General features: G+C 38.3%; 1 protein-coding gene across 1 annotated transcript; it reads right to left on the bottom strand.

The window, feature by feature from the left end:
* Positions 1–30,583: 30,583 nt before the first annotated feature.
* LOC127662820 (carbohydrate sulfotransferase 15-like) lies at positions 30,584–60,614 on the bottom strand. The gene is made up of 8 exons (XM_052154178.1): positions 60,488–60,614; positions 37,080–37,929; positions 36,269–36,608; positions 34,942–35,085; positions 34,414–34,570; positions 34,093–34,249; positions 31,805–31,952; positions 30,584–31,360 (listed from the first exon to the last, which is right to left on the bottom strand). The coding sequence occupies exons 2-8, from the start codon at positions 37,506–37,508 to the stop codon at positions 31,176–31,178; spliced, it is 1,560 nt and encodes a 519-aa protein (XP_052010138.1). The 5' UTR covers positions 37,509–37,929; positions 60,488–60,614; the 3' UTR covers positions 30,584–31,175.
* Positions 60,615–72,089: the final 11,475 nt, after the last annotated feature.

Genomic DNA, 72,089 nt, shown 5'->3' with positions numbered 1-72,089 from the left:
TGACTACATTAGGTTACATGATCAAAAGCACATTTATGGGTCATTTCAGGTCAAACAGCCCCTTAAGTTAACAACTGCACATTTTCACTTTTGACCTTGAACAGTGTAGGTTTACTCAGTGTGTAAACTACATTGTGTACATACATTACATTACATTAATGTGTACATTACTCATGGAAATGAACACTTGACTTGCTTTAAGGTCCTGTGTTAGGTGGCGCAGTTCTTTTGTCAGTTTATCTCAAGCATGTAGTTTGTAAGCTGTAATCAGATATGCTGCATAATTTAACCAAATTTACCTCCTTCCAGTATTACTTTCTGTGTTTTTGGTTAAAAATTTGCCTCAGTGAGTGGTGTCATATTGTCAGAAGTTTAGCGCAATTAATGCTCACTGTTTCCATAGCAACCCGAAAGGCCAGTTGGTAGGAGCCAAAACTTGGACCATAATTGTGCATTTCCCTTCCTCCACTGAACATTCCCTCACTATTATGCACTACAAACTCTGCTGATTGAATCCTGCACATTTGTACAAGGAATGATTAGAAAGCCACTTCTACCTTTCCGCAACCCTGTAGTAGCAAACCAGCAATTTTCTGGTGAACCCAAAGACCTTGATTAGCTGATTCAGTTTGGTTTGAGAAGGAACTAAGCTCTGTTAGAAGGGGTAGGATTGAACCTTACAGAAGTGGCTTGCTCATAAACATCTGAAAGATCTAATCCTCAGAGATTTTTAATGCATACTAGTGAGGGAATATTCAGAGTAGGAAGGGACTTCTTATTGTATAGTGACTGTGGTAACAGAGGGAATAAAGTGAACTTCCGTAACTTCTAGTAAAGACAGAGATCTGTAAAGACTACATTTCCACAAGGTCAGTAACATAATCTAGATTTAATGATTACTTGCACTGAATGACTCACAGTTAATTAACAATTACAGTTAATTAGCTGACAATAATGCAGTTAGTGTACTGTAAAATGTGTGTAATGCCTAAGACAAGATACACAAGGGGGAAGAAAAACTATGCAGCTTAAACAGAAATAACAGCTTCATGAATGAACAGTTTATACTCTGTTTGTTCATTGGATCAAATCTGAGTGAGTCAGACCACGTCAAAGAACACATCTGATGCATTTTTAATCATCCATTCAAATGAGTCGTTACAGAAACATCTGTTATTCTGTTCATCAGTTTGCATCAAATAAACACAGATACAGAAATAGAATAATAATTAACGCACCAAATGGCCATAGTCAGTCTAGTGAATAAAAGCTTAATCAGACCACATATAGAGGGAAGTAGTGAGTTTATCAACCTCATAATCACAACAGCTGGGAAAATTACATATTCATGCAGAGAGGTTCCAGTGGCAATGCTGTTTGCGTAATTGTATTTGATTTCCTGTTTGATAAGATTTAAGAAAAACGATCAAAACGTACATACTAATAGTGGTGAAGGATCCATCCAAGAGACTGAAAGGTAACTTGATGGAAGCATCAAAACACACAGACACAACCATCTATAAACATCCTGTTTTTTTTAAGCTTGTGGATTGGCACACACACTCACACAACACATTAAAAAAAGTTTATAAGTGTGGGTTGGAACCCTTACTGGCCTATTTATCTGGTCTAAAATCTAGGATATCTTTACATATCTTAAACCTGAATGAAACTAAGACTGAGATTATTGTGTTTGGACCTTCTGGAGGACTCTAGTATTCCTAAACTTCATTATTGCGAAATACCTCATTATGTTAAACCATTGGTGAAAAACATGGGTGTTTTATTTGATAGTGCCCTTAAGCTTGATAAACTAAAAATACTGTAGTCAAATCTAGCTTCTTCCATTTTCGAGTTTTGGCTAAAGTTGAGTCTTTTCTCTCCTTCAAGGACTTCATGCATTTATTTAATGTAGAATCGACTATTTGTAGTCTCTCTCTATATAAGAATAAACCAATCATCTCTTGCACAGTTGCAAATGGTTCAAAAGACTTTTGACAGGTGTACGCAAATGCAAACATATAACTCCTGTTCCCCTTCTGTACCTCACTCGACGTTGTGTTGATGTAGTGACACTTGGGAGCCCCAAACACATCTAATCTTTGAGAAAAGGCCAATGAGAATAGACGAGTGGAATTTGTATGCTACTCCCCCAGATATAGGGGTATAAAAAGAATCGGCTCGCAACCACTCATTCAGATTTTTTCTTTGGAGTGTGACAGCAAGCTGAATTCCACTACCGGTCCATTCACTTCTTAACATATTCCAGCGGCTTTCACTCCTTCTGCACGATCAGTGTAGAGTGTGTTTGCTGTCTATTAGAGAGGCTGCCAACTGGCTGCCAACTTCGGGTGTGAGCAGACACAGATCTGACCGACATGCTTGTCCCGGGCCGCAATGAATGTCGGACTATAGTGGATTCCTCCACCCTCCCCTGAGCCCTCGCGGCTATGTGTTGTTAGATGTCATATCCTTCATTTTTATTAAAATGAAGGATATGCAAAATGAGATAGCCCTTTGGCTTTGGATATAAGAACCCTACCACACAGGGAAAGGTCTATTTGGAGCCAAAGGTAAAAAATGCTTTGTTTTGTTTTTTTGACACTGACAGAAAAATTAAGCTGTTGTCTAGCTGCTAAATGTTTTGTTAAATAAATACCTTGATACTTTAAATTGTCTTTCACTGAAATACATCCAATCAAAGAATCATCGCTTTTATGCAGTGGCATTACCTCACACTTGGACATATTCAGTTTCAACACGAAGCACATAAAAACTGCTCAATTAAATTAATTGCTTTGGATAGCTGACTCTTATCCTTTAAGAAAAGTGTGGTGTCATCAGCTAACTGGGAGATTTTAATTTCGCTTTCAAATATAGAAATGCCTTCCAATTCATGTTCATGGATAATACTTAATGATAATAGCTCTGTAACTAAAATATAAAAAATTGTCAGATTGGTCAACACTGTCTGACACCTCGGTTATTAAAAAATCTCTGAGAATTATTAAAGCTAATTAAGAAAGAGCTGATAATTTCCCTATAAAACATTTCAATAATACTAACAAAAGTATAACCTAAACCGAAATCCATGCTCAAAGTTGTCAAAAGCTTTATAAAATCAAAGAAAATAATAATAGCTTTGGATTGCACATAATCTGCATAGTCTAAAAGTTCTAAAATAAGTCTTATGTTATTACTAATGTGCCTACCCTTTACAAAACCAGATTGTGTCTCAGCAATGAAATGACTAAGATTAACATTTAACCTGTTAACAAATACCAAGGCCAATATTTTATAATCAATGGTCAGGAGCGTAATTGGACACCAATTATTTATTAATAGAATATCTTTATCCGGTTTGGGAATAAGGGAAACAAATACCCTGCATTATTGATGTTGTCATTACCTTCAGATTAATACATTCATTATACATACAAAGTAAAGGATTTTTTATTAACTCACAAAAATAAAATAATCATAATCCATCGATGCCTGAAGGTTTCCCTCACTTCATAGAATGAAGAGCTATTCAAATTTCTTAGCAATACGAAATAAAACATATTTCGTAGCAATAAGGCATTTATTCTTTTTAATAGTGCAGTTAACTTTTTCCTTCAGTTTGGACATAATCTGAAAAAAAAAGTGCTTTGTTAGCAGAATGGGAATTACAGCCATACACATTAAAAATAATAAAAGTAGAATTATCTTGCATAAGCGACAAAATAATCCATCTATATCTTAATATGAAGTTATTACCTCCAGAATTTGCCCCTTAAATTTGTGTAAAAGTATTGAAACCCCAGCAGAGTGATTAGAACCATGGCTACAGTAAATCGGAATTCCCCCATTGACTTTTCCAGAATTTAACATCCAAATCACAAGAATGTGTTTTCCTGAAGAAAAATTGTAATCAGTTTCACAGCTCTTACAAAATTGAAAAATTGCTTTCCTCTTTACCATATCACACATACCCCTTACATTTAAATACATAACAGAACAAACTAAATCTAAATCCATACCTAAATCCATGAAAAGTTCATTTATTTCCAACAACTGATAAAACTAGGTAACCTCTACCTTAGAAAGAGGAGTGATATACAACCAAAAGAAATCATGGAATCAATGGTTCGCAATCCTGAACCTAAATAACCATCTTTAAAATATGACAAAATATTTGTCACTATAGAAACATTAATTATAAGAACTGACTAAATGTATTGGAAAGCCATCAAAAACAAACTAAAATTCAAAACATGAGTGTTAAATTCTGGGCCATGTTTGGTACTACACACTGTAGTTGGCCCATTTAAGAAGTTAGTCTATGGTCAAATATAAGGCAATTATTTACTGGTCTAATGAAGTATAAAGTAAAGTAGCTGAATACCGTTGTACATGGAGAGGAGAAGCGAAAGATGCAAGACAATCTAAGGGCCAAAGTTTTTCTCTTGCGGCCCTGTCCTCTGTGGTGCAACTTGTTGTCAAAAAGAAACCTACACCTTGCCAGTCAACATTGTGGAAATGAAGGAGAGCAATTATAAACAAATAAAAAATATATGTTTATAGCCCTGCATTCCTCTTATGTTGTACAGGAGATGGGACTGTGATGCGCGGCAGGCATCAGTTCCTTCGAAGTTGGTTCCCGGGATTGCTGTCAAGCGGTGGTGTACCATACTGGCTGTTGCATATGTAAGTGAATGTTGATTCTTTTATACAAAATTACTCAGATTGCCTAGCAGCATTTGTACATAGGCTGGCTGTTTGTACTCTTTCATTGTTAAACTGCCAAAAGTGATCACCTCATAGGTAAATTTGGTGTGCAAGCGATACATTTAATTTAGTTTGTAATGAGATATAAGGAGGAAATATATGGTTGTTCTGGGTCCTGACTTCCTGTCTAGTTCAGTTCCGGTCTTTGTCAGGACCCAGCCATTCATACTCCTTATCTGTCTGTTATTGATGTGGGTGTATCGCGCTTGTGTCATCTTGGCTGCATGCACTCACATCAATGATCTATGTCAGTCTTTGTGTCCGTCTCTCATGGACGCGTGTTGTGCTCGCTTTGCGCCATGTGCCTGGGTCACGAGCTGTCTTCATGTTGTGCTCAGATTCGGTCACCTCGGTAAGGTGTCGGGTGTGTGTGTCGCCGAACTCTCAAACAAGTGTCCTGTTTCGTTTTGTTTGTCGATTCACATGAGCATATATCACCTCACTGTCTTGGCGATGTGCGCTCATGCCATTCGGATGTTTTGCCTTCTTGTGAGAACATGCAGCTTTGTTATTGTTTCTGTATCGCTGTGTGCTTCTCTATCTTATGTCCCACACCGCCTCCTTGATTGCTCATTATAGTTTCATTAGTTACACCTGCCCTATGTTAACCCGCTTGATTTCTCTCCCTATTTTAGTCTCCTTGTGTGTGCTGTCCAGGGCTAGTTCATCTTGTTCTCTTGTAAGTTCTGTATGTATTTTCCTTGTTCCAATCGATCCTTTATCCCTGTACCTAGTCTCGGTCCGGTCGGTCCTGATTTCCTGTTCCCTTCTGCCCCAGCCTGGATAACCCTTTGTCACCTTCGGGGTTGTTTATTGTTTCGGGGTTGTTTGTTTTGTTAATAAAGACTTTTTGGTTTTGATCGCTGTGTTTGGATCCTCATCTCTGCAACAAACCGTGACAGGAAGTAGAACAAGGAGTCCTGTTACAGATGGTACGGCCCACACAGAGCCGGATCTCAACATCGAGTAAGTCTGGGATTAAATGAAGACACCGAAGTAATTGAGACAGCAAAATACTTAGAACTTTGGCAAGTACTCCAAAATGCTTGGAACAACCTATCTGCAAACAACCTTAAAAACTGAGCATAAGTGTACCTAAAATAATTGGTGTGGTTTAAAGACATGGTTTGGGCACACCAAATATTTATTATGTTTTAGTTATGTTCACTGCACTTTAAATGGCATTCATTAATAAATAAAAAATATTAATTTGACAAAGTACAGCTAAGGACTGAAAATTGCCTTTCACAAAGTGGAAATTAAAAAAATGCTGATTTACAAACAAGTAGTGTAATAAAGAATATGTAGTTTAAATATGTATTAGAGGATTAAAAGATGATGTTTTTTGGTTTACTCTGAGAACTGGTCTAAACAGCTAAGAAATCTGCACTGAAAGTCTCCTGTCAAAACGCTTGTGGCCAATCAATTCCAACAACAATCTGGCTGATTGTTCAAGTGTGAAACACCACTGACACAAAGTGTCCTAAAAATGTACTAAAAGACATTTCCACACCACAGTCTATACACGTACTGCTGCTGAATACATTTTCCCCTCTTTCTTTCAAATAAAAAAAGGCAACATAGCCTTTTAACAACTCAATATAGCCATCAAATTTTAGCTAGCCTCCTATACAACACCTTATTTTAAATTTGGTTTCTCATTCCATATTTATTTATGCAATACAAATGAAGTTAATGATTTATGTCAGTAACAAAACCCAATGTTTGCCTTTTTCTTGGTACACAACAGCAATTTTCCTATTAAAATCTAGGTTTAGGGTGTGGGAAAGGGGTTCAATTTTATGGTTAGGTTTAGGAACTTCTTTCTTTGTTTCTTTTATTTTTCTCTATGGGTGTAAAAGTCACTTTATTTAATTTCTTATGATTCTGCTGTCTCATACTTGTAAAAGTACCATACAAAACATGTTATGAGTTCCTAAACAATGTCTCAGATATATAGATTTCACCATGGTTCTATTCTATCACCCAGATCTATTGGCCTTTCTCTCCAACATCTTTTGATCGATGACCAAATGTTATTGGAAAAACCCCAAGAACACTTTGTCCTGACTTTACTGATGTTCTGAGACAGCAATGTAGAATTCGACAACAACCACAGCACTGAGACTAATGACAGCAGTCTTTATCACTGAGGAGCGATAAAGAGCCAAACTGAAACATATGCAATTAGTTCGAGTATAGAGGAAAGACAAAGAGAAGGATCAGAAGTGGAAAGGGGGAACGGAGGAGAAAAAGACAGACACAGAGAGAGAGAGAGAGATGCTGAGTTCAATGCTGTTAAAGTCAGTGGCCATTAAAGTGACTCCTGCAGGATTCATAATTACTAAAACCTCTGCGTGTATGTATTTGTGTGTGCATGCATGTGAAAGTGTAGCTGGATATGTGTGAGCGCCGATGTTAATTAACACTAACTTTAATAATTTAATCAAACAGGGAAATTAGAATCCCAATTTGCAAATAGACTTTGTACAAGACAATACCTCTGGGAAGGAGCAACAAGCTTTGAATTCTACACAGCATTGTATCCGGTTTGCATGATAAATATTATTGTAGACATACAGTAAATATTATATATGGGCAGTCGATGTGACAATATTCACTGCAAATTCCCTTTCAAGTGAGTCCACTCTGTAGCCTTCTTTGGAACGCTCCCGGGAAGCTATGGATAACAGTGTCAGCTTGTATGTACAAATACAGCTCCTACTTGAATAGGGAAAGACCAATATCTACAAAACACTTGTTCAAGATTACGATCAAATAACATTTGAAATCAGCAGTAAATTTGCCATCATAAATTGTACTTCTTTAGCTCAGATCATGCAATAAAAAAAACACTAATTGTCAAGCTGATCTAGCTACTGCGGATACACATTCTCGAGTTAACTGGCAGGCGATGTTTGTATCTCAAAGGTGATTGGCTCAGTTAATTGAGAGACTATATGTAATATCAATACTTTTAAAAAAAAATCAATTTGTCACATTGAAATATACTAGTAAAATTTAGAAAGCTGATAAAAAATGTTTTTAAAACTTAAACTTAAACTGTTTAATTGGTGTACCAATTCTAAAATGGTGTTTGCGCAGACCCAGTTTCCTGTCTGTAGCGTTGGCAAATGAAACCTTTTGGCATTGATCTTAGTCAAATCTATACAGTAGGTTTAAACGTAAGGTCTGAATCAGTCTTCTTCACTGCTAGATGAAATGTATGGCCCTTGAATGTCAGAGCCAATGTGAGTGAAAATCAATTAACCTAAGTCCCCTCATCCTACCCACATGCAGTTCTCATCATTATCAGATTAATGCATGACCATCAATTAAAAACACATCACTGTGGTTTCTCGTGGGCTGCAAAGTAATGAGAGACCATTTTACTTGTGCTCATTTTGCTGCCTGAATAACAGATAGATACTTATTCTTTAAAATGTCACCAGGCCTCCATGGTTTAACAGTTGTGTTGATGTGTTTGTTACCTCCACTATGAAAATGATCTAGACAGTTGTCCAGATAAGGCATGAATTCAGATCTAATGATCCAGTTCGTTATTCAAATAGTGAGCATTATGTTGTAGGTGCAGGTTGATCTTAAACTGATTCTTTTTTATTCTGCAATGTTTGTTTGCAGGCTAGAATGTTTTATTTGTGGAAATTAAGGAGCTCTAATATTTGGAGAATGCTAACTGTTAGCATTTCCATTCATCTCAATGGCAGTTGCTTGGCTGGCACAGGAATACAATTGTTGTCACAGTCTGTCTCCCTCATGTTTCCTAGGACTCTTTATTTTGAAGTGTTTCCCCCCGGACTACGTTACCCAGTATGCACTGCCCTCATCACTGCCATCTTTTCCTTATTGTTCTCACCTGTTTTCCATTCCCTCATTAGGCCTTGTATGTACAAATACCCTCTAGTTTAGTTAGTTCTTTGTCAGTTCTAGTTTGTTGTTGTTTAGAGTTCCCGTTTGTTTGTTTCACGGTCATAATGTTTATTAAAGCCTGTAAATAGATCCTACGTCTCATCTCAGCAGCTACTCATGACAATTGTAAGCAATTTGTTATTTGCCATCTGTGCTCATGTGTACTCACCTCCACATCCAGTTTATTTGTTTTGTTTAGCCAATTACTTCAGCCTTTAAATGCCATCTGACAAATCACTGGAGTCAAGGAGTCCCGAACCCTTCCCTTGTGACTATTTTGATGCTTTTAAAGACCTCATGAAATCAAAATGAAATGTTGTTATGTTTAGCCCATGTATATTAAATTTAAGGTCATCTATATATGCTAGTTTAGTCCTAAAAGTTGACAAAATTTGCTTTTAGCAGATATTTGCATTTTAAATTTGCAGGCTCTTTCTTAACCATAGTTCTGTGTTAACCCTATAATAGCTGTGTCCACTCCATCCCTCAGGTGCTTCTGCTAGTTAAGAGGTTAAGGCAAACAGAATTTAAAATAAGAATGACATAAAAAAGTGATTTCTGAATGACCATTATCACCTTTCAGCCCCGCTAAGCTCTCACAGTGGAGGGAATAGGGGAATGTGTGTATTCAAAAGGGAATAGGACATTTAATGATAACTTCTGAATGAAGCGCCGGAGTTGAATGCGAAGTGGCTGGAGTTTATTCATATTTACAATGCAGTATTTTTTTATTGGTTTCTTGGGATGTACAGCACAAATAAGCATGCTTATTCTCTTATGTTTAGTGTATTGTGATTCAAAGATATATTGCAGTCTTTAACTGGCTATGCCTCTCTCTGGCACAGGAAGCAGAATGGTGGAAACAGGGTATGTGTGTGGCTTTGCCAGGCTGCCATGTAAACTAAAGATCTATTGATTATTTAAAAAAAGACACAAGCCATTTGATTCTGCCCCAACTTCATGTTTCAGTATGAAATACTTCAACACACCAAAGAAAACTCATCAAGGCATTTCACATGGACTTTAAGTACCCTCCCTCTTATGCACTGATAAAACATTTATCAGAGAATGAAATATCTGTGATTTACTTGTTGCTGGTATAAAATGTATTTAATAAGAACATTTTGAACACCTGTCAATGGAGAAAGTGCTTTTTAGTTCCAGGTGGTCTAGTTATGACATCTACCAGCAGCTAACTCTAAAAAACATTTCAGTGGACAAAAACTCCAGAAAACACAAGCTGTAAAAAATTAGATGTGATCTAGCACCTTTACACAACTTTATATCAAGTATATGCAATCCCAGAAAAAAAGACCAACACTTTTGGATTGTGAGGTCACCAATGACAATTTTAGAATATTTAAGTAGGGCAAAACAAAATGTCCTTTTCCTTCATTTCCTGTGTCCAATGCTTCTTTGTATGCTACCACTTGGCCTTGGGAAGAATAACAGCCAACCTATGTACTGTATTATTTATAGTAGTTTTGTAGTATTTCTCAAAATTGAAAACTTGGCAGTAAATTGAATAATGATCAATTAGACAGGTGCTCCTAAACATCGACAACAGGGAAAAAACTGAGCGAATGAACAGTGAATAGACCATTTTGAGTTTCAAAAGCTCTTACTGTTGTTCATGTTGTTAAAAACAAAAAGGTCAGGTTGTGTGCTCTTAGTAAATATATGATTTCAGAGAATATAAAAGGTGAATCAGAGTTTACACACAATTTTGATACTCTGTTATGACTGAAGAACACGTCATCTAGTTCAGTCATTGGGTTATTTGGTGTTATAGAACATTTCAAGATTGTAAACAAAAATAAAGGAATTAGAATGCTCAAAACATATCCCGATACTTTCAACAAAGTCTCTTTTTCAAGTTAAGTCAGTCCGCTTGGCGGCCATATTTGAAATTCTCTTGGACAGTTTGGGCAGCTATTTTTCTATGTAAACAAGTGACATGAAAGTGCAGCTCCTATCTACTTGAATGGGAATAGACAGAAATCTCCAAAATGATTGGTCAAGATCAGTGGTGGACGAAGTACACATACCATGTACTTGAGTTAAAGTAAAGATACTCAAGGTAAAATATTACTCAAGTAAAAGTAGATGTGCTGCCTTTAAACATTCACTTGAGTAAAAGTACAAAAGTATTTGCCTTCAAATGTACTTAAGTATCCAAGTACTATGATTTTTTATGGCCATAATGTCCTATTATAATTTGTCACAAGACTGTTGCTTAACTCTACGTGAAGACTAATGTCACTCTTGGCACACCAATCTATTAATAAATTACATTAATTAGTCAGATGTACAGTATATATATATATATATATATATTTGAATTGAATACATTTTTTGTGTGTTTAATTTTGGAGGGAAGGGGACTGTTCCCATAAGGTATATACATTTACAGTATTTACTGTATATATTTTTCTCGAGTGTCTATGGTCATAATTATTAACATCCTAATGTTATGATACATTCACATAAACCTGCACAACGCCATTAATATATATATATATATATATATATATATATATATATATATATATATATACACATACACACACACACACACACACACATATATATATATATATACACACACTACACACACTACACACACACATACATAGAATATATATAAATATATATATATATTTCTATGTTATGGGAGCAGCCAATTTCCCTCCAAAATTAAACACAAAAAAGTATTAATGCAGTGTTTCTGCAACTCCCCAGAAAAAAAATGCTATTATATGCAAGTCATTTTAGTGTCAACATAATAAGCAATGTACATTATGCGTCAATATTTACCGATAATACCGCACCCCTGGTTCGCGCTTAGTAGATGCCGCCAAGGCAAGTTCAATACAAAGCGCGCGCTGTACTGTGATTGGTGGCTCGTTTGACCAGTTACGTTTTTATCCACTCATAAATAAAAAGGAACGACTGATTTTGAAAATGTAGTAGAGTAAAAAGTACGATATTTGACTTTGAAATGTAGTGGAGTTAAAGTAAAAGTCTCCCCAAATTTAAATACTTCAGTAAAGTACAGATACGCAAAAAAGCTACTTAAGTACAGTAACGAATTACATTTACTTCGTTACTGTCCACCACTGGTCAAGATTATAATAAAAGAACATATTTCAAATAAGCAGTCAAATCTGACAACACTGTTAGGCGGGTGAGCAAGAGACAGACACAGTGGGTGTGGCGTCTGGCCTCAGAGGCATTTATTTAAAATAAGCATTGGCACTTGCATCTAACACACAGGGAAACCGGGAAAAGTCACCACGGACGATGATGATCCACGGGAGGGGCGTGTCATTCCGTCACAACTGGTATAATAAATTGTGCATCTTTAATTCAGACTACTCTCAGATCTGTTAACTGTTGGCTGCCATTGGGCATTCCAATTTCTCCCATTCATTTTAATAAAAGTGGCCTGTCTGCTGAATAGTCTCTGTTTTAACAAGCAGGAAATGTTCATGGAACAATGACATCACCAAAAAACAGTCCTTGAAATGATCTGTAAGTTGACACTTAGAGAGAAATTATGAAGAGAGGTAGGGTTAGAGAAGGAGGGGGAACCTACAGACAGTTGCTATAGTATGCAACACAACTGACAAACGTTTCATACTCCTTTTGTTTGTTTTTCTTTTTTTTTTTTCCATCTTTGACATGAAGACACAGCTTTTTCTGCATGTACAACTTGCAACTTTTGGTAAACTTGTAATTGTTAAAGTTTTTGATACATCATTTATTTAACATTATTTTAATCACATAGGAATTCATGTACTGTGTGTGTATTATGTGTATATATATATATATATATATATATATATATATATATATATATATATATACAGTGAGGAAAATAAGTATTTGAACACCCTGCTATTTTGCAAGTTCTCCCACTTAGAAATCATGGAGGGATCTGAAATTGTCATCGTAGGTGCATGTCCACTGTGAGAGACATAATCTAAAAAAAAAAAATCCAGAAATCACAATGTATGATTTTTTAACTATTTATTTGTATGATACAGCTGCAAATAAGTATTTGAACACGTGAGAAAATCAAATGTTAATATTTGGTACAGTAGCCTTTGTTTGCAATTACAGAGGTCAAACGTTTCCTTGTAGTTTTTCACCAGGTTTGCACACACTGCAGGAGGGATTTTGGCCCACTCCTCCACACAGATCTTCTCTAGATCAGTCAGGTTTCTGGGCTGTCACTGAGAAACACGGAGTTTGAGCTCCCTCCAAAGATTCTCTATTGGGTTTAGGTCTGGAGGCTGGCTAGGCCACGCCAGAACCTTGATATGCTTCTTACAGAGCCACTCCTTGGTTATCCTGGCTGTGTGCTTCGGGTCATTGTCATGTTGGAAGACCCAGCCTCGACCCATCTTCAATGCTCTAACTGAGGGAAGGAGGTTGTTCCCCAAAATCTCGCAATACATGGCCCCGGTCATCCTCTCCTTAATACAGTGCAGTCGCCCTGTCCCATGTGCAGAAAAACACCCCCAAAGCATGACGCTACCACCCCCATGCTTCACAGTAGGAATGGTGTTCTTGGGATGGTACTCATCATTCTTCTACCTCCAAACACGGTTAGTGGAATTATGACCAAAAAGTTCTATTTTGGTCTCATCTGACCACATGACTTTCTCCCATGACTCCTCTGGATCATCCAAATGGTCATTGGCAAACTTAAGACGGGCCTTGACATGTGCTGGTTTAAGCAGGGAAACCTTCCGTGCCATGCATGATTTCAAACCATGACGTCTTAGTGTATTACCAACAGTAACCTTGGAAACGGTGGTCCCAGCTCTTTTCAGGTCATTGACCAGCTCCTCCCGTGTAGTTCTGGGCTGATTTCTCACCTTTCTTAGGATCATTGAGCCCCCACGAGGTGAGATCTTGCATGGAGCCCCAGTCCGAGGGAGATTGACAGTCATGTTTAGCTTCTTCCATTTTCTAATGATTGCTCCAACAGTGGACCTTTTTTTCACCAAGCTGCTTGGCAATTTCCCGTAGCCCTTTCCAGCCTTGTGGAGGTGTACAATTTTGTCTCTAGTGTCTTTGGACAGCTCTTTGGTCTTGGCCATGTTAGTAGTTGGATTCTTACTGATTGTATGGGGTGGACAGGTGTCTTTATGCAGCTAACAACCTCAAACAGGTGCATCTAATTTAGGATAATAAATGGAGTGGAGGTGGACATTTTAAAGGCAGACTAACAGGTTTTTGAGGGTCAGAATTCTAGCTGATAGACAGGTGTTCAAATACTTATTTGCAGCTGTATCATACAAATAAATAGTTAAAAAATCATACATTGTGATTTCTGGATTTTTTTTTTTAGATTATGTCTCTCACAGTGGACATGCACCTACGATGACAATTTCAGACCCCTCCATGATTTCCAAGTGGGAGAACTTGCAAAATAGCAGGGTGTTCAAATACTTATTTTCCTCACTGTATATATACACTCACCTAAAGGATTATTAGGAACACCATACTAATACTGTGTTTGACCCCCTTTCGCCTTCAGAACTGCCTTAATTCTACATGGCACTGATTCAACAAGGTGCTGAAAGCATTCTTTAGAAAGGTTGGCCCATATTGATAGGATAGCATCTTGCAGTTGATGGAGATTTGTGGGATGCACATCCAGGGCACGAAGCTCCCGTTCCACCACATCCCAAAGATGCTCTATTGGGTTGAGATCTGGTGACTGTGGTGGCCATTTTAGTACAGTGAACTCATTGTCATGTTCAAGAAACCAATTTGAAATGATTCGAGCTTTGTGACATGGTGCATTATCCTGCTGGAAGTAGCCATTAGAGGATGGTACATGGTGGCCATAAAGGGATGGACATGGTCAGAAACAATGCTCAGGTAGGCCGTGGCATTTAAAAGATGCCCAATTGGCACTAAGGGGCCTAAAGTGTGCCAAGAAAACATCCCCCACACCATTACACCACCACCACCAGCCTGCACAGTGGTAACAAGGCATGATGTATTCATGTTCTCATTCTGTTTACGCCAAATTCTGACTCTACCATCTGAATGTCTCAACAGAAATCGAGACTCATCAGACCAGGCAACATTTTTCCAGTCTTCAACTGTCCAATTTTGGTGAGCTCTTGCATATTGTAGCCTCTTTTTCCTATTTGTAGTGGAGATGAGTGGTACCCGGTGGGGTCTTCTGCTGTTGTAGCCCATCCGCCTCAAGGTTGTGCGTGTTGTGGCTTCACAAATGCTTTGCTGCATACCTCGGTTGTAACGAGTGGTTATTTCAGGCAAAGTTGCTCTTCTATCAGCTTGAATCAGTTGGCCCATTCTCCTCTGACCTCTAGCATCAACAAGGCATTTTTGCCCACAGGACTGCCACATACTGGATGTTTTTCCCTTTTCACACCATTCTCTGTAAACCCTAGAAATGGTTGTGCGTGAAAATCCCAGTAACTGAGCAGATTGTGAAATACTCAGACCGGTCCGTCTGGCACCAACAACCATGCCACGCTCAAAATTGCTTAAATCACCTTTCTTTCCCATTCTGACATTCAGTTTGGAGTTCAGGAGATTGTCTTGACCAGGACCACACCCCTAAATGCATTGAAGCAACTGCCATGTGATTGGTTGATTAGATAATTGCATTAATGAGAAATTGAACAGGTGTTCCTAATAATCCTTTAGGTGAGTGTATATATAAATAAAATATTTATAGAACATTTCACTTGCCTAGCACACGTTTTTCTTTATAACGGCAATAATTGATATAAATAAATCCTTTAGACCTAGGCTTACCAAGGACATGAAAGTGACCACTGGTTGGAAACAATGGCAATCTATAAATTAGTTATTACCCTGGTCTATTTGGCCAGAATATCCTGTGGTTATAAAAGCGTTACAACGTTTGAACATATCAGACTAGCAATTGTTATGTGTAATGTTAACAAACATTGCCTAAATTTTGTATTGTCATTTATTTTAAAACATCAATGTTTCCAATAAGTCAAAACAATAGCATAAGATATGGCACTTAACTGCTCAGTTTACACGTGTTCGGATATCCGTCTTTTCCTTTATTTCATGTCAATTTGCTCTGATAAGATGTCCTATAACCAGTGTACACTGGTGCCTTGAAGCAAATTCATCTGCGCAGAGCCGAAGCACAACTTACATCATTACCAAAACAATGTTCTTCTGCAAGACACATGTAGTTTTACTCTTTAACCGCTAGGGGCAAAAATGTACATAGTGTAGCATTAAAATCATGCTTCATTTTTTCATATGGATTAGTTAATTAATATGTGCACAGTCTGTTATTTCCATAGAGGTTCATTTCAATTCACAAAGCCTCTCAGAAAATGAGAATGAAACAGGTTAATTAAAGTGACGTTGTGGGATTGAACTCTGAAATGAAGTCGTACCTCAGTTCACCCACAACAGATTGCATTTGCTGTAACTCAGATGAAGATTAGTTATTGTATCCTCACTAGCGTCTCTATCTTTCTTGCTTTCCTTCCTCCAATTTCCTTTCATTTAGCCCATACCGGTCATATTTTTTCTCCATCATATCTGAAGTATTAAATAAATACTGCAGAGATACGAATTGGTAGATCATGTTCTTTCTGAGGTCTTGGCTGATTTCTATTGATTTTCTCATGATGTCAAGCAAATAGGCACTGAGTTTGAAGGTAGACCTTAAAATACATCCACAGGTACACCTCCAATTCAGTAAACCTCCAATCAGAAGCTGATTGGCTAATTGCTTGACATAATTTTCTTGAATTTTCCAAGCTGCTTAAAGGCACAGTTAACTTAAGTATGTCAGCTTTGATGCCTTGCTGTGTAATTTTCTAATACTGTCAGACACTTATGCAATGTTTAGTAATGACAAGTACAATCCACAAAGGTTTATGTGAAAATGTCCTTAGTTCAGCAATGGAGGAGTCAGGAGAGAATGAAGCAGGTTCAAGGTCAGCTCTTTAATTGACAGTTTCTCTCAACTCACACACACGACAGTAACTGTCGTTATAATCAAAGAAGTCAATAAATGTGGCACACTCCCAGACGCTCTGGTGTGGTGTTTTAGGATACTCTCTTCCCTCTCTGATGCTCTAGCATGCCTCTTAAGTCTCCCTCTGCCATCACTATAAGTGTTAGAGATAATTATGAACCAGGTGACGAGCAGAGCCTTGCCACCCACCCCCTCTCTCTGGCATATGACCACCTCCCCCCGCGCCGCCACCCCCATGCAAAGTTATACTAACATACTAAGAAGTTATGCCACACACTTAAAATATTCCACTGTTGTTATGCTTTCAGATTCTGTCAGCATGAGCAGGGAATACAGGGGTTATGACAGAAATGTAATTCCAAGCTGACAGTGATGAATGACTCATTTTATCACAAGCCACATGTGTAGGCAGACATGCTAACGCCAAAGCGCCATTAGTGTTTGCAAGCATCAGAAATAAATTGTAAATTAATCTCTCATCAAATAATCAAATCATAGATTGTGTTTGCAATTCATGATTAGAATTAATTTAACAAAATTAAACCAATTGTTGAAAAATACGTCAAATCACTGTAGCTATGTGATCGATTTTTGTATTGAATTCCAGTGTGGTCTGGTGAGTGTCCAAGCACTCACTCAGAGTTTTTTATTTTATAAATTTAGATGGTGAAAACAATCCTATTACGCCCAGGAGGTCAGTTTGACTCAGTTTTTTAGTTTGAGAAGGCTATTCTGTTACTCGCTTTTAAAAACCAATGTCAAAAAAAGGTCAGTGCAACTCTTACGTTTTGCTGACATCATATTGCATGTTTACTTTATTTTTCTATATTTCCATCTCTGATTACAGCGAACTACAGGCGTCAATATTGGAAGTTTCACAATGGCTAACACTGGCACCTTTAAAGAAATAAAAAGTTGCCTTAAAGGCCTGTCGCATTGATTTGAGACAACTGCTATTATTGGGCATTCAAATTCCAATCACATTTTAATGCCCAAATAAGGGAATTTTAAGCAAATATCAAGGGTGGGATCAGATGTGCTTGTAGGGAGCAAATGTATTATAACTAAATGTCCACTGTACACAAATATAACATAATTTGCTGTTTTAATATTTGATAATATAAAGATAAACAAAGATTCACCAAATTTGGTTAGAAATATGTAAATGTTAATTTTTAAATATATAAACAGGTTTATGACAAATGTTTCAAATAGTCAATACAGCCTAACATTCTGGTTTTACCCACAAACTTTAAGCCATGTTGCCCGTTTTTAGAATGACTAATGCAGTCAAATTCTTGGGTAAAATGAATGAAAGGCTACATTAAGGTTTTAGGTTAGAATTTAACCAGTAGGCTATAATCAGCATGTACAGGTCTTGTAAATGGTCACAATTTCTTTTAAGATTCTTTTAAGAATTTTTAAGCACATTTTTTAATTCATTAGTTCATTTTAAATGGTCCAGTGTAACAAGTGAATTTTTAAATGCATGTATCTATCTCAATTACTATGAGTTTAAGCGTTAAGTATTTGATTGATAAATGGTGTTCATAAAGCGGACATGTTTGTCATCTTACCTGTAAATGATTTAGTACTTCTCTTGAATTTTGTTTGTAAGAGAAGCAGCAGGATCAACTCTAAAGCTTTGGTCTCTCTCCCAGTTAGTTGCATGTTTGCTTATTATTCTTGCACCTGTACCCAACAGTACCGATATTAATCAGTATATATTATTAGGTTGAAGTGCATTGATGTGGTGAGCTTAGTGTATAAGAGCTTTTCTCACTGAAGGCAAGGCATTATTTGGGCTTTATTTTTTTTTGTGGGTCACTGGGGTGGTTTATAAGAGTTTAAATGTTATGTTTTTAAGTGTATTCATAATAAATTTGCCTTTGCAGTTGTGGTGTAATTTCACATTCATTTCAATGACATAGGCTCCCTCTTTTACTTTTTTATCCTCTCCATTTGCTTGGCTATCACAGTGTCTCTACTTTCTTCGAAGGCTGAGGAAAGCACATCTACCACCCCCATCCTCACTACATTCTATAGAGGGACTATTGAGAGCATCCTGAGCAGCTGCATCACTGCCTGGTTTGGGACTTGCACCGTTTCAGACCACAAAGCCTTTCAGAGGATAGTGAGGACAGCTGAGAAGTTCATCGGGGTCTCTCTTCCCTCCATCAAAGACATTTACAAAAAACACTGTATCCGCAAAGCAGCCAGCATTGTGGACGACCCCACACACCCCTCACACAAACTCTTCACCCTCCTGCCGTCTGGCAAGAGGTACCAAAGCATTCGGTCCCTCACGGCCAGACTGTGTAACAGCTTCTTCTCCCAAGCCATCAGACTCCTCAATACTCAGAGACTGGACTGACACACACACACACACGTGTCCTGAGTTGCATTATAATTACTGTCACTTTATAACTGTCTGCTACCTCAATAACTGCTATGTGCATAGAACACTATCTTATAGTATGTTATGTTTACATTTGGCATTTTTTAGAAACTGTCATCTTTTGCACTACTGTGTACTGGTCGGCGCTGCACTGTCTCTCACTGTGCCTATTGTCCTGTTCATTGTTAGTAATTTATTGTACAGTCCCGTACTTATAGTTATGTTATTTAGTCTGTCTAGTCTCATGTGGTTCTGGGTTTGTCCTATGTTGATTTATGTAGCACCATGGTCCTGGAGGAATGTTGTCTCGTTTAGCTGTGTATTGTACTAACTGTATTGGTTGAAATGACAATAAAAACCAGTTGACTTGTAATGAGCGTCTTTGAGCATCTTTTTACGTGGCACTTTTCGCACCAAACTATGTTTATCTTTTGGAGACAGAATGCGTATCTTTTCTGAGTGGTATGATGGCCGTGTGTTCCCATGGTGTTTATACTTACATACTATTGTTTGTACAGATGAACATGGTACCTTCAGGCATTCAGAAATTGCTCCCAAGGATGAACCTGACTTGTGGAGGTCCACAATTTTTTTTCTGAGGTCTTGGCTGATTTATTTTGATTTTCCCATAATGTCAAGGAAAGAGATACTGAGTTTGAAGGTAGGCCTTAAAATACATCCACAGGAACACCTCCAATTCAGTACACCTCCTATCAGAAGCTAATTGGCTATTTGCCTAAAGGCTTGACATCATTTTCTGGAATTTTCCAAGTTGCTTAAAGGCACAGTTAACTTAGTGTATGTAAACCTCTGACTCACTGGAAGTGTGATACAGTCAATTAAAGCTGAAACAATCTGTCTGTAAACAATTGTTAGAAAAATGACTCGTGTCATGCACAAAGTAGATGTCCTAAATGACTTGCCAAAACTATAGATTGCTCATTTTAAACCTGTGGAGTGGTTAAAGAAATTAGTTTTAATGACTTCAACCTAAGTGTATGTAAACTTCTGACTTCAACTGTGGATGCTCTAATTGCATTACATTGGAAACTTTAATTGAAAATAATTGGAACCATTTACGTAAATGTATTTTAGGCCAACACTTCATAATAGAAATTGTAAAGAGTGCTTAATTTCTACTTTCTTTTTTTATCCATTTTCTTTACCCACTGTACTAAAGTAAGCTGCAAGCCACAGATATATTTCATGTGAGCTAAGCTACATATGCATTGTCTAGTTTTTGTCCTCTTAGGCTACACAACAGCATGAATAATAAATGGTATGCCTGTGCAATTTCTAAACAGAATCTTTTCACTATTTATGCAGAGAGATTTCAATCACCAACTTTAACTTCTCCAGCGTCTTGGAGTACATTTGAATAATTCATCATAAGAATATTTATCTCCGCAAGGAGCTTCAGATGTAAATAAAAGTTTTGATTACATTGTCGCCAGGGCTGCTCTTAAAGAAACAAATGCTAATCTACACTGTCAGAGATTCAGTCTCATGATACTGTCAACACGGGTAATCAAATAAAAAGCAATTCAAGCTGCTATGTATGTCACAGACCAAATCCAGTAGTCAGAGACATAATTATGTCATATCACATCTGAAATTTAGAGAGCTTAATCTGGACTGTTTGAATGAAATCTGCTGAATTAAAGCTGATGCATTTTTTTTACATTTACATTTATGCATTTGGTAGACGCTTTTATCCAAAGCGACTTACAGTGTACTTATTACAGGGACAATCCCCCCGGAGCAACCTGGAGTTAAGTGCCTTGCTCAAGGACACAATGGTGGTGGCTGTGGGGATTGAACCAGCAACCTTCTGATTACAAGTTTAGCGCTTTAGCCCACTACACCACCACCACTCCTTTTACATTTCTTTTTTGTCTGCATCCCAGCTTGTTGTGCAGAGTCTAAGTAATTTGTATGTTGACTTCCCTAGTGTAACAATGAGGTGGTGCTATCAAAACATTGTTCTGCTTGTCTGAGCGACCTCTTCCAACTTGATGCAGCAACACTGGCTCAGCCAATGGTGTGATTTTACAAAAGTATGTTTAAAAGAATTTAACATTTCACATTCATTTCAATTACTTTTTTATCCTCTCCATTTGCTTGGCTATACAATATGTGCCACCACACGTTCACCATACAGAGCTTCAGGCAGGCCTTAAAGTGTAAAAAATAAAAAATAAAATAAAAAGGGTAATAACCTGATAAAGAGGCCTGTTTTAGCATTACCCCTTGCTCCACACCTCAAGAGGTTAAGAATTATTATTTTTTTTATCAAATGGTGTATTCTTTTATTATGAATTGTACATTTTCAGTTCCCTTTACAAAAGGCTTCACTACGATGTTGCGCTGCTAAGCGCTACGGGGGGAACAGCTTTCGCTGTGAGCCGAGCTGAATAATGTGTGGAACACGTCAATGGACATTGACCGGAATTTATAGCCTCGGCTGATGTAATCATTAGAGGCACCTGAGGCCAGGCTATAAATGGATACGTCACCAGGTGTCGTCAGAAACTCTTTTTTCAGAGCGATTCTGTTTCTGTGTGTTTCACACACCCTGTCAAAACTTTCTTTCCTCTGTTAGGAGTTAGAATCAGTTAAACAGTGTGCAGTGAACTTTGTTCTTTGTTTTCCACTTGGAACAAGTTTGGGTGAGATCTTAGGGCAGAAGAGGACCTCTTCGCCTCTATGAATAGCGCAATGTCTCCTCTACTTCTCCCTGAAATCACCCAGCCCCCTTGGGTCTGGACGTTAAGCCACATACATGACCCAGAATGCGTCTGTATGCGTTTCTTTCCCCGGTTTCTCTGCTCCCGGGAGTCTTGGCAATGTTCACCAGCAAGGGTCTTGCCTCCTATTAATGGCGCTGCGCTGGCTGAACAGGATATGGTTCTTGGAGTTAATATCTCTCCTCGACGGCTCGCCTTGGACGATTCCGAACAGGTAGGACCTTCTTTCTCAGGCTCGGAGGACATATTCATCCCCGGCCCGAATTGTGAAACCTTTCATGCTTGGCCCCTGTAGGGTACCAACTGAGGTTCACAGGGCTTTCTCCTGAAGTTATCGAGACCATTTCAAGTGCTAGGGCTCCCTCCCTTGGAACTGATCTGGGTAGATTTTACAGGGCAGAAGAGGACCTCTTCGCCTCTGTTGATAGCGCAATGTCTCCTCTACTTCTCCCCGAGTCACCCAGTCCCCCCCCTCGGGGGTGCTGATCGTGGTGGCGCATACATGGGCATGCGTTTCCTTCTAATAAGTTCAAATTACAGAACCAGCTAACTGCCAGTTTGCTTCAGTTCTGGATTTTCTGTGGAAAGAACTGTCAGCGGGCAATTGCCTCGCCACTGCCAGGTTCTATGTGGCTCCCACTTCGGCTTGCCACGCCTTGGTGGGCGGGGTGCCCTCTAAGAGGCATCCTTGCTAGGACCTCTTCATAGGGTAAGACCCCCCTTTTTAAAACCTCTAGAGTCAGCGTTTGGTAGACTTCTGACTCTCAAGATGGTTTTTCATATGGCAATTACGTCTCTAAGGAGACTTGGGTACCTACAGGCTCTGTCTCTTTTGCCGGCCTGTTTTGAGTTGCCCCAGGTAGGACCAAGAGCATTCTTTGCACCCTCACCCTGACTACCTGCCCAAGGTGCCTTTCTCGACCCTTGGCCAGTCATTCTCTAAGCCTTCTGCTCCCTGCCGTTTGTAATGCCGGAGCAGCTAAAGACTACTCAGACTTTGTCCAGTCTGTGCCCTTCAGAATTATGTCCACCGCATTTGCTAGTGGCGTAAAGTCAGGGCAGCAGTTCTTCACTTTGAAGCCGTGACCGGGTTGTCACTTTGGGTGAGGGACCTTACTGCCCGGGCCTCACGAGGCACGCGTTCAAGCTTCGCCAGTAGGTTTTAGGGCGCACTCTTCCAGAGGGCTCTCCTCCTCTAAAGCCTTGGCTAGAGGTCTCCCTCTGCAGCAAGTTTGTGGTGCGGCAGGTTGGTCCTCTCCACGCACATTCATTAAACTTTTATAGTTTGGATGTTCTTGCCACTCTTGGCTCTTACGCCCTTGAGTTGACACCAAACAAGTTTGTGGTGCGGCAGGTTGGCACTCTCCGCACACACTAATCACATTTTATGGTTTAGATGCTTTGCTACTCCGGACTCTTATGTCCTTGAGTCGACATCTCAGCCCATGCCTAAACAAGTTTGTGATGCGGCAGGCTGGTCCTCTCCGCTCACATTCATCAGTTTTTATGACAAGTTTGTGTTGTGATAGGGTTCTCTTCGCACACATTCATCGAACTTTATGGGTTAGATGCTTTGCTACTCTGGGCTCTTATGCCCTTGAGTCGACATCTCAGCTCATGCCTGAACAAGTTTGTGATGCGGCAGGCTGGTCCTCTCCGCTCACATTCATCAGTTTTTATGACAAGTTTGTGTTGCGATAGGGTTCTCTTCGCACACATTCATCGAACTTTGTGGGTTAGATTCTTTGCTACTCTGGGCTCTTATGCCCTTGAGTCGACATCTCAGCTCATGCCTGAACAAGTTTGTGATGCGGCAGGCTGGTCCTCTCCGCTCACATTCATCAGTTTTTATGACAAGTTTGTGTTGCGATAGGGTTCTTTTCGCACACATTCATCGAACTTTGTGGGTTAGATGCTTTGCTACTCTGGGCTCTTATGCCCTTGAGTCGACATCTCAGCTCATGCCTGAACAGGTTTGTGATGTGGCAGATTGGTCCTCTCCGCACACATTCATCAAAAAATTAATTGTTTAGATGTTTATGCTACTCCGGGCTCTTATGCCCTTGAGTCAACATCTCAAGCTCATGTCTGAGACCTCTCGCGTTTTTGTGAGTACACTGCACAACCGTAGGGGTCCGGACAGCCCCAAGTGCGGCGGCGTGGGTATTGCGTTCCCCGTAGCGCTTAGCAGCGCAACATCGTAGTGAAGCCTTTTGTAAAGGGAACGTCTCGGGTTACATGTGTAACCCTTGTTCCCTGAAAAAGGCGAACGAGATGTTGCGCTGCTTTGCCGCACTGGGACGTCCCAGGACTGCTCTTCAAAAAGAAGTATCTGACGACACCTGGTGACGTATCCATTTATAGCCTGGCCTCAGGTGCATCTAATGATTACATCAGCCGAGGCTATAAATTCCGGTCAATGTTCATTGACGTGTTCCACACATTATTCAGCTCGGCTCACAGCGAAAGCTGTTCCCCCCGTAGCGCTTAGCAGCGCAACATCTCGTTCCGCCTTTTTCAGGGAACAAGGGTTACACATGTAACCCGAGACGTTTTACACTATAATTTTTTTCTTCTTTTTTTTTTTTGGTATAATACTCATTATTTTAGAGTAAAAAGCCAGCCCTTTAGTCGGCAGCAGATGAGGCTTGAAAATAGGTGTCATTTAGTAAATTGAACAGAATTAAGGAGCATTGTAGAGTCTCATGAACTCAAAGACAGTCTTTGAACCAATCAGACTCCACTCATTTGCAACTGCCTTCTATTCCCCACAGCAGTCAATACAGCAAATTCATACTCATCATCGTCTGAATGGATCACACAATCATCCATCTGAGGATACCCCGCAGACTAAATCTCTCTATCAAGCCTAAATTTCCACTCTGGTCTGGGTGAAATTAGTATTTATGTGTGTGCATTCATGTGTATGTTTTCACTGCATATTAGAACATGGAAATCAGGCAAGAGGTGCAAACAACTTCAGAACTCTCTTCAGTCCTGTTTAACTCTAAACATAAGGACCATCATCTTTATTCTGTTAAGATGTGTATGAAATGAAAGTCATAAACATAAAGGTGTGTCAACAGAAATATTTAGCTGAGATAAATATCCATAGACAGATGGAAATAAATACACACACTGATATACATATACAAAACCACTTCCTCTGCTGACATTTTTACATTTACTAATATTTTTTCTGAAGAAAGATAAACATAAATGATGATGACAGTCAAAATACTAAATGCAATGGATCAATATTTACTGAATAATCAATTATAGAGGGCCTTTTAGATTCTAGTTAAGAAATAATTTTACATTTGGTATTTTAACTTTTAAGGCCTTATGTGGTGAAATCCCAGAGATATGGATCTCTCAATATGGCTCTGTGCATAAATTGTTTAAAGTTATATATTTTTAATGGACAATTTTGAGCCGGGGCCCTCTAGTTGAGTTGACATGGAATGACCCTATACATGATTAACATGACCATGCGGGATGTCGGTATATTATTGGTCGGTCATTTTATGCTGACTCGCTTACAAGTATCATCTCCTTTCAGATATGTTTGCATTGGCTCCAGCGTGTTTACCTTCCCCTGTGGCACGAATAGAAGCATGTTTTAGCAGCAGTGTGGGAGACCTGGCTTTGGATACCACATTGAAACCAGGAAGTAATCACGTTCACGTAATCAGTGGCGAGTGGGATTCAGAGGTTACATTTTTCTTCACTAATGGTCAGGTTTCAGGTTTGGGGTTTGGGTTGGGGGACACAGTTTAAAAAACATACAATCCTCTTCACTGTAATAATGTACAGTTAAAAACAACTCTGTCTACAACTTGCTTTTGGCGCCCCTACATGGACATTACAACCAGAAAATGGAGCTCACACATGTCCATACGCCTAACAACACTTACCACTTTACCCATTGGAGGCACTGTTTTGAATTTCTGTAAGCACAGACCGATTTTATCTAAAGAAATTTCAATCTACTGTTTCCGATTTCACTGTGAGATCTGTCTAAGGAGATACCGCTATCCAAACGCATAAATAGACAATCAAAATTGTACTGTTATCTACATTTCTTTGGTCAACCATGTATAAGCCCAGGCCTGAATCCCATCTACCTGAAACAGTATGTTTTTCCCTCTGAGAGATTCAAGAGAAAGACAAACAACGTATGAGTCATACGCATGTTTGTTGCTCTATCCACCGACGGCAGAGAAATATGTCACTTTTGTATTTCTCTGATGATTCAACGAGGAGCAGTTGAACAGGAAGCAAGCAGACATAGTGAGAAATGTGTTAGAGGAAATGGAGCAGAGAGCCATGAATAATGTGTGTGGAGGGGTGTGTGTCTGCCGTGTCATACTCCATCAGAGTGTAACCAGCTCACTGTGAGTCAAATCTTAGAGGCTGTGAGTATACTGATGTTATGCCATTTAAGAAAGGTTTAATATTATGCTTCACTGATTTAGTCTTGTGTTCTAGTCCAGATTTGTTTTAGTTTTTTTATTAAAAGTTGAAAAGGCCTTTTGCTCTGAATTAGAAAATCTTTCCTACACCTACAATAGCAAATTACATTTTGAGGCAGATTTAAATAATGTTATAGCAGTTTAGAGAGGAGGTTTAGAAATGATGGGTATCTTTTTAAACCTTAATATCCACAGCATAGAAACACCAAAAGTAGTAAGGGGCTAAAAGTAAGAATTGGCTGACATATTTAGGTCAACTGACTAAACAATGGTTCTGCATACCAATGGTGGATTTTATATGGCAGCATAAATGGTTAGATTTTTTTAAAGCAACATAAAAATAATCCATCCGACTCCAGTGGTTTAATCCAAGTCTTCTGAATCAATCCAATCAGTTTTGGGTGACTTTTTGGTTTAAAATGGGTTTGAAATCATGATTGCCTTAGAAACTGCTGATGTGATGATTTAAGGTGAAATTATTATTATTATTATTATTATTATTATTATTATTATTATTATTATTATTGTCTATTCTCATCCAATTTTGAAGACATGGATTAAACCACTAGAGTCTTAAGGATTAATTTTACGATGCCTCTGTGTGCTTTATTCACTTGAATTCTTTGGACAAACAGAGCTGAGATATTCTTCTAAAAATCTTAATTTATGTTCTGCAGAAGAAAGTAAGTCATGGTACAAAAATAGTCATGTCTAAAAATAATTCTAAAATTGTGGTCCTTTTTTTGGTACTTTTAGTGTTTTCATCAGCATGTGCTGGTTTTCATGTAGGCCTACTTCTAAAAAATACAAATAAATAAATAAAAATAAAATTCAGTCAGTGTTAGCAACAACCATTTAATTTAATTGTTAACCATTTAATTTTTGTTATCTTTTGTGCAAATTTGGTTGGCCTATCAATAATCAATCAATACTGGTCAGGCTCGAGAGAAAATTGCAGCTAAAAACAATTAAACCACTTTAAAAAAAAAAAAAAAAGTTGGAAAGGGGAAAAGGTAATTTAAGAGCAAAAGGTAAAGAGAGAAAAAGGAGGAAACCACTGCTATAAAGCATGACCCTATTGGTCTGTCTTCCTTAACATATCTTATTAATACACACAACAAACTCACAACAGTGAATCTTATTAAAACTTATCCCATGCAGTGATCAAAGTCTGGCTCCTTTTCAGCTTTTTAATCAATATACGTTTACCTACAGTAAAGGAACACAATTTGCAGGTCAGAATAAAATATCTTAGTTAATTCATAATTGCCAAATATTTTGACATGTATAAATTATATGGAGAATGTAAATATGGCGACAGTTTTGTCATCCCAGTCACTTGATTCATGAATGTTTTTTTTTTTCTAATCTGGAATTATCAAAAGCACCGAATACATAGGCCTGCCTTGTATGTGCCAGTTGGATTGTAAGTGTGTGACCTCTTGTGTTTCTTGGAGTTGGTAGCTGGTTTGATTTTAGTTTCTTGATGCCGCATGGTTTAGTGGTTAATTTAATATTTGTCTTTGCTGCCCTCTAGTGATGATAATGTATCATGAACATTAAAGGGATAGTTTCCCAAAAATGAAAATTGTCACGCCCTGACTTTCTTTCTTCTGCTGAACACAAATATTTTTAGAAGACAATCTCACCTCTGTTGGTCCTCACAATGTAAGTGAATGGTGACCAGAATTCAGAAGGTCCATCAATATTTTAGTAATTTTTTACACTGTAAAAATGGTAAAAGACTGTAAAAATAATACAGGAAAAAAGTTAACGAGAATTAACTGTAAAATATACAGTAAATTATTATTATTACTTTTTAAAGACAATACATACAAATATAAAAAAAAATAAAACATTGTAGATGTAAAAATTTTGATTTTCCTGTATAATTAATGGTAAAAATTGACATTATGTTTAACAAGAGAGTACATGTACTTTTTACAGTAAATTATTGTTGAAATTACAGTACAAAACAATAATTGGGCATTCCCACAATTCCCTGCCATGACCCATCATATTTAATTTTAATTTATTGAAGTAGTTATGTTTCTTCTTATTTTTATTATCAGTTACATATATTGGGGTGTTCTGTTTTAAATTTAATGTAGTTTACTTAATGTTTACCGCATTATTTAAATTTCACGTGTTACCCTAACGGTAAGTGTTTGTCACTTGACACTCTCTACATGCTTATTAGTCATTGCTCCTTGAAGAGCCACTATTGGTGAACTTCATGCCATCATGTGTTCTTCTGTCATTTTTACAGTGATTAACAATTCCTTATAAAGCAAAAGGCAGATTTTTACAGTTTCAGAAGGTTAATATTAAGTTCCCCTTCTGTCACTCACTCAACGTTGTGTCGATGTAGTGACACTAGTGTCACCCTTGAGAGCCCTGAAACACCTCAATCTTTGAGTCAATGGGAATTGGCAAGTGGAATTTGTATGCCACTCCCCCGGACATACAGATATAAAAGGAGAAGGAATGCCCACTCTCATTCAGATTTTTTCTTAGGAGACAAGCAGTTGTGTATCAGCGAGCTGAATTCTACTGCTGTTTCATTCACCTCGAAGAAGAGTATACTGTTGGATATACGGCGCATTCCAGCGGCTTTCTCTCCTTCTGCACGCCTAGTGCAGATTGCACCCCTGAATGCTTTGAGAGCACTACTAAGAGAGTATATTTCAGCTAAAAGACTATATTTCTTCTTTAAGAGCAAGCACATTGACGTGAACATCTTTTTAAAGACACGTATTTATAAAGATGCCTTTCCGTCTTTGTGTTATTCCTGGATGCTGATGTTATCTCTCCACCTCCGATGGCCACGGGCGCTGCCTCAAGTGTCTGAGCAGCGATCACACTGAGACAGCGTTTGAGGATGGTTCATGTTCTCATTGCGAGAATATGACCATGGTAACGTTGCGGTTGCGGTTTTCCTTCCAGGGTAAAGCCACTCCAGCCGCCCCCACCCCAGCACTGCGCCTTCTACCTATGGGTACGAAGCCAGCCTGGCTGGCTCTGGAGTTGATTTGGGAAGTTCAATGGGTGCAGCCTCGCAGGGTAAATCTCTGCGGAACTCCCATTCCCCAGAATGCTCGTTTGCCCCTGTTGAGTTCTGAGATGAGAACAACTCACCTCGTGGCCAGCTTAACATCTCTTACAGGGTTCGAGAACAGAATGAGTTCTCGATCGCTGCATCGGAGAGCGCACTGGCGATGTAAGATGCCGAGGACTCAACTGGGCTGCCACCTTCATGTCTGCCGACCCATTCTGAGGCCGATGCAGAGCTGACCGCTATGCTTGCCCAGGCCACTGCGAGAATCGGGTTGGACTGTAACCCCCCGTCCTCCCCTGTAGATCTCGTACCCCGTCTGCTCGCCAAGGGCGTCCCCCTGCAGCAGCGAAAGCCCAGGTGGCTCCACCACAGCCGAAGCCCAGTTCTCGTCCCCAGCGTAGAGCCCCCCGCAGGAAGCGGACGCCCCCCGCCTCACGGCCTGGCACGAGGACCCAGAAGGCTCCTAAGCACCCCTAAGATGGATGACCCAGGGAGAGAGAACAGTGCCAGCATGGTCATATAAATTACAACAGTTTTAAACAGTATAATTTACAGGTTGTTCTGTAAAGTTGTTTACATTTTTACTGTATTTTATACATAATTATTCTGGCAAACACAGCTGCCTGTTTTGTTTTGTTTTTGTAAAAACAGCAGGATTTCCACTTCTCCACCATTGACCAGCCCCAACCAGTAGGTGGCTGAATGAGAAATTGAAAGTCACTTCCACACCAGAATGTAGAAGTGAAAGTGTAATGAAAAAATATTTATGTTTCTCACCCAGACCTATGACATTGCTTCTGAAGACATTAATTTAACCACTGGATTTGTATGGATTACTTTTATGTTGCCTTTATGTGCTCTGTGGACCTTCTGAGTTCTGGTCAACATTCACTTAAATTGTGAGGATAGACAGAGCTGAGATATTCTTCTAAAAATTGTATTTTGTGTTCTGCAAAATAAAGAAGGTCATATTCATCTGGGATGGCATGAGGGTGAGTAAATTATGAGAGATTTGTATTGATTTATTTATATTTTTTGTGGTGAACTAATCCTTTATTTTGTGGAACACAAAAGGAGATTTTAGGCAGATTTTAGTTGGAATATATCAAAGTTATACTGATCTCGATACAGTCACAACAGCATAAGATCATCAAGTTACATCACAGTGGCATCAGGCTTCATTTTCCCAGAATGTTAATTATGAATTTTGTTCTCTGGTTATTTTTGTTTTTTTATTAAAAATGGATCTTAAACATCTAATGTACATGTTTTTAGTTGTTTTACATATTATTATATTTTAACCTGGATTTTGCCATGAAAAAGGCATAGACGTTGGCAAACAAAGAGCAATATTTAAATTGTCATATTAGAACAGTAGCCCATGTCACACTTTCAGACAGCAATGGGTCATATCACATTCTTCTGAGCTAAACTCTGAGGGATTAGCGCTGCAACAGCACAAGCATTGACAATACTGTCTTTTATTTCTTGTTTCATGAGTGTATTTACATTTTTGTCCTGCTAATGCCACTTTCTCAGTGGTCATAGTGACAAAAAATACATTCACAGAATCAAAGTGCATTGATTACAGTGTCCAGCACCAGATAACCAAAAAAACAAACTTATTTTTCGTTATATAATTGACAAAAAAATACAAATGTCCAAAGGTGATAACAGCCACACAGCTCAGGCCTAAAATGTCTAAGAACAAGTCTAAATTTGAGCCTCTTCACAATGTACATTATGTCTGTTTAATCCTTGTTCGTCAGGGCTACGTCCACAGAAATGCATGGTCCCTGACCACCTGAGCAAGACGCTGGTTAAATGGCCTGTAGAAGCTTTGCAGGATCTCCTTGGTTATAGGCAACATTGGGCCGAGGTTACGATTGGCTGGTCTTCTGGTGTTGGAGGCGGGGCTCTTAGTGATGTCTGCTTCCTTCTGCAGAGTAAGAGGTCCTGTACAGTCAATGAAGCACAAACACACATAAATACATGTAAGTGCAGGTACACTAGGGTTGCCATCTATCTACCACCTGTGGGACAGGAGGTGGAATAATGTGGCAGTATTGGTATGATCTGCTCGAAATCACACACATGGACACAAACATAAGCAAATTAGATGCACACTTGAGACTAGGCAGATCTATATTACCTTGAAATATACATTTATTTACATTTACATTTATTCATTTATTCATTTAACAGACAATTTTACCCAAAGTGACTTGAAAGAGTAAGTAAAAAAATAACATCCTATCTAATACAGGATGGTTGGCAACACTAATGTGCACATGGGGAGATTTGCATGGTAAACTTACATACTTATGAAGACTTCAGAGGTTAAGCAAACAGATACACATTAGCATGCACATTTAATGGAAAACATGAAAAGTGACTCACCCAACTGTAGAAAGTCAAAGACTCTCCGCATGGTGTTTTTCCGGTTGGCAGCATGATCCTCCAATCGTAGGATGAGAATTTGCTCCCTATTGAAAACACTCAGCCAGTCCAGCAGGTACATGACATACAGTCCAACCTGAAGCCTCACCTACAGAAAACAGGTGTGAAACACAGTTAAACCCCACAGTCATTGGTGCCCTCCCCAGAGAACTCCCCAGAGAACTAATCTAGGACTTTCGTCATTAATTTGTCAATTTACAAAAAGGGTTTAACAAATATGTTATGCTGGCTTTATACATTCTGGTCAATTTCTTATACAATCCTAGGACTTCATAAGACTTGGAATATAGTCATATGGACCACTTTTATAATATATATTTTATAGAGCTTATTTGGCCTTTTTTATTGTTTGACAGCCCAAGAACTCGTTCACTTTCATTCTGAACATTGTGTTTAACATTTTCTTTTGTGTTCCACAGAAGAAGAAAAAAACAACATATGGATTTCTATCAATAGAGGGAATATAGATGACAGAATTCTCACTATTGGTTAAACTATTCATTTTAAAGATATTGTGAATTTAATTTCATGTTTTCACCAACAGATGGACCCAAAGTTTCAACAGAAAATTCAGCAGTTAGAGTAAACAGAGGCAATCTGTCAATTATTTTCTGTTTTACAGTATATCATATTTTACTATTGTTTACAAAATCATTTTAAAACGTAGCTTTTTCTAATATTTTCTGGTCTATATACCTGGTCTATATTACTATTTGATACAGTATATTATAAAACAAGTCAATACAATTTGGTTTTGTATCACAGGTACATAAGATTTACCAGAGTAAGCAGCCTTTATTCAGCAATAGACAGGGTTTTGCTGATGCATCAGCCAGCTTTTGTCCAGGCCATAATCAAACATACATGATACAAGAAAATACAGTTTAAAGAATAGTTCACCCAAATATACAAATTATCTCATAATTTACTCACTCTCCTGCCATCCCAGATGTGTATGACTTTCTTTCTTCTGCAGAACACAAATTAAGATTTTTAGAAGAATATTTCAGCTCTGTAGGTCTATAAAATGCAAGTGAATGTCATACAAAATCTACATAAAGGCAGCATAAAAGTAATTCATATGACTCTAGGGGTTAAATCCATGTGTTCATACACAATATTATAGGTGTGTGTGAGAAACACTTAAAAAATTATTTAAGTAATTTTTTTTATAATACATTCTCCTCTCTACTCAGTAGGGGGCGATATGCATGAATAATGTGAAACACCAAAAACAGAAGGAACAAGTGAAATAAAAGGACTTAAATATTGATCTGTTTCTCACTCACACCTATCATATCAATTCAGAAGATATGGATTTAACCACAAGAGTCATCTGGAGTATTGTTATGTTGTCCTTATGTTGATTTTGGAGCTTTGACATTTTGGCAGCCATTCACTTGCATTATATAGACTGAACAAAAAATATTTGTTTGTGTTCAGCAAATGAAAGAAATTCATACACATCTGGAATGGCAAAAGGGTGAGTAAATGATGAGATGAGAATTTTCATTATGTGGTGAACAAACCCAAGCAGACAATTTATTTTACATTTTTTGGCAATACCATTTTTTTAAACTGTTTTAATTTCAGTTTCCAACATACTTCTCCAGATCTGAATCATCCCCTGACCACACAGCTTTGGGGAACAGCCAGAACAGCTCAACTCCTGGTAGGTCTATACTATCTATACAGATGGACCTGGAGGCTGAACCAATTTTATCATATCAGACTGAATGAGATCTGGCTCATGACATGACAGATGCCCTCGGTTCTCTGACAAAATTAGATTTACAGACTGTGATGCTTTGGTGAAACATATCCATCTCTATTTGAAAGGATCGGATAACATTTTTGTAAAATAAAGGGGACATATCACGAGGAATCAAATATTCCTTAATCTTTTAATATAAAAGACATTGATGTCCTATGGAAAATGTAAAACTATCTAGTCCAAAAAGAGCATTTATTGAAACTAAGCTGCAAAAAAAATCTTGTTTGGGACTTCTGCAACTTTGTGACATTGTACAAATGAATACATTAGAAGTGGCTGGCTGAAGTTTATGTTTAAGTATGACTTTGACATAAAAACTTTATAATTGGAGAAAAAAAAATCATACTGTATAAATTATATGACCCTAATGATACAGTCAAGCCTGTATTACTTACATCGAATTTGAGTGAATGCAAATTCAGATGTTCAGATTTCATATTGCAGTGACACTCACTGGCATCAAGTTGTTGAGAGTGGTGTTGTAAATGCAGGAACGGATGGAACTCTCGGCCAAGCAAGCCTCAAACAGCTGCAGCGACTCTGATACTCGATCATGAAAATCCTCCACAGATTTATTGGTCATGCCAAAGTATAAATAGTCTGAGTAAAGTCTGCTCTCTCACACACAAATACACACACATACAACCATAATGCACAGATTTATGATTAGAGATAAAAGTAGTCTAAAGTTAATTTCTCACATACAGGGTAATATAACACTGTAAATCTGATTTGAAGTTGGAGTTGTTAATAGGACATGAAATTGGATTAGTACCTCTCTACTGGGTCTCTGAGCATCACAATGAATCTGGCATCTGGTTGGACAGCATGAATGAAGTCTTGCACCAAAAAAGGAGGCTCCACCCCTGTGCCATTGTCATAAAAATGAACCCAAGCATTGTTGTCCCACATAGTGGATGCACTTGCTTCACCTGCCAATCAATAAAGGTAAATAAGACACTACACACACAACGTTCATTTAAGTGTCTGATTATTAGCAAAAGTTGAGAATCCTGCTTCATTCCAACCAACTACATATTTCATTTTAAGATGTGCATTAGTAAGCCATAAGTAGATAAATTATATCAGTGATTAGATTTAAATGGGTTGTTTGATGCTGCTTTAATTTCTCAGGCCTCAGTATACAAAAAAATAAATACAAATACAGAGGGCAAAACTTCACCATAGCATCTCTAATGGAAAATAAATCTTGTTTTGCTAGTCAGCATGACTCTAATAGGAGCTGTCTCATAATAATAATAAAATTAAAACAGTAAAGCATTAGGAAAGGCAAAAACTTTACCAATTATGATGTCAACTTCTGTGGGGCTTTTCGAGGAGTTGCTAATCAAGAGATCCTGAATCTGATTGGCTGCTTGGTCAAAGAGATCTAGGTAATCTTTCAGTGGGTACGGGTTATGAAAACCATTACTCAACCTGATGATACCTAAAACCAAGGGAAACAAAGTATGATTAAAATCAGATGTAAATGAGCTTGAAACTGAATTAGAGGGCTGCAGTAACTGTGAAATGTAATTGTGTAATCAATTAAATGAGATAAAACCCAATGATTTGTGTAAATTAAGCAGATGCTCTGCAAAAGAAGAAAATGGAATCTACCCCACCCCTGGTGTACAAAGCTGTAAGTGCTGTTGAACATATAGACACCATTTACACCTGGTATAAAGATGCATCTTGGGTAATCCGATCACATGTGGTCAGGTGAGACACATTGCTGTTTACACCTGGTTGCTTAAATGCATTTCCTGTGACCACTTGTAATCGGATTTGGAGGGGAAGGACTCAATCAATCACTAGGTCAGTGTGTTACTGCATGACATGAAAGCACAACAAAGTCAGAATAGACAAAGAAAGTGAAAAAACTGTGTGCTATTGCTCCCAAATGCAGCTGAAATTTAATTTAAGCACAAAAGCAACATTTCGAGCAGAAATGTCAGTATTAACCTGAGCTGCTGATGTTCGTGCTTCTCATAAGTGTCCCTGCATGTTGATTTCAGCCACAATGAAGAAGTTCTCATGCTTGTGTATACAGGTATATCTGCTTTTTAAAATTTTTCCTTTACAGCCACTCAAAACCAGCAAAATGTAAACTCGTTTTAGCGGTTGATTGACAACTGAGGGGTGGCGCTTAGCTGGTCATAGGCACATTTAAGCTTCAGTTTCTGAGGAAAATTTCCACATTGAGGCGCAAAAAGTGAGTTGCATTTTTAGTTTTCAATTGTGTAATACATTCAACAAGAAATTCATATTTTATTAACTCAATTTCCCAAACCCAACCCTAAACCTAACTTTTTGTACAGTTAAACTTTCATTTTAGAGTGAAAATGCAACCTTCGAAGCAGTTTATGTGTACATCATTACTTCCTGGTTCAATGAGCTCACACAATGTGCTATAAGTAGCTCTAAAGGGAAATGTTATCACATAGAATTGATGCAAAATGTCTAATGGGGGATGGCACTTGTCAATAACTGGACTGAATATGGCTGATTTCAGAGAGCATGAACTTTCGGAAGCAATATGTTGATTTCTGTCTCATGTTGCATAAAATGTACATCTTAAACTCTTAGATTTCTTAATCACAGTGGAATCTGAAATCCATTGAACTCACCAAACCTCTTTCTCGTCCACCAGTGTGGTTCTTTCATAGTGGTGAAATGGACCTCAGGATGTAGCCGTAACCGGTCGTAGAGATCCGTGGTCCCACACTTGGGCTGGCCGATAATGTAAAAAAAGGGTAGGCAACGCAGGCGGTAATGTCTCCCGGCATGCTGGTGAAGGTGAACCGGAAAAGCTCTGCGCAGGTGGTCATAAATAGCTTGGAAGCGCTTTGAATATAGAGCATACATGTTTTTCCCATAGGGATCTGCTGTAATATTCCCAAAAAATTCTTCGTACCAGCAAGGATTCTTGAGATAGGGAAGAAATTTGTGAGGAATTGCAGAAAATATCTGGGGAGGAGAAAGAGAAGGAAAGAAGTTTTTTCCTAGCAAATTGATATTTATAAGACCGTAGAACAATTATTTATGAGGGCATGTACATTTGATACATTATATATACTGTATAAATTATATGTATATGTATATATACAGTATATATATATATATATATATATATATATATATATATATATATATATATATAAAGAATGTGTAATAATTTAAATCGAATTTGAATATAGGTTAATTTTCCAACTGTAAGTGTAAAATTACTTGCAAATCTTCCATCCTTCAAAACTTATTGAATCTCTATACAAATTCTACACTACCAGAACTTTCTCTTAATTTGGCATTATCATAATGTATGAACACACAGTATGTGGTTTCACATTTGAGTCCCAAACTCAGCCGATGAGAATAAAAATGTTTGCTTTAAATTTGTTATTATTTAAATATTAAACAATATAATTCAATTGCACACACCTGTGGCTCTTTCTCTCTAAGTTCTCCAAGGTCAGGCACTCTTTTACGGCTAAAATCCACTTTGGCCACAATGCTTCGCACAACCTCTCTCACAACAGTGTAGTCTGTAACTGTGGACATATCAAGGGCCATATGTGTTGGTTGAGACAATACTGTGATTTGAAATGGTGATGGAGTAAGAAAGAGCCCCTTTTGGTCTCTCGTCAAGATGTAGGAAGCCATGATGAAAACGGTGACAATAAGCCCAAAAAGGAAAGTTACAATTTTGACTTTCCGTACAGACCCAAGCATCGAGGGTCCCCATGCTTGGTGCTGCACTCTGTTGTTGTCTATGATAGTCAACACCTTTGTCCACCTGTTGTCCAGATTGAGAAATGCAGGTTCCAGTTTTTCACAAGGAGCACTGAGAAGCCCATAATTCTGGTTCATTTTTCTTTTAATTGTATCTGCTTCACGTATAAAGTGAGTCCCATTGATGTGAGTTATTGTAGGGAGAAGTTTGCCCCATCACATCTACATCGCTTGCTTGAAGTACTGAATAACCCACAAGAGCCCTGTTTTGCCAATGAAATCACAACATTTCATACAGCAGATGTTGTATGGCTTCAGGCCATTGTTTTTAATAGGATGCTTGTGGGAGGAGAGACAAACAGTGGAATGAGCAAGCTGACTGCTTGGGTTTCCAGCACACGTGGCAAGGGGCAAGACGTGTGGGAGACGATCGGAGTACTCCTTTAATTTAGCTGCCACAGATTACACAGAGGCAGCAGGGTTAACATAGAAACAAAACACAGATGTTGTCAAGGTACAAACGCCCATTCAACAGCTCAGATCTCAGAATGGAATATTCCTGTAAGAAAGGAAAAGAGTGTTACAGCAAACAAAGCCATTATACCAAAGAGATTTTATTGATTTGAGTCTCATCAAGGTCTCCTGTGTTGAAAAGACCAGCACTGCTGGTCACCAGCATGTGTTGTGTTTGGATGCTGGTCCAGCACTTAGCAGCCTGAACCAGTATGTAAAGTATGTAACATATTTTGCGTAACATAAAAAGCCAATTATAGGGATAGTTTAATAGTAAATATAAAAATTCTGTCATTGTTTACTCACCATGATGTTGTGCCAAAAGACTTCTCTGGAACACAAAACATCTAGGTTATGTATGTAATCTCCGTTCCCTGATGGAGGGAACGAGACATTGTGTCGAAGAAGTGATACTAGAGGTCTGTCTTGAGTGCCGAATATGCCTCTGATCTATGAAAAATGGCCAATGAGAAGTTGGCAGACAGTATTTGCATACCCCGCCCCCGGACATACGGGTATAAAGGCGGGAAAATACGTCTAGTTCATTCAGGATTTTTCCGGCCACAGCAGTGGCTCGGCTCAGCGACGTGGCCTGGAGGACACAACATCTCGTTCCCTCCATCAGGGAATGGAGGTTACATACATAACCTAGACGTTTCCCGTCTGTCGCTCGCTTCGACGTTGTGTCAAAGAAGCGACACTAGGGGTCCAATTTAAATCATGCCATGCGCTGAGGGGGGCACAGCCTGGGTGTGATAGGCTAATGAAATGGCATCCACCACCCAGTAGGAAAGCCTCTGTTTGGAGACAGCGTTCCCTTTCCGCTGCCCACCAAAGTAGACAAAGAACTGCTCAGACAGTCTAAAGCTCTGTGTGCGGTCCAAGTAGGTATGCAAAGCAAGTACCGGACACAGCAACAAAGGGGCTGGGTCTGCCTCCTCCCGGGCAGCACTTGCAGGTTCACTACTTGGTCTCTGAAGGGAGTCGTAGGAACCTTAGGCACGTATCCCGGCCGTGGTCTTAGGATCACATGAGTGTTTGCCGGACCGAACTCCAGGCAAGTGTCGCTAACAGAGAACGCTTGCAGGTCCCTGACCCTCTTAATGGAGGCGAGCGCAATCAGCAGGGCCGTCTTCAGGGAGAGGACCCTGAGTCCAACTGATTCTAACGGCTCAAAGGGAGGTCTCTGAAGGCCCAAGAGGACCACTGAGAGATCCCAGGAGGTGAACAGGCTTGGCCGGGAGGGATTTAACCTCCGGGCGCCTCTTAGGAACCTGATAAATAAGTCGTGCTTATACAAAGACTTGCCGTCTACTGCGTTGTGGTGGGCCGCGATAGCAGCTACGTACACCTTCAAGGTGGAAGAGGACAGCCTCCCCTCCAACCTAACTGCGCACCTATGTGGGTCTTCAGCCCAGAAAGAACACCAATTTGCAAAAAAGCGCCACTTCAGGGCGTAAAGTTGCCTGGTAGAGGGAGCTCTGGCTTGGTTCATCGTGTCTACGACAGCAGATGGTAGATCAGCTAGATCAGATCAGGCAGAATTGAGACGTGGAAATACGCGTCCTTCAGGTCTACCGCTGCGAACCAATCTAGATGCCGATAGTCCAAGATTGGTCGTAAGCCGCCACCTTTCTTGGGTACGATAAAGTAAGGGCTGTAGAAAACATTCTTCATCTCGGTTGGAGGGACAGGCTCTATCGTGTCTTTGAGTAAGAGGGTCGTGATTTCCGCACGCAGGGATTTGGCATGTTCGCCATGTACTTCGCCGCGGACATCCCCGAAGAAGGGGGGGGGGGGCCTGTCAAACTGAATTGCGTAACCAAGTCGAATGGTCCTGGCCAGCCTGCGTGACGGGTTGGGAAGTGAAAGCCACGCGTCCAAACTCCGCGCTAGGTGCACTAAGCTAGGAAAAAAATAGTTAAGAAATAGCTCTTTTACTGATAATGTGAGCAAATGAAATGAATTCAACAAAAGATTCTCCTCCCGGCCCTCCACCGGGGGACGGAGTGGTCTGCTTACCAGCTCCGGAGCTAACGTCTTGGTCTCCGGGTCGATTGTCTCAGGAGCACCTGGGAGCCTTCCGGGTCCTTAAGGGGGTCTGTGAGACGGGGGGCGTGTGCTTCCTGCAGGGTGCTAGGCCTGGGTTGAGGCGGAGCAGGGTGGCGGCGTCCACCTGGGGAAAAGGCGTGTACCCGTGGGCCGCTCCGCCTTCGAGGGTAGTGAGAACGGATGAGCAGGTGGCTTTGTGACGAGTGGAGAGGGGTGCCCTCCATGAAGTCGTCAGCTCATAATGCACCTCCGGGAAAAACGGGACCTGGGGGGGGCGTGGATAGGCAGACCGGCCGTGAGGCGAGCTGCTGTTGCCTCAAGCACGGACGGGAGTCAACGAGCGTGCCGGGGGGCGGGTGGTCCAAGGGGACGTACCCGGTGGAACCACACATGCTGCCGTCCCCAGATCGCCTCCATCACCAGCCGCATCGTCCTCAATCCCGTGGGAAGAAGGAGCGACGCATGGGGCGGCTGGAGTGGCGTTCCTTCGGTTGAAGGAAAGCCACGACCACAACGTTGCCATGGTCATGTTCTCGCAGTGAGAACATGAACCATCCACAAACGCTGCCTCGGTGTGATCGCACCCCAGACACACGAGACAACGCCTGTTGTCACTCTTTTAACGATAAACTCTTTTAAGTTTTGTGCTGTCGAAGTGCCCAGGGGCAAACTGCACTGCCTTGCAGAGAAGGAGAAAGCCGCTGAAGTGAGCAGAATCATCTCAGAGGAAGAGGAACAGGTGTGTGACTCACAGCTCACTGCATACACGACCATAGGCTCCGAAGAACATTTGTGAATGAACTAGACGTATTTCCCCGCCTTTATACCTGTATGACCGGGGGCGGGGTATGCAAATACTGTCTGCCAACTTCTCATTGGCCTTTTTTCATAGATCAGAGTCATATTCGGTGCTCAAGAGAGACCCCTAGTGTCGCTTCTTCGACACAATGTCGAAGTGAGAGACAGACGGGGAATGAGGTGTTTGGCAGAATGACAGCCTCAGTCACCATACTGCCTAACATCTCCTTTATGTGTTCCAGTGAGGAAAGGATAACAAATGGGTTTAGAACAACATAAGGGCGATTCAGTTATAACAGAATTTCCATTTTCTGGTGAACTATCTTTAATTCAGCATTTTTATGGCAAAACAAGCTGGCATTGATATAACTTTCAAAAGTTATACAAATATATAATTAATACAATTTCTAGAAATCAATTCACACATATAATATTTATGGAATTCATTTTATTTTAGACAGATGGGGAAAATAAAAAGGCTAAAGAAGCAGTGCAATCCAACAAAAACAGGAACATTTGTCCCAAGGACTACTTTTTCTTTACTGAAAATTAGCAGAATTATTCCGCATTGGGTACTCGCCCTGAAACGGACACCCTGACGATATAAAAGGGGTTTGAGGCAGTGGGGTGTCAGAAATATTTAAGAATCAGTTTCTGTCTCACACACTTGCCAATACCATTACGATGGGGTTTGGATCAGCACCAGAGAAAGGATGGCAGAAAGATCACACAGGCCACAGAGTGTATGTGGCATATGGTGTAAGTGTGGGAAAGTGTCCACTGTGTTTTTACATAATGTGTGTTTTGAAGAGTTTAGTGTGTAATCCGTTCAGACATGATAGCTTCAGGACATGCTAAATTAAGATCAGAGCAGACCAGATGCTGGCTAATAGATTAATTTTTTTATTTGACATCCCCCCACTCCCTTTCTTCTTTCACTCTCTTACCTTGTCTCTAATCTTTCTTTATGAATTTATTTTTCTTTCATTCTTGGCAACAATACAAACACACAATAAAGACACAACACAATACCCTGACATCTGTTGGACCATTCAGAGGCACTTTATTATTTCAACTACATTATGGAGACATTTACTGTTTCAAAAACTGTGATAAAAAATTGTTGCTCAACTGTTAAAACATAACACTAGCAACAACATATTCACAACATTTTGCTATCAAATGTTCCCGTACTCTGACATCGGCAAAGTGGCATATATCATCACAATTCTTTTCATCTATTAAATGCCTGTGACATAACTGATAGCATGTTAAGACACTGGTTCTTGTCCCTTAGAAACCAGGATGAAATTGTGTTTATATAATCATGATGGGTGCCATTCAGGGATTGCATTTTAAGATTAAATGTTTGCTCCACTGATGGTTAAGTTTAGGGTTGAGGTTTGGTTTCATTGTATGGTTATTATAATATGCATAATATGAATTCCAATTGACTTTATAACATAATTTACAACTAAAAACAATGCGCTTTACAACTCGCTTTTGGTGCCACTCTCTGGACATTTTACCCAAAAACTGGAGCTCACACGTGTCCATACTTTCAACATAATTTCTAGCTTTGACCACTGAGTACAGTTGTTTAAAGTTTGATAAGCTCAGACTGATTTCAACTGAAGAACTTTCGACCAAATGTCACTGAATTCACATTGAGAACACTCTTCTAGCAATGGTAAGACTGTAAATTTGATTCCCAGGGATTACATATACCAATAAACTGTGCTTGCACAGTAAATTGCTTTAGATCAAAACATCTGCAAACATAAAGACACTTTAGGTCTTTTTTTTCATTTTGGTTTGTTCCAGTTGCCCTTGTTACATATAATTATGCAAATGATTGCACTTGATAAGACAAGAAAATAAAGCTTTTATTTTGGTGTTCTGATTTTGAAGCAGAATTCAGAGTTAAGGTCAGATTAAAGAAAACATCAAATTACAAGATTACTAATAAATGAAAGACGAAAAACAAAAGGCATGCCTCGATTTAGGCATTTATTAAGAACAAATAGATGCATTAAAGTTATTTTAGGTGAATGTCTCATGACTATGATTAAAGCAATGTTATACTGCTGGAACTGGAGTTCGAATATCCTTTTAAGATGGATGTTTGTAAAATCCAGTGGATTTAAAAATGTGTCTTTTAGTTGTCTTTGGTAAAACAGATGGTTTCATTCTTGATAAATATATGTCAATTAATATTTAGAACTCTTAGCATAAGTTATTTAAGCCTTTCACTATTTCAACATATGTATTTAAGTCAAGGACTCTTCCTCCAATATCTCTGTCAGGTCAGGCGGCACAAAAATTAACTACAACTAAAGCATTTTTTCCTCAAGGTAAAACTAACATTACTGCTGAATATGCAGAGTTGGGGAAATTCTAGGCCAGGGATTTTTAAACCCTAAAGATCTATTTGCTCATCATTGGTTTCATCCTTTTACTTTGGAAGATTAAATGGTCTTAAATGGCTTGGGAGCTTCATCATTTCATCAGAGAGTTCAGGGCTGTTATTTAGTGCCTAATTGTGGTTTCATTTACCTTGGGGAGATCATTAACAGAAATGTTACTCTAGCAAAGCCCACACAGACTGCTTAAATCCATGCTGAACTATTATATAGATATGAGGCTTGTAAATTATAGATAATTTCCTATTTGTACATGAAAATTGTGGTTTGAATAAATCAGAGAGACAGAAAGACAAAGACAGAGAAATGAAGAAAGATTAATGAAAAAGCAAGAAAAAAGAGGGAAGGTAGTCAACGGAGGACATGTGCGTTCCCATGGAGATGTAGGTGTCATTGATCTGTGTTGCCATGGAAAATTGACTGCTTGTATGTGTATGCCAACCTTAAATTACATGATAATCACAGATAGTCACTTTGATTTGCAATAATTCTGGTCTCATTATTTGTATTGAACAAAAAATGTTTTAGGTAAACCGTAGCAAAGTTGTCAGTGTTGATATCTATTTTAAGAACAAGCGTTACATTTCTGAAGATTTTAGCATGGAGTTTGGCTGACGTGTGCTGTCATTTTAAATACATTTCAAAATAACAAACCCTACTCTATGTATGGGGAAGTGAGCTATCCGTGAGCTTGTCTTCATTATTAATTTTACTGAAGTAGAGATAGAGACCGGGACATCGTGAGAATGCATTAGCGATGAAATGAGCACTCACTGCAGGAATGCCACAGCAGTTCACAGCTCATGAATCATTACTGAGAAGCCCCTTCATTACACCTGCCAATCAAAACAACAGGTGACGAGCTCTTCAAAGTGCATTCCTATTGGTACATTTGATCATGTTTATGCAACGCTGACGTACTTAAATGCCCAACCACATAATACAAATCTCCTTAAATGTGAATTGTGCAATTTCTCCAGCACTAGCCTCAACATATGTGTGTTTAGTGCATTGATAAGCAGCTGCAGTGTGTTCGGGATTTTGCTAGAGTGTTCTGTATGGTTGTTAGGGATTGAACAGTACCAATTCAAAAGAGCCCATCACCAACTCTCTATGATTTCTCTTCCTTTACAAATCATTCAGAAGGTATAGGTTTATCCCTGAATTGGCCACAACCATAAAATTCATTGGCTTATTTCTTTTGATAGGTTTTTGGCATGAAGGTCTCTAGATTTTACATGTAAAATTTGTGTAAATCAGACCAATTGTCTTGGAAGATTTTTAAAAAGTAGATTTTTCAAAAATCTCAATAGTGGTCAGAATCCCTAAAAAATCTCCCCTGACAGATATTTTCTTTCCAATTTGGCAGTAATTTTTCCACTTTTTCAAACTGCTTGGACCCTGATCATTTCTGTTAGCATCTATATTTAACCCATTTTATAGTGCAACACTTGAAAATTAAACATGGGATCACAGGATGTGTCACATGAAAAATTATTTTAGAGCGAAAAATGGTAAACAAATGTGGCGTGCTGTCCGTGTTTGAGTTGAATCTCGAATCAAATCAGAGCTCTTAGATTCCCCCTGTGTACGTGGAGCTATGGACTGGCTAAAGGTGGAGATGGGGAGGAGGAGGGATGCTCAAAAGGCATCATAGGAGAGGTAGGAGAACTACAGTTTAGATAACACTTGAAAGTGATTGATTAATGGGATTATATGAACAAACACCTCCCGATCTTGCGTTAGGAACTTCAATTCACTACTTCACTTGATCATATAATCTTAGAGTGAAAAATGGTAAACTAATTTGCCGTGCTGTCCATGTTTGAGTTGAATCTCGAATCAAAACAGAGCTCTTAGATTCCCCCCAAAATAATTAGAGAGCCTTGAATGGACTTCGAAGGGTAAGACATAAATAGGAGCTTGGGAATATTATATCCTCCCAAGAACGAGCTGGGCGACCATGGATGCGGAGGAGGATCGATAATAGCAAAAACTATGGCATCCTCCTGCAGGCAAATTATATATTAAACATTTCTAGTTGCAGATGCAAAAAATTAAGCATTTCTGTATGTGGACTCATCCTCGTGCATTGATCTGAAAAATAAACATGTCCTATTGCGGAGGCATCCTCGTGCGATTATTATTGGTTTTGGAGGCAACCTCGTGCGATAGTCTGAATAGGTTAAGTATTTTTAGTTGCAGAGGCATCCACGTGCAATTATTTGAATAGGTAAAATATTTTTATTGTTGAGGCATCCTCACACAGTGGTCTGAAAGGATAAACTATTTCTAATCGCAGAGGCATCCTCATGCAGTGCAGGGTTTCCCGCAGCACTTTGAAACTAAGGCGGCCACCTAAGCAACACACGCCTGCCGCCTTAACTACGTCGTCAAAAAAATATATATGAGCGATATTCGCCGTGTTACTCTGTCCTGTTTTCTCCCTTTCCATCTTTAAATATGTGATAAGCCTTCGTGTTCGCTTCAGTCTTGTTATCAGCGCGTTCTTCCTAGTGGCGCCGGCGTGTGTGTGTGTGTGTGTGTGTGTGTGTGTGTGTGTGTGTGTTCATCTGAGCCTCATTGGTCTGTCACTGCTCGTCAATGTCAGAATATCTGAGATGACCAATCAAATCAAAGTAGGCGGGCTTTATGTTCACAGCGCAAATTTTAGCAGAGCGACTCGGCCGCTTCAGTTTACTGGTCGGTCAAGTGCTAGATAAGATGTAAGTTGCTAAACTAAACATTTGCTATTTGACTGTTTTTAGGTCATAAATGTTATTTATGAAAATATGCATAAATGGTCCACTCGTAAAAGAGTGCAATTACCGAAGGGCCCTTGAAATGTTTTTTTCTAAACCAAGGAGGATAGCCTGTAGCGATGCTAGGTGTCAGCTCTGCCATAAGCAGTGATTGTAATAAGATTTGCACATTTTGACGGACTATTAGATGTAATGTTATTACCTTGACAAACTAATACATCATTAAAAAGATATGACTCAAGCTTCAGTATTTGTCTTAATTTGTGTCAGGAGTTATGCAATCCCCCCACCACCTTAACTAACAAATTTTCTGCGGGAAACCCTGCAGTGGATTGAAAAAATATATTATTTCTAATTGTGGAGGCATCCTCACTCAATGATCTGAAAAGATAAAATATTTCTAATTGCGGAGGCATCCTCACGCAGTGGTCTAAAAAGAAGTGTTGCTTCTCCCGACTGTCACGACCATAGGACTGACAGATGGGCATTCTTAATGGTTGGATGGTTGGCTGGAAGTTCTTACATTGCTTAGAGATTGTAATGATTGTAACTGGGCTGAGAAAGAGATAAGATTTCAATCCGGCCATACAACGGCTTGGTTATAGTCATCAATAAAGAGAGGATCCAGGGGGACCTTGGCTCTGTTTCTTCTGTATGAAGAATAGAAGAAGAGAGATTGAAACAGATGGATGGGTGTGGGTATGTTGAAAATATAGATGAAGTGTCCGTGTCTTGACTGGTCTGTTTTACTTTGTTTGAGGGCTGAGCTTTTTGAATGCCTTTGATCTGAAGGGAGATTTGAGGGTTAATTATTTCTGAGCATGGGTGACCATAAATTAATTTATGGAAAAAATGAGTACCGCAGAGGTACGTTTATACCGACCCGGGCACGATATGTTTGAAATGAGACAGAAATGAAATGAAAGTTGTGTTGAATGTGAAACTGCTTTTCCAGAAAGTCCAGTAGGTCTGGAGAGAATTGAGGGAGACAGCATTAAATATTGATTTGGTTGAAATATGATGCAAGTAGTTGAGGGAATGATTTACTGGATGATCAAATCTGAAAATGGAAGCAAAGGCGTTGGGAAGGGGTCTGTCTATGGAGACAATGTTCTGAATTTCTGCTAGAATTTGGATACGGATACTTGCTCCTAAGCAAGAAGGAAGAAGAGAGGAATTTGGATGAGAAAAATATTGGTGAGGCACTGCCGTGGAAGGCAGCATTTGGTTAGCCCAAGGGAAAAATAGGAAAGAGGGCTTGAAAGAGCCATTTGAGGAGGTATGTGGGGATTTGAGATGGCAATTCTTTGGTAGAATACTGTGGAAGGAGTGTCAACAGGAAAGGTTGGAGGTGGGTAGAGAAAAGGGGAAACTGAGAGATTAAGGCAACCTGTGGGGGAGGAGCGCTACGATGCTACAGCGGGGCATTAGCTGATTGGAGCAGAGCTTGAGCGTGCGCTGGTGCTGTTTGTTGAGAGGAAGTAGTGACCATTTTGATGGCTGTGGAGGCCTGAGCTGAATGGCGAATGGACGTATTAGCTGGTATTTGAAGTGATTCTGGAGTAACGTCAGGTGGTTAGATATCTGAGGCTGCTAAAACATGACACAGACCATTTACTGTCCATTTGACTATGGGAGCGATGTAATTAGTTGTTCAGTTTAGAGGTATTGTAAACTGGGGAGTAGAGCTAGATTGCCGTGTCAGTTGAGGTTGTAGCCTCTCGGGTTGAGGAGAATACATGGCTTCCTGTACATGTGTAACAAGATGCTCGAAAAAAATCATAGGAGAGGTAGGCAAGCTACAGTTTATATAGCACTTGTACATGATTGATTAATATGCTCCTCCCGAACTTGCGTTATGAACTTCAAACAATAAATGTCCATAGCTCAAACAGTGTGGGATGAGTTACGTACCAAAGTTCAATACTTCAGTTGAAGGGTTTGTTTGAGCAATAGTGGTGTTTGGGTTAGCAAGCACACTAATAATTAATGTTTTTGAACAAGATTTCTGAACACTTCCCCCATCTGCCATTGGTCAGATAAACCGATTGTGCCACCCCAAACTTATGCCATTGGTCAAGCCAATGTTTCTTTGTCGGATTGGTCAGAATGCTCAAACATGTTTTGAAAGCACAGAGCCACAGAATTTACACTATGAGGTGTAATCAACCAACAAATGGCTTACTTGTATTTGTCAATCCACATAAAGAAAATGAAATAAACCACATCACCGTCACAGTGCCCTGAAAAGTAAAAAGCTTAAATTTTTTGACTATTTTGTACTATAGCACTATTCTTTGCAAACTATTGGATAATGCAATGGCCTACATATTACTGCAAGGTACTATCACAGTAACACTTGAACTACTTTTTCGTGTCAGGTAGCGTACTGTAATGGTCCTCTCTGTTTTCTTTATGAGAGTGCTGCAGGACAGTTTTATAGCACAGTGACCGATCCACTACCACAAATCATTGACCCTGACTCTGTCATCTCTCATTCAACACTAATGATTCTCATAGTCTGTGGAGTTTCCAGTGTATGAGCAGTCTGTTTCACAAATTCATTAAAAGCTCATGCAGCTCATACAGACTAAGATTGCAGCATTTCTCAGTTTAATAATCACACTAAGCCATATCATGATTTTAATTTGATTAGTTGTGCATTTCAGCGTAAAAAGAGTAACAGAGCACAAGCTCAAATATGTGTGTAAGCATTTGAAAGCAGTCATGTGTCAGTCATAATGTACGCTGGTACCTGATAGAGTCAGTTCTCTGTACTATCGGTATTTTAGAATCAATGGTATCGTTATGTCTTTATTATTTCAGTACCGACTTGGTACAAAAGTACTGGTACTTGTGCATAAATACAGGCCGTTGATATTAGTGACATAAAGTGGGATCCATCTGGCAGACAGATGCACTTTTGGGTGATGTTATGTGAACTCCTGCTGAAGTAGGTCTTTCTCAATGCATTTTTTTATTCTTCTGATATTCCAGCATGCATAAATATGATGACAGGCTTGTGTTGTATTTGGCAGATTTGTTTTGCAGCTTGAGGAAGGTGTTTGTGTCTCAGCGCTTGGTATGAGGTTGAAACATTATGTATGTGGCATGCTGTTGATTTCGGGCTGTGATTACATTGATGGAATGCTTTATTTTGCTGTGCACCATGTGTGGCAACAGAGCAAAGAGGCAGCGGTGATGTTTTTGTGTGATCCGTGCTGAAATGAGCGATAACACAAAAGAAAAGAAGTGTAATTAAACAACTGAGATGAGAGAAGGGAGGTTCTCTCAGGTGCTTTACTCCAAGAAAGAAAGAAAGAAAGAAAGAAAGAAAGAAGTGTGTCAGTTTCAGTTTTCAGCCCAGTGTGTACAGAATATATATTTATATATATAGTCGTTTAGGACATCTACTTTGTGCATGTCGCGAGTAATTTTTCCAACAATTGCTTACAGATTGTTTCACTTTTAATTGACTGTATCACAATTCCAGTGGGTCAGAGGTTTACATGCAGTAAGTTAACTGTGCCTTTACGCAGCTTGGCAATTAGCTTCTGATAGGCTAATTGGAGTTAATTGGGGTGTACCTGTGGATGTATTTTAAGGCCTACCTTCAAACTCAGTGCCTCTTTGATGACATCATAGGAAAATCAAAATAAATCAGCCAAGACCTCAGAAAAAAAAAAGTCCTCCACAAGCAATTTGGGAGCAATTTCCAAATGTCTGAAGGTACCACATTAATCTGTACAAACAATAGTACTTAATAGTTTATAATAGTATAAACACCATGGGACCATGCAGCATCATACCACTCAGGAAGGAGACACATTCGGTCTCCTAGAGATTAACAGTTTGGTGCGAAATGTGCAAATCAATCCTAGAACAACAGCAAAGGTCCTTGTGAAGATGCTGAAGGAAACAGGAAGACAAGTACCTATATCCACAATAAAACAATTCCTATATTGACATAACCTGAGAGGCTGCTCAGCAAGGAAGAAGTCATAAATCCGCCATAAAAAATCCAGAATACAGTTTGCAAGTACACATGGGAACAAAGATCTTCAAAGATCATCTCAAGATATCAGCCAGGAAGTCGGGTCTTCCAAATGGACAGTGACCACAAGCATACCTCAAAGTTGTGGCAAAATAGCTCAAGGACAACAAAGTCAATGTTCTGGAGTGACCATCACAAAGCTCTGACCTCAATCCATTTGTTGGCAGAACTGAAAAAGCATCTGCGAGCAAGGTGGCCTAAAATCCTGACTCCGTTACACCAGTTCTTTCTGGAGGAATGAGCCAAAATTCCACCAACTTATTGTGAGAACCTTGTGGAAGGCTACCCAAGATGTTTGAACCAAGTTAAACAATTTAAGGGCAGTGATACCAAATACTGTATGTAAACTTCTGACCCACTTGGAATGTGATGAAAGAAATATAAGCTAAAATAAATAATTCTCTCAACTATTATTCTGACATTTCACATTCTTAAAATAAAATAGTGATCATAACTAACCTAAGACAGGGAAAGTTTTATATGATTCAATGTCAGGAATTGTGAAAAACTGAGTTTAAATATATTTGGCTAAGGTGTATGTAAACTTCTGACTTCATATGTATATTGAACTTCCCTCTAAAAAAAAGTGAGTACATTTTCTGTAAATTCTACAACTTTATGCAACATTATAATGTCTGTTAAGTGCGTCCTGGCAATGCTCTGAAACACTGTTGTGCTCTTGACAGCCAACTTTGTACACTTTTTCCAAGACCATTTATATCTCAGATATGTACACAATAAAACAATAGATCCAAGTTCCTACTTCCCTGTTAATCAATAGCCTCTTTTATTACCACTCCAATGCTCAATTCACAAGGATAATATGTATCCCATGTCAGCAGTGCAATTGTGAATAAAAATGTTAAGTAACACAAATTCTAACTGCTTGAATCTCATCTCATAAATTAACTATGCACTGGATTCTTAATTAAATCTTCTGCCTGAGTCTTGCAATATAAAAAGTTGAGGGGTAAAATAAAATTAAAAATGAAAGGGAATAGAGACTAGTTGTACACATAACATCTGTTGTGTCAATGAAAAGGCATGAACAACAAATAACTCTGTTTCATTCACTTATTTTTTTCTCTCTCTTAATGTCTTCTTTCATGTTTCCCCACTCCCGACTAAACGTAACTGAGGGCAGCTTTCATTTTCGTTAACCCTTTAAACCATGCATATCATATTTAATACATGATTTTATAAAGCCCTTGTAATATAATTTCCAAAATGCTTGGTCAAAATCTTTTAGGGCTGTCGATTTAACGCGTAAATTCAGTGCGATTAATTTGATTAAAAATAACGTGTTAAAAAAACGCAATTAATCTCAATGCCCCCGGACCGTAATAAGGAAGATTCCTGAGAAATGCAAGCTTGTAGTACCACCTGTTTACTCCAGAGGGCAGTAAGTGAAACTTCAGCTGTATGGGCAACACACAGTTTATACAGTGAACAAAACAACCATCAAGCAGACAGAACAACACATACATGCATTACATTCTTCGTTCAAAACCACTTTATGGAGCGCAAATTTGAACTATGGGATCTCAAGCTGTGTTCTAAGTATTAAACTATATTTAACTTGACACAGTGACCTAAAACATTTATGTTTAAGACGCAACGCACCCCGAGATGCTACACAAGCAAACAAGTCCTCATTATTGAAATTCTGTTTAGTGAGGCTTGTGGCACATAAATTACATAAAATACTTTACCTTTAAATACATCTGTTTTTAAATATATATTAACACTGTAAATCAACTGCTTCCCCATAACTCCCTGCATGGTAGAAATGTGCTAGGATATAAAATATATTTTTTAGATATATATATGACAATCACAAAAGTTGATTGTGGACATGGTAGCTGTTTTAGAAAACAAACTCAGAGCAGACAGCACACTTTGTTCCCCCCTTTCTCAGTAGACCATGCTATTCTAATCCCAAACAATGTAGCCTCTTTGACCAGAGAATGCCATCAGCCTCATCCTATCTTGGGATAGTGGCTGGGTAATGTTCCATGCATCATTAAAGAGGGAAGCAGACTAAAGCTCCTGCTGGCGAGAGAGAGAGAGAGAGAGAGAGAGAGAGAGAGAGAGAGAGCAAGAGAGAGAGAGAGCAAGAGAGAGAGTGCAGTGAACTTACTTAGTCCACCGATCAGAGGCCATCCTCCCTTCATTGGTACTGACCTACATTGTTTAGGTTTCTGACCCATATGGATGGTGTAAAGCTCAGCCCCAGGGGGCCTGACAGCTGAAGTAAACTCATATTATGATCAGAATCTGATCTCTTTGACATGTTCACTACCCAAACCGGGTGGTATGAACACAATTTACTGGGGAAAGGGAGATTTTTTTTGACTGCTCAAAACCTCTATTTCCCTCCTATCCCCTACAATTTAACTCCAGAACACGCTGTTTGTTTTTAGCATAACAATAGCAAAGAAAGGCATGGAACAACTGCAAACGTAGGCAGTTCTTTAATGAAGATGGGCATTTTCACCAACAAGCCAAGACACTAGGCTGGGATATGCATACAGTAAATTACATACTACATTCAGATTTACTCTTTTACAAAAGCTATAGAGATGAAGCCGGAAGTACATTACAGCAGCTTTGCAAAGTTTATTTTTTTACATGCAGTATAAATAAGGCATACATTAGGCTACACTTATGTAAGTTTATATTACAAGAAATGGATTACATTAATTAATTACAATAAGGTAAAATAACAATATTCTTCAACATATACTGTCACAACCCAGATAGCAAAAAATGTCCGCACAGCTTCTTTTTGCCGCCGACCCTAAGCTGTTGGCTATAGGTGCGTCCCACTGGCGGGGATGAAACGTTTGCCGGCGAATTCGTCACTCCCATTTCTTGCGAGATGCCGCCCGCAAAAAGCTGGCGGGCCGCCTGCTTCATTTTCTCTGGCGTTGCCTCCGGCTAATCGACCGCGGCCGGCTGGCGGCAAGCCGCTTTGAAATACAAGGACAGCGTAGACTCTCAAAATCGACCAGCCATGTTGGCTATTATTATTTTTTGCTCCAAAGCCATTAGGGTTTATAACATAGTCTTGACTCTTGATTCCATGATAAGGTAAGGTTTAGGAAATTACATTTAAATTACTTTGAAACTCTGAAGCGATTATACAGTAATATATGTAAAATATATTGAATTATTTTATGCACTTAGGTGAAAATTGTTTACATTTCTTTGACTGATGCACATTTGAGACATGCACCAATAAACCAAAAAGAATTCCTTTTGTAAAACTTACTTGGCAATAAATATCTTTCTGATTCTGATTAGGTTTTAAAATAGATATTTAATTCATGGTATAAACAATTTAGCAGAATAAGTTGATGAAGTTAGACTTTTCACCAATGCCTGACTATCAGTGAACAGTGAAAGACATCTGCAACATGGCCAAAATCTTATATTTTTTTTATTAATTTGCAACCATGGTGATATCTATCATAAACATGAAAATCCCTGTTTTGACATGAAGGATAAACTCGATGAAAAAGCGAAATTATCCTCTGGTTTCACAGATGCGCAGAAATTTCGTTTATGTCTTTAAATTTTTTCCAACCTCGATTTTTTTTTGTTGTTATTTTACCTTTTACAGGTAAGGGATTCATTTGCAATTATTGACTGTAGAAGTGTTTAAGAACGTGTTAAAGTCCCTGTAAAGGCAATAAAAAAAAAATCTTAAAAAAGGGGATAAAAATTGCTAAAACACATTACAAAGACTGTGAACTGTGGAGTACTGAATAGCCTACGTGCACAAGCATAGTGACGAACTTCCGCTGTCGCCAGAAATCGGCATATCTTTTTACGGTTTACTTGCGCGTCGCCCAAAATGTCTGTTTTTACTCGATGTCTCCAGGATCTTCCGAAAATTTGTGTCAGCGATGTTCATCGCATTGTTGATGCCTGGTCCCCTGTTCCGACAAGCAAGAGGGACAAGGGCTTTAAACTCTACATATCGAGTTATCTGCACAATTACAAGGGTAAGTATTTTAATCTAATGTGATGTGCCGGCAGATAGCGGCTAAGCTAGTTCGCCACATGTTCATTTTTAATGTGACGTTAGTATAGAAGCTTGTTTTTTCTTAGTTTTAAAGCAGACTGTTTGTTACTTTTTGTGATACTTGTAATATCAATTATATTAACTTGCTCTCCTCTCAGTTTCTAATAAAGATCAGGGCACAGGTGAAGTCACTGTCAGGGCATTGTGTTACAGGTCCATGAGGAAAATGGTTTGAGTGTATGGTGAAGCTAGAATTGATAAGACCGCAGTTATAGGCTTGTTACTTTAATAAGTAACAATGCCCGATGTTCCTGGGGACTCGGGTAAGGTTATTCATGTTTAATGTAACTCAAATTAAAACAGTTATTGTTGGCAGGTAAGTTTTCCTTGCGCACAATTATTTTCAATTTCTAGAATGGATGTGTACTTAATCCATTTGTGGTGGGACTACATGAATCATTTTGTTGACTACATGTTTCATATATATATATATATATATATATATATATATATATATATATATATATATATATATATATGTATATATATATTCAGCCGAAATGCTGAAGTAGTTCGTTTAAAGCCTTTTGAAGCTATTTCCTAGATTTAGTAGTGTAATAGTATGAGCAATCACGTAGTGCTGTTGTATGTAAACACTGACTGACTGACTGACTGACTGACTGACTAAATTCATGCCACATAACTGGCTCATATTACACACAAAAATGATCTTTCGCCACCACCTGCTGGCTAACATATGTAATGTCAAAAAAATACATGTAAAGAGACACACATACAGTAGCTCTTAAAACATCTGCACTGCTCTTACACTTTAGTATATAATGGCATGAACACAAACGAAGAGAAAAAGCTGCATAACCTTCATGGTACCTTGTATGATGAATCATCTTGATGGAATGGCCCATCTTCCTGAAATTCTTACTACTTCTCCCTCATACGCTCTTTCTTTTCCTCTCCCTGGCGAGAAACCATCAAATCAACTTTTTGAGCAGTCCTTGAAAACTGTTGTTTACAGTCTGTCTTTGATATGGTTAGTTTTAGCCTCAAATAAACTAATTAGCCAATAAACAGGAAACACAAGATGTGCACACTTATTGTATTGAGCGAATGTCTTCCAATTCAATAAAAGGTCACTCTAGAGTTACTAGAATTATCTCTGAGCACAGCAGACCATTACCACAACCTCACTCAAGTTCACTCAAGCAGGCCCAGACATCTCCCTATTTGGCCATTTCAGACAGGCTAACACCATTAAGACAGACTAACACAACACAAGAGACTAATACCACTCTGGCTGACACCATTAAGACTAGCAAAAACCACTCAGGCAAGGTAATGCTGCATACAAATTACTCTACAATTGCTCGCGTGTTCTATACTTGAAGGTAACACTGTTAGCTGTAAGTTTACTGTAAGTTTATATTCATACTGACTGACAAAAAACGAGACGTTGTGACACTAGGGGTCACCCTTGGGAGCCCAGACATCTCTGATCTTTGAGAAAAGGCCAATGAGATTTGGCATGTGGGATTTGCCATTGTGTGTGTGGGGGAGAATGTCTGTAATGTGCCGTAGATCCAACAGCCTTTCAGAGAGAGATGAATGGAACAGCAGGAGGAATTCAGATCTGTGAATACGTCCGCTCGGCTCCGAAGAAGAAAATCTGAGTGTGTGTTTGCAACGGCACTCCTTTTAAACCCGTATGTCCGAGGGAATGGCAAGCAGATCCCACACACCAATTCTCATTGGCCTTTTCTCAAAGATCAGAGATGTCTGGGCTCCCAAAGGTGACCTCTAGTGTCAACTCATCAACACAATTTCGAGTGACTGACAGATACGGAACTGATGTTAACAATTGGTGAAGTGTGGAGTACATTTTAGAGAAGCATGGGGCAAAATATCTTAGTTGTTGATATGAAGATAACTTAAACTCTTGAATGGTTGTGAGCCTTGAAAGGCGATTAATTTGTCATATGCATAAAACACTTTTTTTAATCCTTGACATTGAGATAAAAAAGGCAATGTAAAAAAAATATGTAATTTACAAAAAAACAAATCTGATTTGCTGGTGTATGAAATTGCAAAAAGAGAGAATGGAGAGCCTTTATAGAGCATAAATAGTGTCAGTGAAGATGACATGAGCCACAAGTAACTGAATTCTTTCTCATTTCATTTTTTATGTTTATATATATTTGTATATATTAGGGCTGTCAATCGATTAAAATGTTTTATCAAATTAATTATATGGTGTCCCGATTAATTAATCGCGATTAATCGCATATACAGATATTTGCTGAAAGCCCCTCATATAACAATAATTCAATATATAATTATGAAATAATGATACATAGTTATCTTTAAATATATCATCAGATAATTAAAATGCATTACATTCTTGTGGCAGAATAGGTAATAATTGATAAGACAATACAAAAAGCAGCTTTAGAATACAATGTATTGTTTGCTACCATATTATTGATCATAAGTCAATCATTGGCACACAGTTCACAGCAATCTATTTTGCAAATTAATTTGTCAAACAGTTTGAGGTTTATTATGAGAGCTTGTTTAAGGGCCTGTCAATGTACACCTCCGTCAGACATGCTTGTGTAGCGTCTCGGGTGCGTTGCATCATAAACATAAAATTTTTAGGTCACTGTGTGAAGTTAAATATAGTTTAATACTTAGAACACAGCTTGAGATCACTTAGTTCGAATTTGCGCTCCATGAAGTGTTTTGAACGCAAGAACGTAATGTGTTTTCTTCACTGTATAAACGGCACATTGCCACACTGAGTAGGTGGATGGAGTAACACACACAAAACCACAAATATAGCCAAGTCAGAACCCAAAGAGCATCTGTCTACCTGTCAGGCCGAGCTTTGTTATTTTCAAAAGAAAAGGAAGGAAAATGTCAATAAAGGTCCTGAGATCTAGTGTGAGGTTGGAGAAACCCTGCTGACTCTCACTACTGAGTTTCATCTCGTTGTTTCATGCAATAGGAACAGCATACAAAAAGCCCCCAAATACACAATTTATGCTTCTGACATTCCTTAAAGGCATAGATCACCCAAAAATAAAAATAAAATTGTCATCCTTTTCTCTCTCTTATGTTTTTTCAAACTGTATGGCCTACAGTTAGGCAGAGTGTTAAAGGGGTAATTCACCCAAAAAGGAAAATGTTCTCATCATTTACTCACCCTTATGCCATCCCAGATGTGTAAGACTTTCTTTCTTCAGGAGAACAAAAACAAAAAATTTTTGAAAAAACATTTGCTCTGGCGATCCATACAAGTGAACAGTGATCAGACATTTGCAGCTTCAAAAATAACATAAAGGAAACATATAATTAATTTATATGATTCCAGCATTTATATTCATATCTTCAGAAGCAATGCAATAGGTATGGGTGAGAACCAGAACCATATTAAAGTCCTTTTTTATTCTAATTCTCCACTTTAACTTTCACTTTCAGATGTGAAAGTGAAACTAAACAGGCACCACATGTGATTTTCAGATGTAAAATGAAAGTGGAGATTTAGGAGATCTATTTTATTCTGAAGATATGGATTTAACCACTAGAGACATTTTGATTACTTTTATGTTTTCTTTATGTGATTTTTGGAGCTACTGTACAAAGGTTTGATCACCATTCACTTGCATTGTATGGACCCACAGAGCTGAGATATTCATCTAAATCGCTTTGTTTGTGTTCAGCTGAAGAAAGAATGTCATACACATCTGGGATTGCATGAGGGTGAGTAAATTATTAGATTATTTTTTATTTTTTTCTGGATTTCATGTTAAATGTTTTAATTAAATGTCATGGTCTGTAATCTTAAATGTGAGTTCATGTATTTCATGTCTTTTATTTTGAAAAGTCTAATTCCTATTTCATATCATGTGGTTCCCTTCATGTTCATGTGTCTTGTTTTCATTGGTTTATTGTCTTGTTACTCATTATCAGTTCTAGTTTGTCAATGGTTTTAGTTTATTAGTCTTGTTATCTTGTTTATATTTCTGTCTGTTCATTGGTTGTCTTGTTACCCATGTCTTTGTATTTAAGCCCTCGTGTTTGCCATTGTCTCGGTATTGTATGGGAATGTGTTTATGTAACTTTGCCAAGCCCAAGTTTATGTTTTATAGTTAAGTCCAGCCAAGTCTCTAGTTCAAGTGAAGTTCATAACCACTTGGGTTCATCTTCACGTCATCGTGTTCGTCAATTGCCTTTGCCAGCGCCACCATAACTTTACATGGTTAAATTGTGTTTAATCAAATACATACTGTACAGCTTTAATCAAATTAAAATATAGTACTTTTCAACTGTGTGTGTGTGTGTGGGGTGGGGGGGGGGGGGGGTTTGTTCATGTGGTTTACGAGGAAAACATTTTAGGTTCAAACTGGTAATTACAAGGGTATTATGCTATAAATGTGGTTTATTATGGACATTTCTAGTGTCCCCATAATTTAAATAGCTCAAAAAACATATTAAATTATGTTTTATTGACAATTAAAAAATGCAGAAAGTTTTTTTTGTGAGGGTTAGGTTTTGGGGTTGTGTTAGGTTTAGGGGAAAGAATCTATAGTTTGTACAGTATAAAAATCATTATGTCTATGGAAAGTCCTCAGAATGATTGGTAGACCAACATGTGTGTGTGTGTGTGTGTGTGTGTGTGTGTGTATGTGTGTGTGTGTGTGTGTGTGTGTGTGTGTGTGTGTGTGCGTGTGTGTGTGTGTATGTGTGCTTGCCTGCGTGCGTGCGTGCATGCGTGCGTGGCGTGCGTGTGTGTTTAGGCAGACAGTGGGTCGCAACGATGAAGGGATTAGTTGTTGGTATGGATAGCGTGTTGACTCAGCACAGGGTTATATATTCTGTAGCTTTTAAGATCTGAGGCTGGTGAAAGTCTTTCTAAGGAAGATACTCTCCAGCCATCCAATACACTTGCAGTGCCAACAATTACTAATACATCACAGCCCTGTAGAAACTCCAGAATGCAGTAGCCTTGACAAACATACAAGCACTCCACAATCATTTCCTGAGGTAAATAGATCAACACTTTTTTTACTTACATATCTTCTAAATAAATAAATAAATAAGAATCTGGCATATTTCATTCTGAAAACAATTCCAATCCTCACTTTAAATGACACTGAAATTCATTGCTTAGAATTATTGTCGCTCTGATGCTCTTTGTGGTCTACAGAATACCAAGATACCTCTCTCACCAAATTATTTATAGTATAGAGCTCCATTCTGATTGACATGTTCTTCATGATATACCAAGGCATTTGATAGGCTTAAATATGTATTTCATAGATGCAACCAATGCAGATAAGCAATGTAAAATTAGATCCATCTTAGCTTTAGATATGATTTATGCGACATTGACCATGAAACATATTTTGAGTTGTATGCACAGTGACTAAAGTAAAAAGGAATCAATTGAAATGATATCAGCCAACATGCTAATATTTATACAGTATATCTCTGCAACTGTTTCAAGTAAAACAAAACAATTTTATTGTTATAAAGCTGAAAGGTTTCTTTGTACTTTAGTGCATGAAACTCATAATGTGTTTCTGGGTCAAAGTGACTTTTTCATATAGATACATACAAAGAGTATGTTTCATATATTCATGGTGAAAGACACAAGACATGGTCCTGGATCAACATGCCTATTAACCAATCCTCATTGCCTTACCCCATCACCCTAACCTAAAATCTCACAAATCAGTGATTGTTTATAGAAATGTCATTCCAAGCCCTAAGGCGGTTCTAGCTCTAAACCTACAACTGAAATCACGTTTAGAAACACAAATGTGTTTGGAAATTGTAACAGAGCGTTCACCCTTAATTTGTATTTTTACCACGGCAACCATACTCTATACACCAAAACACCATATTTGCTAAAGTTGTTGTTACTACAAAGCACAACTCAACATTAGTCAAGAATTAAACAAAATGACAAAGATTTTAAAAGCTTTTTACACCGTTTGAAGGACATTCCACATTCGTTTATTTTTATAGCAGTATAATTGATAATACAGCCAGTGTCGTGCAGCTGAACTTGCCTGAGGTCGACGCTCGCGCAGACAGCGAATCTTCTTTCACAGAAATGTGAGCATCCCAACGATATGAATGCAACATTGTGCATCTAAATATATTAGGGAGAGCAGCTATTTATGAAATGAGAAGCAGTTCTCAAGAAAAGAGCCTTTAAAATCGTATTTTAGACGCGTTGAAATTCGCTGCTCCCCCAGTCAGACCGTCAGAAAAAGCTTTTTTTTTTATTTTCTTTTTTTTTTTTTACATTTGCGCTCTGCATTTGAATCTATCAGGCACTTTAAAGCTAATCAACTGTTTGGATACAATTAGTGTAAAAATGTTAAGATAAACGTAAATTTCTCGACCTTCCATCTAAAAAAATACCTTTATGTAAAATAATATCCACGTAAAAAACTTACCTTACCAATTGTCCGATTTTAATATTCCACTGAACTGGGAATTTTATATTATATTTTTATAACGATAAAATAGAACCGCGATAAAGAGAACTTTCTGAGCTACTGAGTTGATGAAAGCCTTTCTGTCTCTATCCAAGCACAATGTCTGTGTTAACCTCTCTTTCTCTCTTGCTCTCATTCAGCAGGGTTTCTGATGGAGGGGGTGGCATGCAGCACATGCTGCCACTGATGTGATCTGCTCCACGAGTCCCAAGCAGCTATTTATGAGCATACCTTTGTACTATATTCATCAAACATTCAAGGGTAAATTATGGTTTTCCTAGCGGTACAGCTACACTTTTCTTTTAAAGCAAACATGAGAAAGAAAGAAAGAAAGAAAGAAAGAAAGAAAGAAAGAAAGAAAGAAAGAAAAGAAAGAAAGAAAGAAAGAAAGTTAAAATTCCTTTGATGTTCCCTTTGCTAAGGGTATATAAAGGGATTCATTAATGACTAATAATTCATTTACAAATGCATTATAAATCATTTATGTGCAGTTATTGCAACATCCATATAAAGCAACTTTCATCCAATATTTGCCAAGTATGGTGAGCATTTTAACTTGTTTAAATGCTTAATAAATACACTTATTCATAATTATAGCAAAAATAGACTATTATACTGAGATTAAAAATGATGTCACTGAGATTGTAATTTTGCTACAGTCCACTTTGCATTTATACATTCATAAATTCATGCTTATTCACAGCATTTATCATACAGTATAAACCCTGATGACCATTTAACCACACTGAACTTTTATGCAGGTTTCTAATGCTGGCAACTCCTTAATAAATGCTTCATAGCTGTCCAATTTATATAAGGTACATTTCTGTTGGTTAATAATGTTGAATAAATGTTATTATGCATTTATAATGTGAGGTAAAATGTCTCATTGTATGGCAGGTATTGCATGAAAGTCACTCTTTTAATTTATGTTGTTATAACTGCATTTAAATGATTTATTATTTATTTATAAATTACTCTAGCCGGTGCCACTCTAGCCAATTTTTCCAGCAATTTTCAGATGTGAGCTTAATTTACGTAATCGCCTGATAGGCGAAGGCAGACAAAGCACGCATTAGCGTCACCCAATGCAAGGTCGTTAATCACTTGACCATCAGGATTCCCTGCTGAGTTAATGACATCCGACTAAAAAGGACATCCGGCTTGTTTGAAAAAAACTTTCTGTCACCAGGGCAGTCTCTTGTGTTCTCGTCAAGGGACCAATGAGCATCTTCTTTTACTGAAGAACTGACAAGATGTCAAGCTGATCTGAAAATTTGTATTACACTCATCTGTATATCAACACAAACCAGGGCCATTTCAGACCATTCTGGTGCCCTAGGCAAGATCCCTATTGGTGCCCTCCCAGCAGGTGGCTATGCCTAGAAACGGCCCTGACACAAACACAATAGTAATAAATATTTATTCTGTCACCAAGCGTTCTTCCTGCCTCTTTTTTTTCTTCACTAAAATGACATCTGAAAGCAGAGCCACACCAGTCTGTTTATATTAAACATAATTTCTTTATTTACTGAAAGCTTACTATGGACATATGCATTGTACCGCAAGCCCCGTTTGGAGCGTTTGTTTTCAGAACCTGGGGCGTTTTCTCCCTTGGATTTGGTTTGTGTAGCATATATGAACACGTCAATCACACTTAGATGAGCAACAAAACAATTGGTCCGAGGCCATCTGGATGGAAAAGAAGTCTATAGGTCAACTTGTCACTGTAATCCATCATCAAAACACGAATAAAGCCTTTCGGTGTCTATATTAGAAACAGGTTGATCTTCACAATAGCTACTCTCAGCAGATCAGATACAGGTTGGATGGTGTCAACAACTTTTGACGGACAAAAACGGGGCTTCACTCATTCTGTGTGTATGTGTGTGCAAGTGTGGAGGCGTGAGAGGGAGAGAGCTCCGTGACTGTGAGAACAGGTTATTTTCAATGCAGAAATAATGCAAAAGCCACTTATGATGGGTACAAATAAACACAAAGGAAATTGTAATGTTTTGAATGGAAATATTGCCATGTGAAAGCAAACCGAACCATGAAGAAAATGCAACATTGCAAAAACCTATTATGCCCCTTTTTTACAAGATGTAATATAAGTCTCAGGTGTACCCAGAATGTGTCTGTAAAGTTTCCGCTCAAAATACCTCACGGATCATTTATTATACCATGTTGTAAATGTCTCTTTTTGGGTGGAATCAAAACACGCAGTTTTCGTGTGTGTCTTTTTAAATGCAAATGAGCTGCTGCTCCCCGCCCTCTTTCAGGAAGAGGGCTGTGCCTTTACAGCTTGTGAACAATAATAAAAAAAAAAATCACGTTACTTCAGGCAGATTTTTCACAAGCAACAAAATTGGCTAAAAAACATAGCTCTGGTCTCCGTGAATACAATCAGAGACAATTGTAACTTTAGCTGGAACATGAACTGTTGGTACTGATGCTTTAGAATAATTTTTTTTTTTTAATCCTGCTTTATATTGACACTCATTCACAAAGCAGTCTGGTGTAAAATGATTTGCACAAACAAACACACATTTTTGTATGTTTTGTGGCACATTTCCTTCAAAAACAAAACTTGTCCATCATGTCTTTAGTGGCTCTGATGCTGGGAGTGCATGAAGACACTTATGTTCACTTTACAGCCAACAACAGAACACTTATGATGATTACGAAGCTGAGACATTATTCTTCTCACTGTATCGGCTCCAGCATGGAACAAAAATGAAGGACTGTGTGTAGATCACTCAGGGAAGGATCTATGATAAAAGGGTGGAGTCCGTCACCAGTCATGGGCGAGGACTGCTCTAAAGTGACGTCACTTTAGAGCGGAAACGAAAACCATTCATTTTGACACACGGTTTTTGATTAATAGAAATATAAGAAAGAGGAGTGGGTGGACTTTTAACATTGTAGGGTGGTTGTGTACACACTGCCGACTCACATTTATGTACAAACATCATGTAAAAATACATTTTGCATAATAGGTCCCCTTTAACAAATCAAGCAAGCTACAGGTCTGAAAAGCCCTTAATCACTATGTTGCAATTGTTTATTTTCACACGGTAATCCTGTTGTTATTTCAGTGAGCTCCACATGACTGGGAATCAAAGAGAGAGAGAGAGTTGCGGTGAGTTGATATACAGTATTTTTGTCGCCCCACAACCATTTTGTATTTGCAAGTGTCTTACACCTCTGACTGAAGAGAGCAAGACCACAGCAAAACAGTTGACATGTGTGACACCCTCGGCCAAAATCATGTTGTTTGGAATCTGCTAGTGTGGCACTGGCTTTGTGAGTATGAACTTCTTTATTATCTCTTAACAAAGGGGACATTAATGTAAAGTTTTAGTTTCTACTTGTGTAAATGTCTCAACATGTCATCTCACCCTTATGCTTAAAATATTTTTTTTTTAACTCTTTGGTTAACATGTTGTCATGGAAATTCTGAAATGAAAGACTCAGAAGCAGAGGCTGTCTTTCTGTAAGTTTAATTTCTTGCAAGAAATTGTTTCAGTCACCATTTGGAATGCCATAGCTTCCTCTTGGAGAGTGAACCCAGAACCTTCTGTTAATTGGTTATTTATGAGTTTCAGCTGTTAATTGTCTCAAGTGGTTAACCTTGCTGTTATCTTAACACCCACACTAGAGTAAAAAAAACAAAAAAGTCTTCAACACACACACATCGAACATTAGTTCAAATAGAGGACAGTATAGTTCAACAGAGGACAGCATTAAAAGCATCGAGTAACAGAAGACTAAACTGTAAAATTAAAAGACATATGCAGAATGAGCATAAATTCCCATAACAGTGTTTTAGTACAGACCCTTTTAACAATGCTGGTTTTTCACCATTAGCCTAATCCCTCACTGTCAAAAATTTGATGTAAAATCAAAAGTAATTTACTGGCAACTAATAGTTGCTGAATTCCATACCACAGTAAAATTACTATAAAACTATCTACAGTAGTTTACTGTAAAATGATTTACAATATGTGCTATAATATTAAATTAATTACGGTAATTGTTTGTATGTTGTATATTAAATTGTAGCATCCATACCGTAGAACTAACCACAAAAAGCACAGTTATAGCTTACAGAGTTAGTTAGAGTAACTACTGTTACTTCAATCTATTACAAGTTAAAAAAGTATTAAACACAAACACAACATTTATTACTCAATAATCAAATAAATGTTACTCATGAAGGTATATTGTGACTACACATTTAAAAGTCCATTCAAAAACTTAAATATGAAGATCACCGGATCCAAATGACTGAAAGAACACTCTCCAATTCTTTGCCTGTTCAGACCTATTGAACAAAATACAAAAATCAATTCATATCATGTAATTTCAGTCCTGTTTTTATATCAACATGGCATTTAATCCACAATAAGAAAACACACTGTCATCAACCATGTTTTGCACCATTCAGAAAGCACTGCGATAATGGTCAGAAGTTTCTTACATGCATATCAAATAGAATTATACTTATATATATAAAATAACTTTATTTTAGAAGGACAGGTCAAATAAAGTGGCTGGGATAACCAGCGATATCAAAATAAAAAAATGGGGCATCCTGCGATAGTGCGTTCGACGGGTGTTAAGACAACAATGCAGTGCAGGCTCAGTGTTCATAGATTGCCAGATGCAGTTCTACTTTTTATGTGATTGTATGAGTAAATCCAATGCAAAGAGAAAATATGGGTTTTGTCTTTTTGACAATAGGCCACTGAATGATACCACAAATTTCCCCTCTAAATTGTGTATGTACAGGTTTGAGATTGGGCCAGTTCTCGTGCAATTTAACAATGAATTACTGTAAATATTTTCCAGCTCATAATACAGCTCATTTTAACAGTAACATACTGTAAACAGTATCTACAGTAAGTTGCAGTTGGAAATACAGCAATAATACTGTCAAAGCAACAATAATCATTTACAGTGCTCCTTATGTTTACACTAATTTAGTATCATGTTTACATTTATCTACTTAATTCAGAACAGCACTTAGTGGTTTTTGGCTCTCCCTCATCTTTGCTTTGATGAAGTCACAAAGGTCCATGGTGGAGCTTTGAGACTGATGATATCTGTTGAACACACTGCGCACTGAAGAGATGCTGTCCTCATTGTGCGGTCTGAACCCTTTGCAGACCAAAGACCCATTTTCCAATGGGAGAAAAAATGTAAAGATTATACAAGATGCATTCACTGCAGAAGAGATGCCAGCATAAATCAGGGGTGAAAAGAGGCATGAGCCGTTTGAAAAGAAGTCATTACATAATTGTTATTGATTGGGTCGAAATGAATTAATCCTTTTTTGAGCACTCAGACTGTTGGCATGGCAGTTTGTCAGACCACATCCATGAGAAAATATCCAGGACTGGGAGTCCCATGTAAGAGTATCTACAGAAGATATTTATTAGCTGTATCCATCAAATCCTGAAATGAGAAGAGGGCTGAGGTTTGTCCTCCTTTTTTGTTATCATTTATTAAACTTAATTTGGGGGATGATAAAACATTAACTTCAATGGTAGGATAAAAGAATAGGTTATAGGTATATAATGATCAGGTTGTTTACTGGTCTATAGGATGCATAAATTGCAGTACTAAAACAAATGTGACAATTAATTGGGTTAGATGTTACACATTTTACTCTAAATAAGTATTTTTGTACGTCAATTTCTTTATATGTACATTCCTTTAAATCTTGGCTATAAAAAGTTAAATTGTAAATTTCCACCGTTATTGTCAAGGGTGAGGGTGTGTGTGTGGGGGGGGGGCGGTGGTAATTTAATAGACATTGTTCTTTTGTGACAACATGCCCCAGTCTGACATTTATGAAAAATTCCCTTTTCCTAAGATCACAGTTTTGGTTTCAACCACTCAGTAAGTACTACCTTCATTATAGTTGACTGTAGCTTGTCATGATTTGGTGATGTGAAAGTAGGCATTGATGTCTTGCTGTCATGTGTTGTTGTGTTCATCTGTTTGACGTCACAAAGTAAGGAAAATCCAGATTACCAGTTTTTGCAGTTTGGTTGACATAAATGCTCTTTTTTATTATTAAGGAGGAAGTTTTGAATTCTGAAACTTACAGTATGGTTTTATAGAACAATGTAATCTTACATGTCAAAAGATCAAGGCAAATGTTATTCCACATGTCATGACCCCTTTAACCCAGTATGATGTCATTTTGACATTGTTTACCCAAAAGCTATTACAAAGGTATAACAATATAGAAATTGTACTTTTGACCATACAATTTTGAGCTATAATTTAGAAATATTTGGATCTATAATTCTATAGTAAATATTGTATTCAATTTGAAAACAAGCATTCATGCAAATGGACAAACATTGTTTTTAAAGTGATCTCGACTCATTGTTTTGTAAGTACACCCACAAAGAATCTACAGTACATTCTGATTTTGGAGTAAATCTGCAGAATGGGTTTAAATATGTTAAACTGAAATGAGAAAGTACTTCACTCATGGTTGCTGAAAGCTATATCAAATTAGGCAAAATATTTAAGGCACATGCAAATGGTAGGGGTTGTATAGAAGTTTATGAATAATGGGCATTTGAATTCTGCAGGAAATCTGAAGAGCTTGAGAGCTGTAGGCATGGGCCTAATTATAACGAAATACAATTGACTCAGTGACAAATATGTGCAAGAAAACAAACTTCTCTCATTTTTTTTATCCCCAAGGAAATCCTTATTTTGATGGAAAAGTGGCACAATGTACAAAAATGTACATTTGGTATTATTCACTTGATGCCAGAAATGCGTTAACAGGAATTTGTTCAGTTATGGCTCATTGTCCTCTAGATTTGTTTCACTTCGTCTTCAGCGCCTCTTTAGCATGATCTATTTTGTATGAAGTAATCCCTTGTGTGGTTTTCAGATATTCTGTCTATGCACTGTCAGGATAATCTTTCTGTAAGTGCCTGATTTTTTTTTGCGATAGAGTTTTCTATATGGTATAGGAAAACAAATCAAAGTTTAAACTTAAATCCTTAAGCATTCACTGCTGTTTCAGCGTTTCCCCTAGGATTTCTTTCAGCAGTGGTGCTATTGTGTGAGCGTCCACAAGCCCACAACGCCGGACCCGTATAAACGAGTGTTGGTCGAGACATTACAGTTTTGTAACAGACAATTCTGTACCACATTTTCTGGTTCACAAGCACATTTAAAATAGTCTGTGCAGTTGAGGCCAGTTCGCAAATTACCACACCTGCTCTGCCCTCGTGCTGCTATGATTAACCCGATATTTGACCTGTGTAGTGCTGTTTTATTCCACGTTTGAAGTGAGAAAAATGTTTTATATTCTTTTACATTTCTCAAATCATCCTCGACATTTGCAAAACAGTAAGTTCATTTCTCAAAACAATTTGTACAAATAGCAAAACACCATGGATTACCTGCAAAAGCCAGTCTCTTGCTCCAAATTCTTAGTTCATCTCTCAAAAGTAAATATATGTGTCAATGAACATGTCTGTGCCATCAAAAGACAGTCAAATTGCTTAGTCATGTTGTCAATATAACAGGGATGTTCTGATGTAAACTATGGCTAATGTTTTGATGACAATTATTGTAAATTATAGGTTACACCTTAATATATGTGGGAGTTTGATTGCAAGAGACTGGACAAGATTCACATTATGCTTTTACTGTTTGTACTGTAATTTGTTGGCAGACCATGTCATTGTAATACAGAAAAGAAAAGACAGCACTGCATAGCACAAAGAAAAATGTGAACATAGGACAATCTCCTTAGGGAAAACTGTACATGCAATGCTGTAGGAATTACAGTGCAGTCTTCCTACACCTCCTGATGTTCCTGTCTGTTGGGCCACAAATTCTCATCCACATCACAACAAATATATTTTCTTGCGATGCAGCGTGGAAACAATCTTTTAGAGTGTCTTATCCAGCCTCTGCAGGCATCTGCTTTGATATCATCACACGCTGCATCCATGGCAGCCAGAAGGGTCATCTGTGTATGTGGCTGGCGATAATATACTTTCCATCTCCATGCTGAGAAAAATTCCTCAACGGGGTTAAGGAATGGGGAGTAGGGTGAGGGGAACACCATCAGCATCCTGTTGTGGGTCGCAAACCATTTCCTGAAGTTGTCTTGCCGTGAAGATGTCTTGCAGTCCTACATGGAAAAAATATTAAATGCAAAACACAAAATTGAGTAAGATAAAATGTCACTGTTTACATGTAAAGTATACTTAATGTATATTGTAAAATGCAAGTGGAAAACTGTAATATTGTACAAAGCATTACAGAAAGTATACAGTATTACAGTACAGTGCCTATTGTTAGATTACATACCTGTCTGAATGATTGAGGACACAGTTTTTCTCCCAACATTTGGATGCACCCTTCGACCAGCCTCGGCCATTGTAAGCCCATGATTGAGAACGTGGTCTACAAGTGTGGCTCTTATCTCATCAGGAACATGCATATGTCCTCGGCCTCTTCTGCCTCTTCCTCTGTTTTGCCTCCCAACTCCTCCGCCACGCAGCCTCACTCCTCTTCCTCTTCTTCTTCTCTCTGGCTGTTGACCCCATCCAATTCCTTGTCCTTCCATTGTCAGACATTGTAACATTGTGTTGTGCTCCGGCTATATATATACTTGCCAGTTGATGGTTCATGAGATGTACCTTCGTTACAGAAAGTCAAGATTCACCTCGGAGCAGTTTACCAATTCAGGACAGATTTAGAAAAAAAGTCTAATGGAAATGTATAGAAATATGCTTGACATATTATGACAACTTGTTCAACCATTTTGCATATAAAGACTTATGCTATGAACTAATGCCTAAATGTTGTGGGGGGTGAGACTATTCAACAGAGACCCATTATAATACATTTTGATCAACATGACATAAGCAATTTATAATGTAGGAAACAGCAGAGAATTGTAAATAATCATTTCCATGGATGTACCAAAGCATTTGCAACTTGTTCAAAGAAATGAGAAACTGCTTTTTTGAAGTGCACAAGTGACACAATGATGTGAAGATTGAACAGGTAGTTTTGAGAATTTCAATTCTGATCTGAGAAATGTACCAAAGCAACAAAATTATCTTTTATATTCACGAAGAAAGCGCTAACTGATTGTTTAGTGAAACATTGTGATCCCCTGTCATCCTACGTTTCAGAAATGAGCTTGCGGGCCACTTGAAATGAAGCAAGTTTGACATGTGTTGTTATGTTAAATTGTAAACTGTTAAATTCTTGCTTAGTGTCCTGTATCTGCAGTTTACCTCATGATGAGGCTTCATGATGATACAGTCGGATAAGGATTTTTGTAATTCTCAGCTGTGTAAATATGGAATAAGCATTTGTATAAATTGTGAAAGCTACTCTGTCGAGAAGTAAGCATACTTTCCCATATTCAAAAAACTGTTGGTTGCAGTGACATGTTATAAATTTCAATGCCATGTCTCAGAGCTTATCTTTCTCTCTGTCTATCTCTCTGTGTCTCCATCAGTGCCAGCAGTCCGCCTCTTCAAAGAGAGCTGCCCTCTGGGAAATCAAAATTGAAAGCACCGTAACGAATGGCATTTGACTAACACTGTCACATCCTCATGTTTGTTCAATGGTCTGTTCTGAACTCAGAATCAGAGATCAAACCATAGGTCTTGTCACAATGCAGAAAAAGATTAAATTGATTTTCATGTCAGATAACGAACGGATGGACAGACAGACGGACGGACGGACGGACGGACGGACGGACGGACGGACGGACGGACGGACAGACAGACAGACAGACAGACAGACAGACAGACAGACAGATAGATAGATAGATAGATGCACACACAATGGACATCTGTTACAGAGAGCCAATGGAAATATTTTCACATAGGTTCCCTCTTCTCTCTCTCTCTTTCTTTTGTTCACTTTCTGTTTTTGTAGAAACATGCTGAGAAAAATCCCTCAAAATTAAGGGAAATTTAAATAAATATTTTATGTATTTTCCCCTTATCAATCGCCATTGATAATTTTGTGATAAACTGACCAGGGGTGGTTGTCAATAATCTTATACTGCATATGAAATTCTCTCTACATTTAATGTTGTAATAATACTGAAGCCAACATGGACATTATATATTGTCAAATATTTGTTTTATGTTTGAAATGGACTGAGGGATTTTTACCATTGGGAACATTATAAAAACTAAAACAAGTTACACTTTTGCCTGAAATAATTCATGATCAGTCCCAAAGCGCATGCCTTTTAGAATTGATAATAATAATAATAATAATAACAATAATAGTAATAATATTTATTTATTTATTTATTTTTATGAAGAGTATGTGATTGAATGCACTGTTTGAATAAGCCACAGGCTCTTCATTCATATTCCTGACAGAGGCATGTCTAATTTCATGGATGGGTGAGTTGTGTTTATGCACATCTCATCTTAGTGCTGTTCAACTCGCCACTCCACTCCACTCTGAGAATTCCTGTGTCTTGATGAAGCTGAGGATGTTAATCAAGTCGATGATGAATTTACTTCTTGATATTTCATTCATATCTCCTCTGTAATTTGTTATCAGGCAGCCCACTTAATGTAAATGTTACCTGGCCGCTTGATGAAATGTCAAAACAGGACACCGACTGAGATGACTGCATAAATAACATTGAACCAACTTACATTTTACCATTGCAGAAGACTTTTATTATTATTTTCCACATGTTTTATTCAAAGCAAGCTGCATTTCCTGCAACACCTGAATTTAGACAAGATGATCATTCCATTTCGTGTTTTTATATAGGGAAGAGATATGAGCTCTCAAAATTCTGTATTTTGCACATGGGATGTGACCATGTTCCATTTAGGCTTCATCCATTGTTCCTAATGAGTCTATGTCAAGCTGTTACATATCTCAGCAGGGAGATACAAAATCTGTCTACTGACTGAGGCTGGAAAAGTAGAAAGCTCTTCTGGTGTCCACACTATTGTAAATTGTTTGTAGAACTACATCACAGTATGTTTGGTTCATGCTGTCAGTAGAAAGCAGACATCACAAGCTAGTGTAGCTAGATCAACTAGCAGAACCATGCTGTTGTAAATGCACACTCATTTAAACAAACTTTGGCTTCTCTCTATGTGTAACTGTATTAAACGACACTCCAAATTTTAACTGTATGTTAGATGTTTTACTAACAACCCTGTTATGTGTAACACGCACAAGAAGAGATAGTCACAATGTCGGGTAAAACTGCTTTATTGGCAGAATGGCAAAAGTACAAAGGGGCAAATCCAGAGAAGCGTAGTCAAGGGGAGCGTAAGGTCGAAGCCGGGAGATCAGAATATAACAAAGGGGCAAATTCAAAGAAGCGTAGTAAAGGGAAGCGTAAGGTCGAAGCCGGGAAATCAGAATACACAGAGACAAAACAAGAGAGTAGTTTCAACAGGGGAAGCTAGCGAAAACACTAGAGCTGGCAAAGCGAAGGGGAAACTAAACAATAACCAACAACTGTGGGGAGAAAGGGCAGGGTATATATAGGGGAAAAGAA

Source organism: Xyrauchen texanus, chromosome 22 (genome assembly GCF_025860055.1).
Source record: "Xyrauchen texanus isolate HMW12.3.18 chromosome 22, RBS_HiC_50CHRs, whole genome shotgun sequence".
Taxonomy (NCBI): domain Eukaryota; kingdom Metazoa; phylum Chordata; class Actinopteri; order Cypriniformes; family Catostomidae; genus Xyrauchen; species Xyrauchen texanus.
Note: the sequence above shows the minus strand (reverse complement) of the source record. Positions and strands in the feature narration are given on the sequence as shown.

Excerpts from the sequence above, each read along its gene's own strand:
- LOC127662820 (XM_052154178.1), bottom strand. The coding sequence starts at position 37,508 with ATGAACCAGAATTATGGGCTTCTCAGTGCTCCTTGTGAAAAACTGGAA. Across the intron at positions 36,609-37,079 it reads TTAGAGAGAAAGAGCCACAG|ATATTTTCTGCAATTCCTCA; the intron begins GTGTGTGCAATT and ends TCTCCTCCCCAG. Across the intron at positions 35,086-36,268 it reads GTGGACGAGAAAGAGGTTTG|GTATCATCAGGTTGAGTAAT; the intron begins GTGAGTTCAATG and ends CCTTGGTTTTAG.